We start from the raw sequence: 63,615 nt of genomic DNA, 5'->3' as shown, positions 1-63,615 counted from the left end.
GGATTTTTGCCAGCCAAATATGGTTGTGAAGTTCCAGTTTAGTATATCTGTATATCCTTAACACTCTTTTCATAATATACAGGATTTTTCTAATAGAATTGGTGGACCTATTTGAGTGAAGTTCCAGTTTAGTATATCTTTAGAGGTTTATTGAATGCACATTTTTAGATTATAAACAAATTTGTAGTCTTAATTTTTTATTATTTTTTTATTTATTTATTTTTTTTCTAATAGAATTAGGGGAGAGAGTGTATTTGAGTGAAGTTCCAGTTTAGTATATCTGTAGAGGTTTATTGAATGCACATTTTTAGATTATAAACAAATTTGTAGTTGATTATGTTGTAGTTTGCGAATTATATGAAATGTGTAGTGATACCTTTGTCCGGAAATGTAGACGATGATTTTTCCAAGTAGTTAAAGGTTTGTAGACTGAGGAGTTTGCTCTGTTTCTACACCAGTTTGTATACTCGTGTAGACAGGACTAGAGGGGAACAATTCCCACATCGGAAAGTAATGACAGTATCTCGGCTTTGGGCTTCTATAAAATGGGCAATTTAGGACTTTTGTAAAGCACGCAGCCACGTGATGAGCACATAGCGAACTATTGTTTCGCCTTTTACTAAAGAATACCGTGTGTTCGTCACAAATAGTGGCATACGCCAATTTTTGGAGGGTTTCTTCATCTTGAGGGGCCCAACAAGTCTAGTCCAAAATTTTTGTCTTTCTTGGGCCTAATGAAAGCCCAACTCGTTTTGATTATTGTTATTTGTGCTGTGAGTTTAAAATTCTTGAGTTGTTGGTCTTGCGGTTTGCTAAAGGCTCATGTTTTATGAGGTTCTTGTATCTCCATATTGTTGAAATATGCATATGAAGTTACTATTTTTTTAAATTAGAGTTAAAATTATAAATTATTAAGAGTTAAAATTTTTAATATAAAATTCAAAAATGATGAATAGTTGAGTTATGTAATTTTATATATTAAGATTTAAATTTAAAATTATGAATATAGAGTTTCAAGTAAGATTTAAAATGGTAAGTATTCAGTTAAAAATTGTAAATATAGATATTCAGTTTCAAATTGTAAGTATTCAGTTAAAAAATTGTGAATATAGAATTAATCTAAAATTGTGAATATAAAGTTCTGAGTTTTGTAAGTATTTAGTTTAAAAATTGCGAATATATAGATCTGCAATCGTGAATATTGAGTTCTGTAATTTTATATAATGAGATAAAATTGTTAATATAAAGTTCTAAAATTGTGAATATAAATGAATTAATGCTTTAATATTGAGTTCTGTAATTTTATATAATGAGATAAAATTATTAATATAAAGTTTTAAAATTGTGAATATAAATGAATGAATTCTGAAAGCAAATTGTAAGTATTCAGTTAAAAAATTGTGAATATAGAATTGATCTAAAATTATGAATATAAAGTTCTGAGTTTTGTAAGTATTTAGTTTAAAAATTGCGAATACATAGATCTGCAATCGTGAATATTGAGTTCTGTAATTTTATATAATGAGATATAAAATTGTTAATGTAAAGTTCTAAAATTGTGAATATAAATGAATGAATGCTTTAATATTGAGTTCTGTAATTTTATATAATGAGATATAAAATTGTTAATATAAAGTTCTAAAATTGTGAATATAAATGAATGAATTATGAAAGCAAATGGTAAGGAAGGAAACAATTTTTTATGTTTTTAAATATATTCAGACAATGTCATTTTGAAACAAAACGACACCATTTTAGACTCGAATCCAAAGCATAATTTTCCTACCATCACAATGCATACTATTGATTTAGTAGTTGTAAAATTTTTTTATACGTGTAAAAGTGAAACATTTGCAAGCAGATTTGGGAGTCCAATCTATTTCATGCTTTCTCTCCTTATTTAATTCACAACGACAAAAGGCTTACGAGAGAAGGGATTGGATCTCCAAAACGTAACTTTCTATTGTTTACTTGTAAAGGTCATATACATACCACCATCACCTCTTCCAAAGTGGATTCACATTCACTTTATACCTTTGTTCTTAAAGTCACACGTTCACATTCGTATATCGTCATCATGTTATCCACAATATTATATAATGCTTATTGCTTAATTACTTAAATTGAAAAGAAAAATATTCCACTCCCATTTTTCTTTTTTTTTTTTTTGGGGGGGGGGGGGGGGGGGAGTCCGTTTCTTTTGATAAATATTGCACATTGGAACTTAATTTATCTAATGGAGCGTATTTTCATTAATTATTTGTCAAATTAAATATCTTTAATGTGACACTGTGACATGTGACAATTTTGAAATATAATTTATTTTGTTGCAATTAAAGAGAATTAAACTACACATCGACTCTTTTTAATTTTAATTTTCTTCTAATTAATTAAATTTTTTTACGATAGTATACACCTAAAAAGAAAAAGACAATTACTTAGAGATGGAGTAAAAAAAAAAAAAAAAAATAGTAAGGGCAAAAAAACAGTTGTTGAATTTTGATCTCTAGAACTCTCAAAATAATAAAATACTTAAAAAGAGTCCGTAATTAACATATACACATGTCAAGAGTACGCTTGGGTAACGGCTAAAACAGAGGGCATTTTCGTCACTCTGCTTATATTCCCTCTGAGCTGGGTCCAAAACCACCCGACAATAATTGACTCCCATTATTATTATTGATGATGTTTAATTGTTTCAACGTTTCATTTCGCATTCATATTACATTTGTACCGCTTCCCACCGCAACAAATTTTGATTACTCTACTGGGGTTACATTTTTATGTTTTTTGTTTTTTTTTTTTAAAGGTGAAATACCCACCCCAAATTAATTAAGTCATCAAAATTTTAAAAGTTATAATTATACACTTCAACATATTAAATTAGTGTATTGAAGTCCAAAAATTGATAATAACCTATAATAACATGCAGTTAAAGTTTCTACAATATCTCAAAAACGATGATCGTCGACTAATAAACGATCGTCGAAAGCTTTCTTTGGAGAAGGCCGTAAAAGGCGACCGGCGATTGTTTGTTAGTCGTTGATCGTTGATTGTTGTTGGAAGCCGCTCAAATATTGTCAGAACTCAAGCGACCTACCATTATAAATTACTATCCAATTTTCGAGACAGAATCTAATTCAGTTATCATATAAAGTTCGAAGCTATATTTAATTTTTTATATTATTATTTAGGGAAAAGGGTCAAATAGACCCCTGAACATTACTCAAGGAGTCAATTAGGTCCTTGAACTTTCAAAATGTGCAATTAAACCCTTAAACATATTATTTTAGAGCAATTGGGCCCTAAAACCGGTTGGTTACCTACAATTACAGGTCAAAACGATTCCGACGAACCTCCGACAACATTCGGGCCAAAAAACCGGCGAACGTCGCGTTATTTGCTGCCATCTCCGGCGAAGGAGAAGGCGTCTGCCTTCTCTGGCAACTGGAGAAGGCAACCAACTCGTTGCCTTCTCCGGCAACTGGAGAAGGCGAGCAGATGGGTCGCTTTCTCCAGTCGCCGGAGAAGGGGTTGCCTTCTCCCGTGAAGGAGAAGGCAACCCAGTCCTTCGCCGGATCTGTTCGCCTTCTCCTTCGCGAACCAGATCCGGCGAAGGAGAAGGTCTCCTTCGCCGGATTTGGTTCGCGAAGGAGAAGGCGAACCAGATCCGGCGAAGGAGAAGGCAACCCTGCCTTCTCTTTCACAGCTCCTTCTCTAGCTGCCGGAGAAGGGTTGGGTTGCCTTCTCCGGCGAAGGAGTTCGCCGGAGATGGCAGCAAATGACGCCGGCGAACTATTCGCCGGTTTTTTTGGCCGGAATATTGTCGGAGGTTCGCCGGAATCATTTTGACCGGTAATTGTAGGTAACCAACCGATTTTAGGGCCCAATTGCTCTAAAATAATATGTTTAAGGGCTTAATTGCACATTTTAAAAGTTCAAGGGCCTAATTAACTCTTTGAGTAATGTTCAGTGGTCTATTTGACCTTTTTCCCTATTATTTAAGGAATTTATTTTGAAAAAAAGAAGGACTCCGTAAAAGCAAAGGTAATTTCTCAAATGGCCCTATATTGTGGACCCCGGCTGCGCCACCACGTGGTCGAGAACTTTCATGTCTCTATACGTTGGTGCCGTGGCCGGTGGTACAATCGTCACTTCCGATCTTTTTCCACACACTCCATTACCACTGTACTAGTCTACTTGCTTCCCCCCTACCTACCGGAAACCCCTTTCTTTACCGTTATGCCCCCCATGTCAGCCTCTCCCTCTCCTTGACTCCTTTATCTGCTTCTCACTGTCTATCTTCTTCTACTCTCACTTTCTTTCTTTCCTCATCACCACCGTCGTCATCATATTTTCTTCCCAAAAGCAAACACAGACAAGAGTATGGCAACTCCGCTTTTCACTTCATCTTTCTTCTTTCTCTTACTCCTCCATCTAACAGGTAATCACTTATTTGAGTTATTTCCATCTTTTTGTAAAGTTATTGGGATTTGGGTTCAGTTGTAACTTGTAAAGTTTTGATTTTTAGCAGTGATAAAGTTTGGGTTTTTTTTTTTTTTTTTTTTTTTAGCGGCGCAGTCGTTTATTGGAGTGAATTATGGGCAGGTGGCGGATAATCTTCCGGCGCCGGAGGCGACGGCGAAGCTGCTGGAGTCTACGTCGATTGAGAGGGTGAGGTTGTACGGAGCGGACCCGGCGATGATCAGGGCGTTGGCCGACACGGGTATCGGGATTATGATCGGGGTGGCTAACGGCGACATTCCGGCGATGGCCTCCGACCCCGGGGTTGCCAAGAACTGGGTGGCGGCCAATGTGCTTGCGTTCTACCCGGCGAGTAAGATCACGACCATAAACGTTGGGAACGAGATCCTGTACTCGGGCGACCGGAATCTGATGACGCAGCTCCTGCCGGCGATGCAGAACATGGAGAACGCCCTCGGCGCTGCTTCCCTCGCCGGGAAAATCAAGGTGTCCACGGTTCACGGGATGTCGTTGCTGAGGTCATCTGACCCGCCGTCGTCCGGGAGCTTCGATCCCGCCGTCACCGACTTGCTCAAAGGTCTGCTCGGCTTCAATAACGCCACCGGCTCGCAGTTCTGGGTAAACCCTTATCCTTTCTTCGCTTACCAGAGCGATCCCCGGCCGGAAACCCTGGCATTCTGTTTATTCCAGCCCAACTCCGGCCGAGTAGATTCCGGCACCAAAATCAAATACATGAACATGTTTGATGCTCAGGTCAGTCTCGAAATTGTTTCCTTAAACTGCTCACTGTCATGATGTTAGCTAATATTAAGGTTTACTCTATATGTGCAATCCAACTATCAGCTTAGACTTTTAGTTTAGATGGAGCACATGTTTCAATTTTGGTATCAAGCCAGACCGAGGTCATGGGTTTGGCATATAACCATTAATGTGCAATCCAACCAGATGATTCTCGTTTTGTGGCTTTAGAATGCTAGTAGCCAATCGGCTCAAACGAATAAATATGACACTCCCATTAGGAGTAGTATTTGGAACCTTGTGGTTACTAAGTTAATAGCCCGACCGGTTTGGTTGGACTTGTCCCAATAAAAGGCAAATTTAATGTTTTTACGGAAACTAATATCTGAAAGTGCTTATTCAATCTAACATAGTTCTAGTTTTGAATGCTTCTTGGAGTTTAATGTTTTTAGGGAAACTAATATCTGAAAGTTTCTTGCTGTCATATTTGATAGTGTTAAGGTTTACTCAGATATGTGCTTATTCGATCTAATATAGCTCCAGTTTTTAATGTTTTTGGAAGCTAAGAGCAGAGAAAATGTTGTTTGTGTGCAGTTGGATGCTGTAAGATCTGCGCTAAATGCATTAGGTTTCAAGGATGTGGAGATCGGAGTGGCTGAAACCGGGTGGCCATACAAGGGAGATAGCACCGAGGTCGGTCCTAGCATCGAGAATGCCAAGGCTTATGTGGGGAACTTGATCACTCACTTAAGATCATTGGTTGGGACTCCATTGATGCCTAGGAAATCGGTGGACACTTATCTGTTTGCATTGTACGACGAGGACTTGAAGCCCGGGCCAACTTCAGAGCGCTCGTTTGGGCTCTTCAGGCCTGATTTAACCATGACTTTTGACGCTGGACTTTCAAAGACGGTAACTCCGGTAAGAGTTGATTATTCACTTGTTGCAACTGAAAATTTCTTAGTCCTATAGTACACACAAACCGGATTAGAGAATTGTCTGCTAAATCCATTTCATGATTTGATTTTACTTGTTCTGAAGACTGTCTGTTTGGCAGAGCTTATTTAAGAGCTTATAGCTTATTTTAAGCTACTAATAAGCTATAAGCTCTGTTTGGTAATGTTCCCAAAATAAGCTCCTAGCTTAAAATAAGAGCTTATTTTGGAGCTTATTGATCATATTAGTCTTTTTCTATTCATACAAGTGTCTTAGCGTGGCTTCTCACCCGATTAGAATGTGTGTTTTAAGGAGGAGCATAGCCTCTCTGATTGATTTGGTGTTTATTTATGTTCTAACGAATGTTTTTTTTTTTTTTTTTTCCACTGAAGACGCCAGTAACTCCATCGCCCAAGAGTGGCGCTTGGTGCGTGCCAAAGGAAGGCGTATCGGATGCCCAGCTGCAAGCAAATCTAGATTACGTCTGTGGGCAAGGAATCGACTGCAGCGCAATCCAGCCCGGGGGACCATGTTTCGAGCCAAACACAGTCGCCTCTCACGCTGCATATGCCATGAACCTCCTCTACCAAACTGCAGGGAAGAACCCTTGGAACTGCGATTTCTCACAGACCGCCACACTCTCATCAACTAATCCCAGTAAGTTCTTACATTCTGTGACTGTTGTAAGTCAAACACGCTTAAGCACAGAGTTCTTTGGCTATCTGGTTGTCATATTCTACTTAAAACCAATTGATGATAAGTAGGTGGACATTTCTTGAGCTCTGCTAAATATCGAGACATTTCTTGAACTCTGCTAAATATCAAGACATCTTCTCTTGAGCTTTGCTAAATATCGAAAGGTTGCTTGAACTCTGATAAATATCGACTCGATTTGCAGGTTATGATGGTTGTACCTATCCCAGCGGCAGTACCTGATAAAGAAGATAGGCGTTATATTTACAAGTTTATTATACATCATCATCAAGTTTCAAGCTGTGCTGTTATCTGTGTTGTCTTTTATAGTATTCTTGTGCTTGTTGGAAAGGTAGAGTTCCCATTATTAGCACGAAATAATTTATATGCAGATTAGTTTCAACCTGTGGAAGAGGGATTTCTTTCCCTTAATCTGTATTGTTTTTCAAGTGTTCATACTTGTATTTGAAGTTTATGAGATACAATAAATAATTAATGTAAATAAATAAATAGTTCTATTTTTTTAATCTATATATACTCGTATGGTTTGATGATTTGGTGACTATAAGATTTCAAGTTTGATTCTGTAGTCATGCCATGTAATCTTATAACTAGTAGTTAGATTTGGAGTACTACTCTACCTGATTGGGTCATGGAAAGGGGGGCTTTAATCATCATTTCTAATATCAAATATTAGTGCTACAATTAAATAATTCTAAGTTGACAGTTTGACAATTATATAAGTTTTCACGTCTGATTCTTAGTGAGAGTAACATATTGATCTTTTTAGTTTGAACCATCATTTATAGATAATATAAATTGATTTATCTTTTTATAATTTTTAGTCAAATATGAATAAGATACCATTTACTTAATGCACATCTTTAAATAGTAGATACAAGATTTATTTGCACAAACTTAGCTCACTAATTTGATAAATAATATTTGAGAAAAGATTTTTATTCGTAACCTAAAAAGAACATTAGTGTCACAATTGCTATAATTTTGCCATTCAATGATCCCAACGTACCATTGGCTCAGGTAATCACCATCATATTTGGGCATTTAAATAGCATGTAAGCTTACAGAACACCAAATATTAGCCACAAAATTGTCCCTTTACGTGGCGTTAATGCTATTTATGATTGAGAAAATATTATGTGTATCATTTTTTACTCTTAATTTTTATTCACACTCAAAATTTTGATGTAGATACTTGTATTTGAATCCACATAAAACAATTATTCAAAAAAAAGAATCCACATAAAACAATAGCGTATCTGTATTCGTCACATTAGAAAATAAGATTTAGAAGTAAAACTCTTATAATAATTGCCAATAAAGTGGTAACATGTTAGATTGTTAGTCTATTACATACGTGTCATTATATCATTGGTAGGATCCACCAAGTATAAATACCCAATTCATTGTCCTTTGGATAATCAACCGTTGTGCCTTTGGATCAAAGCCTCTTAATCACAGATTACACGTATCCAATCATTCATGTAAATTTGTGAGATATGACTTAATTGTCTTGTAAATTTTCAAATACTTAGTGTCAATACTTTGTGGCGACTTGCGTCTATCGCATAACAAAAACTTATGAATTTATTTTTAGTTAATTGACTAATTAAATTATACAATAATGGTATCGATGTAGGTTATATATAAAATGTTATGTTTTTAATTCGATTTTGATTTTAAAAAATGAATTTAATTTAGTAATTTAGAATAGTTGGTAAACAAACAACTAATCTAATTATACGATTGAAGAGTTATGATGAAACTTTGCAAATACAAAAAAAAAGAGTTAATTTCCAAATTAATTATTGAATTGACCTATTATTATCACTCATTTTCAAATTAGTCATTGATTGTATATACATAATTTAATTCTTAAATATTGAATTATTTGTACTTGTAATCACCTATTAACTTTTTCATGTATGAATTTAATATTAAGACTAATTTTTTTCAAGAAAAAAAAAAAGACTAATTTTTTTTCAAGAAAAAAAAAGACTAAATTTAAAAACATTAAAAGTTAAGAATTAAAATTGAGAATGACTCATAATTACATGCCTAACTCTGAAATTAACTAAAAAAAGAGATACTAGTTCAATTATATTTTGAAAATAAGGCAAAGACATAATAAGTAAAAAAAAGGCCAAACACTAACGTGAGCCAAGTTGTGACAAATGCTAAACTGCGCCATCTTTCGACTAGCCACGCTTTGCTCTTGCCCTATATTCCCCCCATAAGCTTCTCCTCTCTCTTTCCCCTTCCTTTTACCTTCAAGCGGTTGCAGAAGTGTTTCTCTGTTCTCACCGAGCACTCGTCTCTCTCATTTTTCTCTCTGATCATCAATGGCTGACAAGGCAGAGTTTGATTCCCGCCCCAATCATATCTCCAAGGGTACTGTAGTTTTTCCGCATTCAGTTCAGTCGCCTTCGTCAGCTCTAATTCGTTAATCAACGTGTTATTTTCGATTCTGAGCTCTGATTTCCACTCATGTTCGATGTAGAGCCCTAGATTGAAGCTCCTTCGTTTTTCGTGCACTGTGGGTTTAGGGTTTCTCTTGCGCTGACAACTCGTTTTTGGTTAATTAGAGATATAAAACAGGGAGATGAATATAGAAAACAATGTATCGCTGCATTTTCCTCTTTCTTTCTTTAATTGGTCGTTTAGTTTCTGGATTTTTCAAGACCAGATTGAAAAAAAAAAATCATGTCCGGATTTCTCCTGCTCGAATGTTTCTCTTTTTTAGAAATTTGGATTTTTTTTTTCAGAAGTTAGGCCTGTTATTTTCTGTCAATAAATTAATTTCTCTGTCCAAGCAAGTTGGATGCCAATTGTTTCGTGCTATTCTTTGAATTCTGCGCATTTCAATTTTAGCGATTGAAGACGCCAGGGTAACAGAGGAGGGACTATTCTTTAGATGCTAGGAACGTTTAAACTCTCTCTGAAAGTTATTGTCTTTTCTTTTTAACAGTAAGAAAGAGTAATACTTGTCACTTGTCAGGGTTCTCTTTTCAAATTTCCCTCCCATTGTTTAGAATTTCAGCAGGGGAATATTCTGTTTAGTATTTACCTTTTGCATTTTACACTTTCAGCTTTTGCATTTTACACTTTCAGCTTTTACATTTTACACTTTCAGTAATGGAATGAAGAATGACAGAATCCTACTGACCCCATTCTTAATTTAGCAATTCTCTAGTCTTTAAGCGACTCATCAGTTGTGTGGTGAAGCTGGGAATTTAATACAGTCTCCTTAAGGGGGGAAATGATTGAACTTTCACATGTTGAATGTATCAGTTTACATAATGATCTCAACATCATATTTTCTATCCATTGTTACAAGGTCTCTTAAAGATACTAAGGTTTTCAAGGTTGCATGATTTATATTGTTTATAATTATGTTGCCATCACTGATGAAAGATGATGTGGCTGTCATATTTGATTTTCTGTATTGGAAGGGGCTTATAGATTGTCTTTATTGGTGATTTTCCAATTACCAATGCTACTATAAAAAATGTTTTTTTAGGTTAATTTGTTGATTATCTTTGAATTGTGTAGATGTGCAAGAATCCAACGATCCCATTCCGCTGTCTCCACAATGGCTTTTTCCAAAACCAGGGGAGAATAAGGCTGGGATAGCAATTGGGGTGTGTTATCACTTGCCTTTTATCTTTTCTTATTAATTTCCCCTGTACTTATTCTCTTTTAGTTCTTTTAGAAAATACTTTAGTCTTTAGGGATATAGAAAGTGGTATTCCAATTTATGTCTGTGTACTGTTTCACGAGTTAACAGTTCATGAATGAGTCAGATGTTGTGCTCATTTGGTTTGACTTAAATGCAGGAGAACCATCTCAATCCACATTCAGTTTATGCCAGTCGTTCAGACCTTTTGAGATCTCCGGGGATGGTTGAGGATGGGCATGATCACCAAAAGAAAAAAGATGTTTTCAGACCATCTGTTATGGACATGGATCCTGCTCGCCGCTGGCGTGAAGAAGAAAGGGATATCAATTCCTCTTTCCGCCGTGACCGTTGGAGGGAGGGGGATAAAGAGCTTGGTGACAACCGGAAGGTGGATCGCTGGACCGATTCATCTGGTAGACACTATGGAGATACACGCCGTCCCACAACAGAACGATGGACTGATTCGGGAAATAGGGAAAGCAATCATGATCAACGTCGAGAGAGCAAGTGGAATACGCGCTGGGGTCCTGGTGATAAGGAGGCAGATGGTGGGCGTGAGAAGTGGAGTGATTTTAGCAAAGATGCTGACATGCCCATTGAAAAAGGGTCATATAAGGATGAGAAAGACGTGGATACCTATCGGCCTTGGAGATCTAATTTGTCTCAAAGTCGAGGTCGGGCAGAGCCTTCTCACCATCAAGCCTGGACACCAAACAAGCCAGTCTCTTCATTTAACCATGGTCGGGGACGTGGAGAAAGTGCTCCTCCAACTTTTCATCTTGGTCGGGGACGCATTCCTTCTGGAGTGAGCTCTGGGAATAATATTCCTACACATTTCCAATCACATGGCATGCTCTCAGAGAAAGGTGAAAGCAGAAATGAGGAGCCCTCCCCGTTTAAATATAATCGGATCAAATTGTTCGATGTATACAGGGGAGCTGATATGAGATCCTGTGGCAAGTATTTAGATGGAATTGTGCCAATACCTTCACTAATGGAACAGGAACCACTTGAACCTCTGGCATTTTGTGCACCTAGTCCTGAAGAATTGGTAACCTAAACTTCATTTTGTTTGTTGTGAACCATGATTTTTTTTAGTTTATTATGGAAAGTGCATACATTTTTCTAATAGTTTCCCAACACAATTACATGACTGATACTCAAAAGGACTGGGTAGATCTTTGTTTGTATATTTGTTCTGTGTCTAGAGAGTAGATTTTTGTTTCTTTAATTTATTTTTTCATGTGCTTCTCTTATGTAATAAAAAACCTACTTCTAGATCTAATGTACTGAAATGGAAAAATAGTTGTAATATAATTTAATAGAGAAAAATAATCAACTTTTAGATGCTTGGGTGTGTGTATTGCATTCTAAAACTTTTGGTGTCTAATTTTGTTTTAATGATATCTTATTTACTTTTATATATTTATATATTTATTTATTTATATATTTGGGTGTAACAGGTCATCTTGAAGGGAATTGATAAGGGTGATGTTGTCTGTAGTGGAGTGCCACAGCTCACTAAAGATGGGTCTGTTGGACGAAATTCATCTGAACTTTTGCAATCAAGAAGTAAACTAGGTATTTGATATTAATGACAGTTTATTGATTTTGCCTTGTGATCATCCAAACTGATATTATATTGTTATCTTCATTATTGATTTCTTTTTCTTTTATTGACACTATATCATTAAAACCCATGATAATCAGGCAGCAGAGATGAACTACAACTCTCACTCAATGATTCTAGAGATGAGATCTCTGGAAACAGAGGAGGTGGTTATTTGAACCATTCAGAAACATTCACCAATGAGAAATCAATCGACTCCTATGGGTACAATTATAAAGTTGAGAACACACATGATTATGAGAGATTTTCTAATCCTAAATTAAATGTTGAAGGTATGTTTACAGAACTGTTAAACTTCATTACGTTTTTTTATGGTTTATTTTTGCTGAATGATCTGGGAGACTGTATGTGAATAAGTTAATGTCTATGCAGCTTCTAGAGAAGGCAGTTTTCATAGAGAGAGTGAGAGTCTGCTTGTTGATAAGGAGTCAACCATGCAACGACATTCTCCAGCTCTTCATGGTGGTATGTGGAGATCATCATCATTTGGTGAGCATTCACACATGGCATCTAAAGAATCAAGAGAAATGCCTTTGGGTGCCAGGTCCAAGATATCTGACGTTGACTGGTCACAGACACAGAAGGATTTGAATAATGAATGGGAAAGAAGTCTGGCAGATTCATCTTATTCTCAAAATAATGGGCCAAAAAGCCATTTTGGGGATAGTTCCATGCTCAAAAGTAAACACTTTGCTGTCTTAGACAAAGATTTGGATATGCGGAAGCTTTCACAACCATCTCCAGAAGACCTAGTTCTTCATTACAAAGACCCACAAGGTGAAATTCAGGGGCCTTTTTCTGGGAGTGATATCATTGGATGGTTTGAGGCTGGATATTTTGGCATAGACTTACTTGTTCGTTTAGCGGGTGCACCACCTGATACCCCATTTTCCCAACTTGGGGATGCTATGCCTCATTTACGTGCCAAGGCTCGAGCACCCCCTGGCTTTGGTACACAAAAGCCCAATGCAGATGCTTCAAGTGGGTTGAACATGAACAGCTTCACACAGCTACATTCTGGTTCCGCTCAGATTGATGTTCTGAAGAATGAACAAAGATATAAGCACAGTCCGTCAACTGAGGTTGAGAATAAGTTTATCGAGTCATTGATGTCCAACATGAGTAATGGGCCGCTTGAGAAGTTTCCTGCTCAGTCAGATGGTTGGTTTTGTTCCCATTATTTCACTTGCATTACTTTTATAATTGTTATTCTTATTTTGGTTCCATGCCTTTTGGGTCAATATGAATTTTTTTAAATCTTTAAATATAAAATTTTGTTAATTGTGTTGATTAATTAAATAGGTATGCCAGGTTTTATTGGAAATAATGCCGGTCCAGTGCCTTCTTTGGGGGATGAAAGTGGGGGCAGTATGTACCTCCTGGCGAAGAAGATGGCACTTGAGAGGCAGAGATCTTTACCTAATCCATATTCCTATTGGCAGGGCAAAGATGTGGCTTCCATTGTTCCTACACCAGATGTGGTTCAGGATTCACTGCTGCATCCAAAACAGTCTTTAATAGGTGACAGTGCTCGCCAGCAATCTCATATCCAGAATGTGGACTTGATGTCTGTTCTTCAAGGTTTACCAGATAGATCTGCAGGTATGAACAGTGGAACAAGCAGTTGGTCAAATTTCCCAGCCCAAGGAGGACTGGAAAATATCCAAAATAGGTTGGATATGCATCACGGGTTGAATGTCAACCCCCAACCTGCATTTGGGATCCAGCAGCAAAGACTACTTGCTCAGAACACTTCAATAAAGAATTTACTGGTCCCAACCTTGGATAATCCCCCCAATATTTCAACTTCAGAAAAGATGATTTCTTCTGGGATCTCTCATGATCCTCAAATGTTAAGTTTGCTGCAGAAGCAGTACTTGTTGCAGCTGCAATCACAGGCTCCACCAATGCCACAGCAGCTTTCAGTTCTTGATAAGTTGTTATTGCTTGAGCAGCAGCAGAAACATGAACAGCAGCAACAGTTAATGCTCCAGCAACAGCAGTTGCTTACTCAGGTGATGGCTGAGCATCATCCTTCTAAGCAGTTTGGTGAACAATTGTATGGACAGTCACAAACTGCCGGCATGCCTTCAGGAATTACTACTCTGGATCATGCTCGTTTCCCATCATCAGGTGAGTTATCCTGTATGGGCTCTCAAGCACAGGTCACTGTAAACGGACAGGCTTCACAATTTGGCCTGCCAATTTCTCAGGCTGTTAGCAATGCTGTTGGTTCTGAACCATCTTCTACACATCTGCCGCATCAAATATTTGGTGATATTATTGGTCAGAGGAGTTGGGGTGCAAACCCTCAGGATCAATTTAATAGTGTGCAGCAGAAGGGCTCATTCTTAGAAACTGGAGTGATCGATCCACTTCCTGTGGCAGATGTGGCTAGCAAATATCCGCTAGAGCAGACATCAGGAATTGAAGCCCCTGCAGTTACCTTTGAGAGTACTCCAAGTTTTCCGCCTGTAGAAGAACGGGATACATTTGTTGATTTATCTCTCCCTTCTAGTTGTGAGAATGACTTGAGTCTTAATCCACAAAGTGATAACATAAAGCCACCACTGGAAATACATGAGGAGCCGCAAGCTGAGGGAGCTCAACATTCTGATGAGCCATGTTCTGTAAAGGAAGTTAAAAATGTTGAATTGCATGAGGTTAAAAAGTCATCAGAGAAGAAATCAAAGAGGCAAAAGTCTGCCAAGATGCAAGCCTCTGACACTACAAGGGTAGTATCTAAGACACAGCAGTTTAAATCTGAAGGTACCAGTGTTGCTCATGTCAAAGCTGACACCAGTACTGATTCAAGTGCAATAGTGAAAGACTCTGCACCCGAAAAAATGGAGAATAAAAACGTTGAAGTTGCTTCAAATGTACAACCAGGGCAAAGTTCATTGCCTGCACATGTCACCAGAGAAGCTCAAAACATTGAGACAAAGGGCCACTCTGGCCAAGTTGGGGCTGTCCCAAATATTGACACCGAAAATGTTTCTGGTCTTCGAGCTTGGAAGCCTGCTCCTGGTTTCAAACCAAAGTCGTTGCTTGAAATTCAGGAGGAAGAACAAAGGAGAGCACAAGCAGAAACGGCTGTTGCTGATATCGCCACATCTCTTAATTCCATTAGTGTGTCAACTCCTTGGGCAGGGGTGGCTGGTAACTCTGATCCTAAGCTGCTTAGAAAAACTCAGCAGGATGCTGGTAACAGTTTGAGCAAATCGGATAGTTCTCTCAAACAAAAAGGTAAGAAAAGCCAGTTACATGATCTATTGGAAGAAAGCACTGGGGTCAAGTCAAATGAAAGACAGCAGATTACTGACATAACACCTAGTGTACCTGCTGCTCCTATTTCAAGTTCTCAAGCTGATCTTGATGATGACAACTTCATTGAAGCAAAAGAAACTAAAAAGAGTCGCAAGAAGTCTGCAAAAGCAAAGGGTTCTGGAACGAAGTCCTCAGTGTCTATTGCATCTGTTGAAACTTCTGTCTCAAGCCCCATTGACAAAGTCAAGAGTTCACGCCAGCTACAACCAGAGAAAGAAGTATTGCCAGGAGTACCGTCTGGCCCTTCTTTGGGAGATTTTGTAGTTTGGAAGGGTGAGCCGGCAAACCCTTCTCCTGCTCCAGCATGGTCGACAGAATCTGGTAAAGTTCCAAAACCCACATTGCTTAGGGACATTTTGAAGGAACAGGAAAGGAAATCTTCTTCTGGACAGCAGCATATTCCAGTGCCAACACCTCAAAAATCCATGTCAAAGCAACCAACCCGAGGAGGTAGTCCTTCATGGTCGGTTACTGACTCCTCTCCACCCAAGGCTGCATCTCCCATGCAGATAAATTCACGTGTTGCTTCTAAAACGAAGAATCAGATAGAAGATGATTTCTTCTGGGGTTCAGTAGATCAACCCAAGCAAGAGGCAAAGCAGTATGAGCACTTTTCCTCTCTTCCTCTCTCTCTCTCTCTTTGACTTGTGCAAACTGATAAAACCTTTTCATTAAAATCTTCACCATATAATATTAATGGTATTTGCTAAAGCAAGGTTGCATTTGTGCATGTGCTTCACTGTTTTTAGAGCCTTAAATTATCATGTGCATTATTGTGGGAATTTGATTGTGTGAATCTTCTTGCACTTTTACCTTAAAAATTGGTTTGTTTGGGGGTTGAAATTTGAACAATGAACAATGCAAAAGCAATAGCTAATTACTATATTGATATACGTATGGAAGTTTAAATTCTAAACTTTCTGTAAATACACATTAGGTGAAATCAGTTTTCTGCTATTGTAGTTGAGTGAATTTGAAATCAAGAATTTGTTAGTATTGTCCAATAATTTCTTTTCCCTAAGGTATTTCATAACGCCTGCAGGTCAAATTTCCCACATCTGGGAACCCAAGGTAGCTGGGGAAACAGGAATACTCCAGTGAAAGGAACGCCTGGAGGATCATTGAGCAGGCAAAAGTCCACTGGCAGGCCTATGGAGCATACACTATCTTCATCTCCTGCAACTAGCTCATCTTTGAAAGGAAAGAAGGAAGCACTAACAAAGCAGTCAGGTAATTTATTGCCCTAGTTTATAAGCAAGAAATAAATTTTAAAAAGATTTGAAAATGACTCTCAGTGCATTATTTCAGAAGCCATGGATTTCAGAGAATGGTGTGAGAGCGAGTGCTTAAGGCTCCTTGGAACTAAAGGTACATTAAGAGCAGCTTGTGCTCTTGTTTCTTCCTCGTTTTTGTTGGATTGACTCATTGTTCTGACATATAAACTAAAAATGTATTTGTATTTAGCTTTTATTCTGACTAGAAGTATTTTTGGCTGATGTCAATAAGTAGGAAAATCCTATTCAAGTATCCACTATAACTGTTGGGATATCTCAAATATTTTCTACTCTGGAACATTTAACAAGTCCATAAAGTTAAAATTTCTTTCTTACTAGATCTATCATTCTTGTTCCTTCCAGATACAAGTTTCCTGCAGTTCTGTTTGAACCAAACGAGATCTGAGGCTGAAGTGCTTCTGACTGAGAATCTGGGCTCCTTTGATCCTGACCATGAGTTCATCCACAAGTTTCTAGACTACAAAGATCTCTTGCCTGCAGATGTTCTTGAGATTGCCTTACAAAGTGGTGCAAGTAATCAAAAGGCCACCAGTGGATCTGCTGCAGACTCGACCTCTGATGGTGCTGCTTTCGATGTGGCCACAAAAGGGGGTGGAAGAAAGAAAGGCAAAAAGGGTAAAAAGGTCAGCCTCTCAGAGCTGGGATTCAATGTGGTTAGCAATAGGATCATGATGGGAGAGATTCAGGCAGTGGAAGATTAAGTAGATGGAGAATTTGTAAATGTTTTTTTTTTTTTTGGGCAAATGCCAATTTTCATTCCTTTTTTGTACTTTGAATCCATAGAACAACATCAGCAGTAATTATTTGATCTGCTCAAGCAATTTTGTGAAGTTATGGCTTACAATAGGTTTTTGTTATTCTTTGTTACAAGATTTCAAGGTTGATTCATTCTAAACAAGGCATTTTCTTTTCATTACATTGCCTTAACATCATATTATTTGGTCAGCCATGTCATTTTCCTTTTTCCTGCAGAATTGAACTTCAGTTAATGGGTTGTGGGCCACTTAATCCACATGGTGGTGGAGTGGTTGGACTGCTAGGCACATTGTGTATAATGCAAAATCATTTACTTCATTTTCTGTTTGTCTTTTTGATAACCTAGGTTTTTTACTTTGTCAGATTATATCTTAGACTTCATGACCTTGAAGAGGTAAATTGAGTGAATTTAATTTTGAGTATTATTTCTTTTAAACATTACTGAAAGGATTAAGAGAGGTAAAAAAAAGATTTAAACTTTGATGAATTAATAGTAAAAAAAAAAAAAAAAAAAAAAAAAAAAAAAAAAAAAGGATAATTGAAGATTATAGGTGAAGTGAAAATACTATTAAAATTTAAGTGAATGAAATTCTTAGTGAAACCAAGAGTTGAGTAGGACAGATACTGAACCCAACTTCGTGGGGGGGGGGGGGGGGGGGGCGGACAACTTTTCTATTATCTGTTGTTGTCTACCACTAACATTTTGATTCTTTTAGGTGGAAAAATGCCTCAAATGTATAACAATTCTGCTTTTAAATCTATTGACAATTCCCAGAAATGTTGGTTAATCATACTCTGCAAATTGGACAAATTCCTAAATATGATCAGAAAGTGGGATTTTTAGATTATGGCATTTGGTGCCAAATACATCATTATCATATAACCACCAAATTCTACTATTGATATCTTGATTTTCTTCTTAGTTGAGTTAGAACAAAAATGCTATGTTTACACACAAGACTATAACTTGTCCAACAATATTATGCTTACACACAAGACTATCTATCTTCTCGAAAGCTTCGGGAACTATTTTAAGATCTTCTACTATTATATGCACTCTAAATTTCTAACCACTCTGTCTAATTTTTTGGCAGATTTTCCAACCAAACACATGTTGTGCACTTGTTGATATGAAGTGATGTTTGACCAAAACGACTAAAAGTAGTAAAAATTCAAAGTTAATAGACTAATATGAAATATGATAGTGCTTCAAAAAAACATGAAATATGATAGTGAAACTGCAATTAACAATTAAAAATATTACAAAAATCAAATAATCAAAATCGAGAAAAAAAAATCCAAACTTGTTGCAACTTGGACTTTACTTTTTGCAAGTAAAAACACAAAGTGCAGAACTTCCAACTTTATCCTGAGATTGGCACAGAATGCTAGGTTGCAGATAGAATTGCAGCATAAATGCATTGTATACATTATTGTAATAAACTTATATATAGTATTACTATATAACATCATTTTATATTCACCCTTCGGGTAACAATGTTTTCAGGCTAGCAAAATCCCATATTGCACCTATTGCTTCTTCCCAAGATTGATGCTGTGGCCTTTCTCTGTTTCTGCTTCTGTTTCTCTGTACACAAGTTAAGAGTAATGGTTCAATACAATATCATTAAGCGAAAAAGTAGCCTAAGTTTAATACCTTTTTGTTTGATGGTTTTATAAAGTTTTCTTAGTGACCCAAGAAATAATGTAAAGAATAATCCAACCAAGTTAGTGACTTGGTAAGCTATAAATATCCCGACTTATTTAATTCCATTCCTTATGAATTCTTTGTCAATTAAAATCACAATTTACACAATAAAATCTTTATGAAAATTTACCCAATAAAAATAAAATAATAAAACCAATCTTGTCTCAAAAGATTAAAGTTTATTACCTTTGGGTGGACATGGATTCCGAAGTGGCAGTGGATAGTAATGACATCTTGGCAATCTCCGACACGGCGGCGTCTCGGACGGCGGCGGAATCACTGGTCATTTCCTCGTACGCCGCCTCGAAAGCTTCTTGCCAGAACTTAGGCAACCTGCTACTCCGACTCTGAGTATAAACATCCCACATCTGCCTCACTACCTTCTCCTTCTCCTCCACTTCCTGCAACCCAAAACCTTAAACATACATAAATCAACCCAATAAATAAATAAATTAATAAAATCCTCAAAAAAAAAGCAGGGATTAATACGAGTACCAGAACATCAAGATCATCGTGGAGGGGGAAGCCGGAAGAATCAGAAACCCGGTTGAGACTGAGAGTGAGGGAGCCGGTGAACATGGACCAAAAGGCTAGCAGGAGAATCGCAAGTATAACCCAAAGCTTGTACTTTCCTCTACCAAACAAGCCATGGCCGCCATCTGAGCCATGCTCTTTCTTCCCTGCAGAAGTAATTACTTGCGCCTCTTCGTCTTTCATTTCTTCATACCAATCAACAGATGGAGGTTTTGCAGTATAAACAGAGAAGTGTGTGTTTGACTTGTGTCGTCCTACGTATGACTATGGGTGGGTGTTTTTTGGTTGGTTGGTTGATCTGCTACGTATGAAATGGAGATCCAGCAGTCACCCACCGACGGCGATGGCGTAGGGAGGGAGGGAGGGGTGGTGTAATGGAGTGGGCGATATTAAATGGAGCAAGTGGGGTTTGACAATAAAGGGGTGGTGGGGTCTCATCTTTGAAATTTTTCATTACAACACAAATACTTAAATAAATAAAGTGAAACATTTCATTTCATAATTAATTTTCCCATTTCTTAATGTCTCAATGAGTGTGCAAGAGTCCACAAGATGGGAGTAATCAGGATTCCTGCATACAGAGCTTAATTGGTTATTAATTTGATAGAATAATCGTGATTTATTATCCTATATCTGGTCGGAGTATGGACCAAACAAGACATTAATTATAGTCTTTATTTTACGGATCCAATAGAATCAAATCAATCTTTATTCAGATCTGACAGAATCTTTAAACTTTAAATCTTTGAAATTACCGCAACTTTCTGAAAAATTGGTGGGTGAATCAACAGTAAACTTTATTATAAAATTAAAAAACAAAAGAAAATAGGCAACCACCAGCCAAGTGACGAAACTCCGTCAAAAGCTCAAAACTTCAAAACTTCGGCCAAAAGCCGGCAGCCATCAAATGAAAAAACGACCAAAAAAAGAAGCAAAGTTTCGTAACAAATATAAAAATATTGCATTTGTTCTAAAAAATATTAAGTAACAAATATTTTATTCATAATTTAATATCACATTTACTAGTATAAATATTAAATTTGCATACCCGCACACAAGTATGATCCTAGGAATAACATTTGGTGTAAATAGATTGAAGATGAAAAAAAAATAGTATAAAAATATCATGGGTAAAATTTAGTAAAGAATTTGGTGTTTTAAATTAGAGATTTACTTTTGAAATTCTTCTGAACATCAATTCTTAGTCAAGTGGGTGCATAACGATTCACATACTTAAAATCAGGTCAGCTCACATGGTGCAAGATTTACCCCAATGTAAACCCTTCAAATTTGTTTAGAAATAATGCTTAAAATCAAGCTCAGAATTTGCATTATATCTAATCATGGAATCATAAGTCCAGACATAATTTAGCAAAATCATCACTGCAATTAGGTAAAAACCTCAAAACAAAGAAAATTTTAAGTCTACATAATAAAACAATGTAATGCAGTTCACTGCAGAGGAAACAAAAAACAACGAAACAAACAAAGCAACTAAGACTGTAAAACCAAAATAATCAAAACCAGGTAAAACGAACAATAGAGAAGTATAAGGCAGCAGTCCTCTCATACAATTTCCATATAGGAAGTATGCAGACATTCAACATGGCATCAGTTTCTGACCGCCCGTCTGCTTCTTTCTCATCAGTGAGTTCTATTTTGCTATTGATGAATAATAAAACTAGGCATCTTAAAGAAGCCAAAATACAGTCGTAGAGATCATATAAATTCAAGTTTATTGAAAAATGAAATCAGCCATAACTGAAGAATAAAATACATTTGACTCAAGAAACCAGATAACAGTCACTAACCTATACAAAATTTCAATGTCTTGCTTAAAAACATCCAGGTATAGCACACAAGCTTCAATGCTTAAACAAATAAACCAGTAAACAATTATAATTGAAAGATTGGTTTTTGCACAAAACCAGCATCAGAGATAAGGAATTCAGTTCCTTTTTAAAATATGCAATCCCTAAACAAATGCAGAGGAGCTAGGGGAATAGAATGGCATCAAATAATAAGCGGAGTTTATAGTCAACACGATTAATGATCAGTGTGTAGAATAAGATTTTGAGAATCATCACTGCCATTGCGTCAAAAAATAAAAATCAAAACAAAATTTGAAACAATTGGACTTCACCAAGACAAAAGAAATCTGAAAATTTATGCACTGAAACAAATTAGTCAGTTACCATTTTTAGCAAAAGATTGCTTTTTTGCACAAAACAGAATCAGAGATATGAAATTCAGTTCCTTTTTGAAATATGCAATCTCTAAACAAATGCAGAGGAGCAAGGGGAATAGAATGGCATCAGATAATAAGCGGAGTTGATAGTCAACACGATTGATGATCAGTGAGTAGGAAAAGATTCTAAGAATCATCATTGCCATAGCGTCTAAAAAACAAAGCAAAATTTGAAACTATTGGAATTCGCCAAAGACAACAAATTTGAAATCTATCCACTAAAACAAATTAGCCAGTAGCATTTTAGCAAAAGATTGCTTTTTTGCACAAAACAGAATCAGAGATATGAAATTCAGTTCCATTTTGAAATATGCAATCTCTAAACAAATGCAGAGGAGAATGGCATCAGATTAAGCGGAGTTGATAGTCAACACGATTGATGATCAGTTTGTAGGATAAGATTTTAAGAATCATCATTGCCATAGCATCAAAAAATCAAAAACAAAATTTGACACAATTGAACTTCATCAAGACAAAACAAATCTGAAAATTTCTCCACTAAAACAGAAGAAATTAAGTGGGGAAAATGTTGTAATAATATCGGAAGGTCCATTTGACGCCAATGCAACAACGAAAAATGCAATGGGCTGGTAAGCCAACCTCGTTTCACTCTCTGCATCAGTTATATCTCCCTAAAAACACTTGGAATTAGCAAGGAGATGGTAAATCCGATGCAATTTCATTCACTCATAAGCATGAATACATGTATACAAACAAACATCTCTGACGCAAATCGATTTAATTTTTTTTAATGTAAAAACTCAAATTCAGGAGAAAGTCATGGTAGGTACAATGGAGAAGAAGCTCATCTGCGCTGGTGACGGCGAGTGAAAAATATAAATAGGGCTTTTGGGGCTAGGGTTTCTTCTCATTCGTTGGAGGCTTGGAGCACCCAAAATGGAGATCCAGCGCGACACGGCGGCTAAATTGCAAATATTGTGAAAAGGAATCCTATAATTTTAAGCATGTTTCACATTGACCCCACAACTTTTTGTCATTCATTAGCCATGATTCCATGAAAAAAATCAACCATTAACATGCCCTGTGACATAGAAAATGTCCAAAAATCAATGAGTAGAGCATGATTTTCATGTTAAAATTTTTACTAACACTTTCTCGGTCAAAATTGTTGTATAAGGTCTCTCTAGTGCCATTTATTTATTTATAAAAAACCATAAATAGGGAATAAAATAATTTGATAATGTTTCAGTTCTTTGAGGTGATAGTATGAGACTCGTTGAATAGATCGAGGGTTGTGTCTAACTAAAAATCTCGACTGTTATTATTATAGTACTCATTTCTTCATTTAAAAATTAAAACTATAGTTATGTCATACCAACACAATCAGTCATTAAAAGCGGTCTCGCTTTATTTAATGACTCTTTATAACAACATGTTGTCAACTCTCAAGGTCATACATTTAGTACTGAAATTTGCCTCTTGTGACCATATAATGATACATATACTTCAAGGAGTAAAACTCTCGTCACATGTCTTAATTTTATTGAAGAAAGATGAAAGAAAGTAATAAAAACTGTGACTCACCGTTTTCTGAATGAATCAAAGGATGACATGTAAGTAGGGAGTAAAATGTAATAGTAGTGTTAGTATTACCCTATTAGAAATGAAAGCAAGACCAGATCAACGTACAGCAAAAATTTGTACTGTCATCATTTTGAAGATCTTTTCTGCGGGGCTGTCTGTATGCACTTGTCGTGTCCGTGCAAACTGAAAATGACTATGGAATTAAGAAAATCTAAATGTGCCAATCTGCCAATCAGATAGAGGCTGTACTTATCAAGGAATTCTTCAACGCCATTGTACAGCTCAGCTTGAAATTTTCATTCCTTGCATAAATTACAATACATTATAACAAAGGGTGTCTGAAAGGTTTGTGGTAAATCTAAAATCTGTGAACTTTTAGCTATCATTTTTAGCATGACAGTTTTGCAGGCTTGAATGGGATCATAACTCATAAGCCAATCAAAATATGTTAGTTTTGTTCCCTTTCTCTATTATTTTTCTGGTTCTTGAAACCCTAAAATCACATTGATGAAATATTAGCAATTAGCTTAAACTACTAAGTATTAGCCGGCCTCAATGGAGTAGCCTAAGACCCAAAAGTTTTTCAGACTTTCACATGCTTTCTGACTCAATCTTATATTATTAGGCGGCCTAGTGGAATAGGGCAAGACTCGAAAGCTCATTAGACTGGTACATTTTTTTTAACCGGTATAAATTGTATTTATTCTGTTCATACCAAAACGATGTAACAAACAAAGTGTCACCTTGATGTATAGCTAAGACTTGTTCCCCTGATGATCTTGGAGGAATTCTTTGTACCTTTCAAGTATCGGTAATATGACATCACTTGCATTTGATCAGTTCCAAAGGAGTTGGAAAGGGACTTGAAAGATGATGAATTTGCTGACCAGCCGGCCTTGATATTCTCTCTAATTCGCTCTATTTCTGTACATATAAAAAACACCATTTCCTCTTCTAACAACCAACTTCTCCTCACCCAGTTTTACAGTACCATAAAACTTTTTGCAGTTCTTCATATTGATCACTGCTGAAAAATGGGGAGAGGTTTTAAGCTTAGATTCGTGATGCCTTATTTCCAGTTCTGTCGCTCCAAGAAACCTTCGTTTCTGGCTTCTATACACATGTTTTCCCCAATCAATCCTAAAGCATTCGACATTCCTTATCCCGGTTTCCCTGTTCCACCGCCTTCAACGCCAACTCAGTATCATGAACACCTTGAATCGCCCGTTCACAGTTTCAAGAACGAGCAGAAACCTTCTCACAAGACTTATAATTCACCGGTTTCGGATTTTTCAGATGAGTATATGAGGCCCATTGCACGTTCAAAAGGCAAAAAGAAGGCGAAAATGGGGAGAGATCAGAGGGCTAAAGCCAAACACAGGCTTAGCAGAAGCAATAATTCAACGGGGGAGAGTGGCTGGTTCAGCAGCGAGGAAACAGAGAGCTTATTTTCAACTTCTCCGAGCTTCGATTCCTCATTCGATCTTGATTACCAGACCAATGGAATAGCCACGAGAAAGCAGAAGAATGGCTTGAAGGTTCGGACACTGAAACATTACCTGTCAGGGAGCTTTAAGGATGCTGAAAACGATTGTGCGGTCAAGAAATCAGTTTTTGAGCGGTTGATGCCTTGCATGTTGGAGGGGGTTGTGAAGGAAAGCTTTGCAGTGGTGAAGAAAACAGATGATCCGTACGAGGATTTCAAGATATCAATGCTGGAAATGATAGTAGAGAAACAAATATTCGCAGTAAAGGATTTAGAGCAGCTTTTGCTGTGTTTTCTTTCTCTCAATTCACAGCACCACCATGCAGCCATTGTGGAGGCCTTCACAGAGATATGGTACGAGCTCTTTACCATATCTCCGGTTCCTGGTACAAATTGCCATGGTACCTATCAGCACCTTAAAATTCAGTGAAAGTACTTATTTTTAAATTTTATGATTTATCAATGTAACTATATTGCAAGTCCTTTACCATGATGAAAGTCCATTTGGCATTATTACAGAAGAATGAAAGAAAAATGGCCAGTTGGCTACTACTAAAGACACACTTTAAAACCAAAAACATGAATCAGAGATAAAAGTTGTAGTAAAATACAATTAAATTCAATATAGAACCAAAAAGCATATTCAAGTTGCATAACAGTGAAATTTTCAGTCAGCAGTGCAGACTTCACTTCAAAATTGATGAATAATACAACTAGGCATCTTAAAGAAGCCAAAATACAGTCGTAGAGATCATATAAATTAAAGTTTATTGAAAAATGAAATCAGCCATAACTGAAGAACAAAATACTTTTGACTCAAGAGACCAGATAACAGTCATTAACCTACCACAAAATTTCAATGTCTTGATTAAAAACATCCAAGTATAGCACACAATATTCAATGCTTAAACAAATAAACCAGTAAACATTTTTAATAGAAAGATTGCTTTTTGCACAAAACAGCATAGATAAGAAATTCATATGCAATCTTAAACAAATGCAGAGGAGCTAGGGGAATAGAATGGCATCAGATAATAAGCGGAGTTGATAGTCAACACGATTAATGATCAGTGTGTAGGATAAGATTTGAAGAATCATCACTGCCATTGCATCAAAAAATAAAAATCAAAACAAAATTTGAAACAATTGGACTTCACCAAGACAAAAGAAATCTGAAAATTTCTTCACTGAAACAAATTAGTCAGTTACCATTTTTAGCAAAAGATTGCTTTTTTTTGCACAAAACAGCATCAGAGATAAGAAATTCAGTTCCTTCTTGAAATTTTCAATCTCTAAACACATGCAGAGGAGCTAGGGGAATAGAATGGCATCAGATAATAAGCGGAGTTGATAGTCAACACGATTGATGATCAGTGTGTAGGAAAAGATTCTAAGAATCATCATTGCCATAGCATCTAAAAAACAAAGCAAAATTTGAAACTATTGGAATTCGCCAAAGACAACAAATTTGAAATCTATCCACTAAAACAAATTAGCCAGTTACCATTTTTAGCAAAAGATTGCTTTTTTGCACAAAACAGAATCAGAGATATGAAATTCAGTTCCATTTTGAAATATGCAATCTCTAAACAAATGCAGATGAGCAAGGGGAATATAATGGCATCAGATAATAAGCGGAGTTGATAGTCAACACGATTGATGATCAGTGTGTAGGATAAGATTAAGAATCATCATTGCCATATCATCAAAAAATCAAAAACAAAATTTGACACACTTGGACTTCATCAAGACAAAACAAATCTGAAAATTTCTCCACTAAAACAGAAGAAATTCAGTTGGGAAAATGGTTGTAATAATATCGGAAGGTCCATTTGACGCCAATGCAACAACCTAAAATGCAATGGGCTGGTAAGCCAACCTCGTTTCACTCTCTGCATCAGTTATATCTCCCTAAAAACACTTGGAATTAGCAAGGAGATGGTAAATCCGATGCAATTCATTCACTCATAAGCATGAATACATGTATACAAATAAACATCTCTGACGCAAATCAATTTAATTTTTTTTAATGTAAAAAAAATCAAATTCAGGAGAAAATCATGGTAGTACAATGGAGAAGAAGCTCATCTGCGTTGGTGGCGGCAAGTGAAAAATATAAATAGGGCTTTTGGGGCTAGGGTTTCTTCTCATTCGTTGGAGGCTTGGAGCACCCAAAATGGAGATCCAGCGCGACACGGCGGCTAAATTGCAAATATTGTGAAAAGGAATCCTATAATTTTAAGCATGTTTCACATTGACCCCACAACTTTTTGTCATTCATTAGCCATGATTCCATGAAAAAATCAACCATCAACATGCCCTATGACATAGAAAATGTCCAAAAATCAATGACTAGAGCATGATTTTCGTGTTAAAATTTTTACTAACACTTTCTCGGTTGAAATTGTTGTATAAGGTCTCTCTAGTGCCATTTATCTATTTATAAAAACCATAAATAGGGAATAGAACAATTTGATAATGTTTCAGTTCTTTGAGGTGATAGTATGAGACTCGTTGAATAGATCGAGGGTTGTGCCTAACTAAAAATCTCGACTGTTATTATTATAGTACCCATTTCTTCATTTAAAAATTAAAACTATAGTTATGTCATACCAACACAATCAGTCATTAAAAGCGGTCTCGCTTTATTTAGTGACTCTTTATAACAACATGTTGCCAACTCTCAAGGTCATACATTTAGTACTGAAATTTGCCTCTCGTGACCATATAATGATACATACACTTCAAGGAGTAAAACTCTCGTCACATGTCTTAATTTTATTGGAGAAAGATGAAAGAAAGTAATAAAAATAGTGATTCATATTTTTTTGAATGAATCAAAGTATGACATGCAAGTAGGGAGTAGAATGTGAGAGTAGTGTTAGTATTACCCTATTAGAAATGAAAGCAAGACCAGATCAACGTACAGCAAAAATTTGTACTGTCATCATTTTGAAGATCTTTTCTGCGGGGCTGTCTGTATGCACTTGTCGTGTCCGTGCAAACTGAAAATGACTATGGAATTAAGAAAATCTAAAAGTGCCAATCAGATAGAGGCTGTACTTATCAAGGAATTCTTCAACGCCATTGTACAGCTCAGCTTGAAATTTTCATTCCTTGCATAAATTACAATACATTATAGTAAAGGGTGTCTGAAAGGTTTGTGGTAAATCTAAAATCTGTGAACTTTTAGCTATCATTTTTAGCATGACAGTTTTGCAGGCTTGAATGGGATCATAACTCATAAGCCAATCAAAATATGTTAGTTTTGTTCCCTTTCTCTATTATTTTTCTGGTTCTTGAAACCCTAAAATCACATTGATGAAATATTAGCAATTAGCTTAAGCTACTAGTATTAGCCGGCCTCAATGGAGTAGCCTAAGACCCAAAAGTTCTTCAGACTTTCACATGCTTTCTAACTCAATCTTATATTATTAGGCGGCCTAGTGGAATAGGGCAAGACTCGAAAGCTCATTAGACTGGTACATTTTTTTTAACCGGTATAAATTGTATTTATTCTGTTCATACCAAAACGATGTAACAAACAAAGTGTCACCTTGATGTATAGCTAAGACTTGTTCCCCTGATGATCTTGGAAGAATTCTTTGTACCTTTCAAGTATCAGTAATATGACATCACTTGCATTTGATCAGTTCCAAAGGAGTTGGAAAGGGACTTGAAAGATGATGAATTTGCTGACCAGCCGGCCTTGATATTCTTTCTAATTCGCTCTATTTCTGTACATATAAAAAACACTATTTCCTCTTCTAACAACCAACTTCTCCTCACCCAGTTTTACATTACCATAAAACTTTTTGCAGTTCTTCATATTGATCACTGCTGAAAAATGGGGAGAGGTTTTAAGCTTAGATTCGTGATGCCTTCTTTCCAGTTCTGTCGCTCCAAGAAACCTTCGTTTCTGGCTTCTATACACATGTTTTCCCCAATCAATCCTAAAGCATTCGACATTCCTTATCCCGGTTTCCCTGTTCCACCGCCTTCAACGCCAACTCAGTATCATGAACACCTTGAATCGCCCGTTCACAGTTTCAAGAACGAGCAGAAACCTTCTCACAAGACTTATAATTCACCGGTTTCGGATTTTTCAGATGAGTATATGAGGCCCATTGCACGTTCAAACGGCAAAAAGAAGGCGAAAATGGGGAGAGATCAGAGGGCTAAAGCCAAACACAGGCTTAGCAGAAGCAATAATTCAACGGGGGAGAATGGCTGGTTCAGCAGTGAGGAAACAGAGAGCTTATTTTCATCTTCTCCGAGCTTCGATTCCTCATTCGATCTTGATTACCAGACAAACGGAATAGCCACAAGAAAGCAGAAGAATGGCTTGAAGGTTCGGACACTGAAACATTACCTGTCGGGGAGCTTTAAGGATGCTGAAAACGATTGTGCAGTCAAGAAATCGGTTTTTGAGCGGTTGATGCCTTGCATGGTGGAGGGGGTTGTGAAGGAAAGCTTTGCAGTGGTGAAGAAAACAGATGATCCGTACGAGGATTTCAAGATATCAATGCTGGAAATGATAGTAGAGAAACAAATATTCGCAGTAAAGGATTTAGAGCAGCTTTTGCTGTGTTTTCTTTCTCTCAATTCACAGCACCACCATGCAGCCATTGTGGAGGCCTTCACAGAGATATGGTACGAGCTCTTTACCATATCTCCAGTTCCTGGTACAAATTGCCATGGTACCTATCAGCACCTTAAAATTCAGTGAAAGTACTTAGTTTTAAATTTTATGATTTATCAATGTAACTATATTGCAAGTCCTTTACCATGATGAAAGTCCATTTGGCATTATTACAGAGGAATGAAAGAAAAATGGCCAGTTGGCTACTACTAAAGACACTTTAAAACCAAAAACATGAATCAGAGATAAAAGTTGTAGTAAAATACAATTAACTTCAATATAGAACCAAAAAGCATATTCAAGTTGCATAACAGTGAAATTTTCAGTCAGCAGTGCAGACTGCACTTCAAAATTGATGCAATGGAAAATAAACGAGAATAAGGCAAGCTGTGTTTTTTTTCCTGTACAGAGAAAAATAGATCAAAACTTACTTCAGAATCAGTACGATGTAGAGAGGCTCGGAGAATTATCTATTATGATAATAGATATAGATTAATTCCAAAATGAGCCATCCCTTCATAATTACATTTTAATCTTCTTGTTTTCCATCATCAGACTGCTTAGAGTTCGTGGCATCACCGATATAGTTCACATGACAGAGAATACCGCCTGCTTCATCAGCAAATGTAATTTTTCTCGCTCTGTGGGCAGTGTCCTTGGAAGGAGCAGCATCATTCTGACTAATTTCCTGCATTTCATGTCACAGAAAGTAAGATAATATTCAAAAAAATCACCATGAAAGAGGAATAGAAATACTTTGAGTTAGCAGAGCAAATAGTGAAGCACATCATGCACCCATTTTCTGAAATAGGAATCTATAAAAATCAATAGTTTACAAAATTGGGTTCAAATAGCAAAGTACATCATGCCTCCATTCTCTAAAATGGGAAACAATACAAACCATGAGTTTACAAAATCGGATGCAGTCCCTATTCATCGTATAAAGCCATCTTCTAGCTTTTTCTTCAACTTTATTTGCATTCTGTATTGCGACTCTCACCTGTAAAAGTACAAGATTAGATACCGGAACTCAAAAACCATTGTTGAGTACATTTCCATTTAAGCTTACATGCATGTGGTATAGTTGTAAAGGCAAAGGTTAAAAGCAAATATGGCTAAAACAAGATACACCAGATCACCACATTCTGATTTCACAGACCACCCAGAGAAGGCTTGTGCTTCAAGTAGTTAGAGAGATTGATCAGGTGCAATTAGAAAGAAGTTTGAAAGAGATTTGGGAAGAGTTACAAAGCAAAAGTCAAGATGGAGAAACCATGAGGTAGCTTGTATTCAGATAAGTTCTGCAGATTCATTTGCTAATAGCATCAGAGTTACAACATCAAAAAAGCAGATTCAATAATCACTAAGAAATCCATAGTTCTGCAGGAAAGACACCAACACACATCATCAATCTTTTTGTTTTCTTAAGGTCTCTTAGTTTAGAATGTAGTTTCTTTAGTTTATTGTTGAGTATACCTCACATTAGTAACAAATATATTTACAATACTAACATTAGATAGATAAGAGGATTTCTTAGCAGAACCACACTACCTCACACTGTCCATTGTCCTGTAAACGACGTCATGGAGCAGCAATTATAAGGCCAAAAAAACTTACTGAACAGAGATAAAGATGGAAATTTCACATGTTAACTAATCCATTTATGCAAATTAAATATGACAGTATAACATACCTTATCTACTTCATTTTTCAGTGAAGCACTACTACATGCTTGAAATTGCAACTGTCCTTCTACTATGTCCTTCATGGAATTCAACTCTTTCATGAGCTTCACTGCAAGTGACTCAATGTCATGCATCTGCCGCTCTGAAAATGCTATTGCACTTGCAGAAAAATGTTGAACAGAGGTGCAGCCTGTGCTAAATTTGGGTAGAGATTGAGAAAGATTATGACACTCTAAATTGCCGTCAGGTGGAGAACCTTTTCTTCTTTTTTTCAATCTTTTAGCAGTCTCATTAGGGTCTATGGTAACTTTTGCCTGACAAACCTGAGTAGATAGTTTCGATTTTTTATCTATACTAGAACTGGCCATGTGTGGGTGTTCAGCAGGATGTTTACTTTCAGTATGTTTCCGTTTAACCTTACATGCAGTCGGAAACTTTCCTGTGTAAGCATTTCCAGGATCTAAGCAACCGTTTGTTGGATCAGCCGAATAACAATTTGAAAGTTGATCCTCATAAGTGGTTGTGCCTTCAACTGATTCTAAGTTAATATTAGTGTTTGAGCAAGAATGGGAATCCCCAGATGCAATACATTTCTTAAAAGGGCTAGCAGTAGAATGATTGGTGCAACCAACTTTATTAGCAAGTACTGTGTCAGAAACATGAGATCCAAGATTGGTACAATCAACTTCATCTTCAGATATGCAAATATCATCACTGTCATAGTTGTTGGTGAAACCATCTTTGTTAACAATAATTGTATCAGAAATATGAGATTCAAGACAGTTTCGTTGCTCTGCAAACTCATGCTGATGGGAATGCACGTCTAAATTTTTATCCCTGGCAGGTGATATTGTTTCCAGAAAGCCTCCATGAGGATGTGACAGCAAGTCTACTTCTGTCTCAAAGCTTTTCTTGAGATTATTTGCATGCATATCCCCACAACTTTTAGGGGAAGATTCAGGATCAAGATACTTCAAGTGTTCATAGGACATGTAATTAAGCATACAGTATTGTTGTTCTTCTACCTGTATAGATGTGTTATGCTTCCTTTCAACAATTTCTGCAACTTCACTGGATATAACTTTAGCAGAACTTGATCCCTCATGACAGCAAACAGGCGAACGACCAATAAAAGTCTTGCTACTTTTTTGTCCAAAGGACTCAGACTCAAAAGTCTCCGTTTTGACTTTCACTAGTGGCAATGAATGCTCCTTCAATAACATAGAGACTTCTGATGAGGAACTGTCAACTAACAAATTTGAGATTTGGCTCCCAAAGAACTCAGGTTCAGGAATCTCAGCTTTGATATTTGAGAATACAGGTGAATCCTCTTTTAATTGGATTGGAACATCTGAAACCCGAACCTGTTCAGTTTTGACTGACATAACAGTTTTAGGAAAGCCAAAAAGATGCCTCTTGATGCACCTCATTTTAGCTTTTGTACTCTTTGTAAGTTTTGATTTTGAAAAACTGAGATGGGCATTGAGATCATCATCTTCATCTGACTGGAAATTAACATCTTCCTGTTTGCGGCTTGTATCTGGATGACTTGTAAGTTCCCTTTTCTTGGATTTGCAAGTGTCCTTGAGTTTTCCTAGAGTCATCTTATCATCTGCATCACTGCCAACTTCATCATCACCATGTTTTTTGCACCTATCCTTAAGTAGTGTCAAAGGCATCTTATCATCCTCATCACTTCCAACTTCTTCATCATTACCATGTTTTTTGCGCCTATCCTTAAGTAGTGTCAAAGGCATCTTATCATCCTCATCACTTCCAACTTCTTCATCATCACCATGTTTCTTGTGTCTGTCCTTAAATTGTATCAGTGTCATCTTATCATCTTCATCAGAGTCTACTTCATCATAAACATGGCAACAAGAATTCATCGTCTAACTTATAAAAATAGTGTTTCACTCCTCTATCACGAACAGTTATCAGAGGCAGCAATGATAACCACGTACTGAAAGTTATTTCAACTCCGACCAAAGGGCAAATATGCAGCACCTAGTGCTGAAAAATTGAAGTAAAAGGCAGCACATTAGAAGCAACCATCAACAGAAGGATGGCTAGATAACAAACAACTAAACAAATGGCAAATCCAACACACAATCTTTTTTGCCTTTCGTTTTCTGTTTTCTTTTTTCTTTTTTTCTTTTGGTAGAGAAGGGGTTGGGGTTGGTGTAACCGTGTAACCCTTCTGGCCTTCTGAGGGTTGCATACCATATATCATGCCTAAATATGACGATTAAAGAGAAGTTCAAGACTTCTGTTTGTAATTGATTCCAATATTTGTCAAAAGTCAACCACACTAAAAACCTGACAAGAAGAAAATGTACCACCTTGGCTCAAGGGGTTTAAGGAGAGGTCTTCTATACCCAATGAGTCCAACTCACATACCCTCTGATGCATCCTTTAAATAACATAAAAAGAAAATCCTAAAAGGATTGTTTTGTGCCAAGTATATATAAGAACAGAAAGTAGGCAAAGTGTGGAGTTATTTGAATCAAGTCTAATTGCCTACTTCCTGCCATCTATATCCTCCACTGCTACCAGCATTTCATTACTGTGTTTGATTTTAACTAGACTGGAAAACTTAGGTTCAATAGGCCATCATGAAACACAGCAAAGTCTAAACTACACACTTGTTTCAAATGCAGTTGAATTTAACCCAAATTCTAGAACAAGCAACATAAATTCCACATAGTAGAATGACAAAGAGAACAGAGCCCACCATGAACTATAACAAAGAGAACAAATATATCTAATTTCTTTCACAATTGAGTCAACTTCAGTTAAAGTATGCTCTACAAGATTTTCAGATTCATGTATAAATGTCTCAACTTACCACTAAAGATGTGCACCCAAGTACTCAACCACTCTCTTTTGAAATTACATAAATTTTTTAAAAGTTAAATTGCAATTTATAACAGAATATAGCAAGCCTTGAATACCAATATGAACTAATTTCTTTCTTTTCCTGGGAAAAAAACAATGAACAGTTTAATCAGTTGCCCATTTCTATCAATACTAAAGATCTTGAAGCTTTCCAACTGATCCACACTATTAACATATGTTTTTAGGATGGTATAGTTAATCAACTTTTATGAAGATTCAGTGGATTCAACTAGAGATTAACTGCACGGTGTCTATCTTCTTTTTATATTAATAATCCAGGCAATGACATTTTACCATCAGCAACAACTGCCAAACAATTGAGAGTTGGTTACTTCAATTATAAAATTGTCATTCACGAGTTTCATTGTTTAGCAGGGATCTCTTTGAACATGAGCTGGCATTTCACGCACAACGACCGCTGGCTAATCATTATCGGCACATCGCACATTCATATACACCTAATATTTCTTGAAATGAGTCATACAGTTCTGAGTAAATATTCAAGCGAAATAATTATGCATGAGATAAGCGAAAAGCAATGACCATAATCCCTAATCTGTCGAATAAACATATACAGTCAAAATATTTTTTTAAAAAAATACCTAAATGATTTGATGAAACAAAACCGATTCACCGATCCGACTATGAAGATGCGTGTTAATCCCTCCGAACTCAAACTAGCAGTTGTGATTTTGAGCGGGCGGGCGGGCGGGCGGGCGGTGGCGGCGACTGGGCTGGAGCTTCTGAGGATTTCGTCTAATATTATGCAGAAAATACTGCTCCCGACTCTCCGTGTGAATTAGCATTAGTCCGTTACAGTAAAAAGTAGCGCGCCAAAAACTTTTCGCGGGCTTTCTTCTCACACATGTGCTTGAAATTAATTAATTACAGTATAAATTAGATTAACTTTTTTTTAATTGTACTGGCTTATTACAATGTAGTATTTGTTCATATACTTTCTCAATCTACTGAAATAGAAAGAACCAATAACGCATCCACAGTATAAATTAGATGATACTCCGCATTGTGAGCTTATCAAAAAATAAATTATAGACATTAATGAAAAAATTTCGGCACAAATTGTGTGAGACCGTCTCATGGATCCTTGTATTTGATGTGGATCGGGTAAATATAAAAATGTAATACTTATACTACAAAATGTAATACTAATCAGTAATAAAATGTTTATTAGTTTAATATTTTTTAATACAAATTTAATATACTTTTACATTTAAAACTAGTATATTTTTTTCTACATTGTAACAGAGTTAATAGTACTAAAAATATATATTATATTTTTCCTCATAAATATTACATTATTTTTATAACTAATAAACACTTGTGAACATTACTTATAAGAAAAAATATAATATTTTTTATGAAAATGTACTGAGTAATACTTTTATATCAAAATAAACAAAAAATTTATTTTTGAGTAATATTTGTTGAAAAAATAACATAAAATGGCATTGAAATTACTGTTTTGTGGTACACTTTCGATTTATGTCGGGTCCAAGAAGATTCGGGTTATTCGTAGTGTGACGAATATATTGTACACTAAAAATTGATAATTGGTGAATGATAAATTAATTCTCAAACCTATTTGTGATGATTGAAAATCGAGGGGAAGGGCTTGTAACAAACACTTGCCCCACATTGGAAACAATAAGATGATTTACACCACTATATATACACGAACCTTTTAAATGAATGTTGAATTATATAACAGATCTATCTCACCAAGGAGTGCAAATCAAATCTCATAGTGAACATGAAAAATGCTTCATCGAATGATTTCCGTTATGGGTCTTAATTTTGAGGTTACATAATTAATTGAAATTTTAAATTTTATAATTACTTTATATAGTAATAGTTGTATGTTATGAATGGTACACTAATGGATTTAAATATAAATATAAATGTCAGTTTAATGCTATTGAATTCAATCTATCGTATATAACATTTGGTTGAGCAGCAGATTTCGATATACAATCTGTTGCCTACGATTTTGCTCATACAAAGCTATGCCCATCTTTCTCCCTTTCTTTCTATGTTCATCACGTGTTATAGTTCGTCGGGTTCACCTGTTTTAGTGTTTAAACATTAAGTTGTATTACGTTTTATCATGAAAGTCCTAGACTACATTGGTCCTAACACATTGAAGAGGTAGCAAATAATGTTGTAAGGAAATATTTTTTCGCTCGACTTGTACTAACCCTAGGCCTTTAGTTGATTGTGTTTGTATTTGTCCATAAATAATATTTTCGTATAATTATTTAAGCTATAATATTTTTACATTCCCATATTGATTGATCCGTTTCACATATAAGAATTCATGCAATGATCTAACACAAATATGAAATCATTATTTCTCAAATATAATTGAAACACATATAAAAACTAATACATTAATTCTTACTTTTATAAATCAATGGAATTTATAAATAATACTAGTCCTTTTTAGATGTAAAAAACATATGACCAATATTTATATTTTGTTAAAATAACTAACAAATCCTTACTAATAGGTGATCAAGTGGGTAAAGTGCAAGAAAGAATTAATTACGGAGTAATAATTATGATAATTATGATAATTATGATGGTCTTAATAGAAGACGTGGCGGATAGTGTCAAACTACCGAATAATACAAATATTACTTTCAAATACTAAATTTTCAACACACAAATGTTGTCTCAATTTGGTGGATAGACTTATTGATTTTCAAATATTATTTCGCATAAAAAGTGTTACAAATCCCAAATCCCATCAATAATATCACAAATGTTATGATAAACATTATTTCATAACATTTACAAATTATAAATAAAAACTATTATTCTCTTTTTCAGGTGTTTGAGTGTAAAATTTGTCAATCATTGATATAGTTATTTTTGTATGATTAACTTTTTGTTTCTTATATTTCAACTAACTACAAAATGCAACATAGGAAGTGAGTTTGTGAGAAAATTGAGAAGTAAATGTTGGAGAGTCAAGAGTGTAGCAAAGTCAATTTTAAAATAATACGGAGTGTGGAGATTACGTCTAAAGTGGACAGATATCTTGTGTACACTGATATATTGTCTGCTAAGTTAGAGTCACCATTAATTTATATTATTTTAAATGTTCTGGGACAGGAGTGTGGGAGTTGTTGGAGTTGAGAATTCAACTTTTGGGAGAATTTAATAATACGGAGGGGAAATTTTAATTTTGGTCATATGACTATAGGGGTCTTGTTTGTTTTAGTCTCTGACTTTCAAAAGTGTCAATTTAGTAACTTAACTATGCAATTTTTTGTCAATTTTTGTCACTACGGCCAAATTTCGTCGGAAAATTTTAATAGTTAAAATAATGAGGATATTTTGGTCGTTTCACGTTTCTTTTCTTCTTCTCCGGCAAGTCCACCTATTTCTCTCTCTGTTTCCGGTATTCTTTCTCCCTCTAAACCCTATATTTAATATCATCAAGCCTCCTTTCCCCATCATCTTAGTTCATTGCATTCACCGGAAACGGGAGAGGAAGAGATGGACTCGCCTGAGAAAAAGAAAAGAGATGTGAAATGATCAAAATACTCTCATTATTTTAACAATTAAAATTTTTCGGCGAAATTTGGTCAGCAATTTAGCCAGAGTGACAAAAATTGAAAAAAATTACATAGTTAAAAGTATTAAATTAACACTTTTAAAAATCACAGGATTAAAAATTAACAAGACTCCTATAGTCATATGATTAAAATTGAAATTTCATCTAATACGGAGTAATAAACTTCAGTAAGGTCAGATGAAACAAATCAAGGTAAAAATTGTACGGGACAGCGAGGTTGGTAGTGGATTGGCGGGGTCGCGACCTTGAAAACAATTGTAACCGCTGAAACGCTTGTTTCTTATCCCGCTCGCTGGCAATAAAAAATAAACCCAAATTTCGCTCATCGAAAATGAAGGGATCACTGAAAACCCGGCATGATTCCGACAAAATGGAGGCTGTGGCCACCGTCGCCGTCAACGCCGGCGACGTCAGGCTCCGAGCCTCCATGACAGACGCTACTCTGGTCAACGGCCCCAGCTTAAACGGCATAGCTCTAGCCGTCGAAAAGCCCGGCTTCTTCATCATCGACTACAATGTCCCCAAAAAGGTACAGACACACACCATATTATCCCAATTTGCACCACCAATCATCTAAGTACTTCGTAAATACGAGCTTTTCCGATTTTTTTCAGGATTTCAGGTTTCAATTTATGAGAACAGTGACGGTTAGGGATAAGCCACTGAACTTGAATTACATTCACTTTAATGGCGATAACCGGACAATATTGGACGGGACTTTTGTCTTCGATCCTTCTAACAAGGTTTCAGCTAATCACGTGCTCGGCTCCGGAAACTGCAAGCTGAAATATACTTATGTGCATGAAGGACTCACCACCTACGAGCCAATCTACGATTTCGCAAAGGATACGTGGGACTTCGCAATTTCGCAGAGAGTATATGGTGATGATGTGTTTAAGGCTCTCTACCAAACCTCGAGCAAGAACTTGTCCCTTGAATGGTCGAGGAATTCAAAATTGAATGGAAGTTTTAAGGTATAATTGTATAATCATTCCTCTTTTTAGTTGTCTCCAAGCTGCATATTCAATCTGGTTGATTAATTACATTGATTTGGACAAATCATTCAAGTTCAGAAATGAGTATCCATTGAGGTTAACCTTTTATAGTATGCTTAACTTGCTGTTGGGATTGGGACGTTTAACTGTTTAGATTATGCTGTACTTGATTTTCTTCACTAGGCAGTAAGCACTATTAGTCGGATTAGCCTTTTCTAGTTTTATGGGACCGAGGATTGGTTGGTGCAACATTTGTACAGGATTAGCCTTTTCTAGTTTTAGTGGGACTTGCGTTTTTGATTTGACCACTTCTGACATCAAACGCAAGTCCCAAACTCGTTTTTCATATTTTTGTCCACAAAAATGGACATTCACATTTTGGGAAATACATACCTCTATCTTCACATTTCAGTCTTTTTCCCCTACAATCTAGTGAATCTACTAAAGCTAAGAGACTACAAGCTACCCTTTGGTTGTAGTTTCATCTCTGTGTTGTATATTGGGACTCAATGAAATAATATATTCCGATTAATCAGAGTGGGAAATGTAGACATAAGTTTGTAGGTTACCTTTCTTACAAATTATACTTTTTGGAAACCTGTTACTTGGTAACAAAAATAGTTCTGTATAAACGTGTGGTGGCCATTAATAGGCCATTTCTGTGCACGCATGGAGTAACTGTCTGAGCTTTTATATCTGTTTTCTGAAGATGATTACAATATTCTAGGTCCCTTTGTTGCACAAGTAACAATTCAAAAATTTCGATCTTTATTAATGCTAAAAGAAAAGCTAGTCATTCTGGCTTGGTCTCAAGATAGATATGCTACTAAAAACTGAAAATCTGAAACCAAAAGGGATAGCTTTGGACATAGCTCATTAAACTGTCTGAATGCTACATTAATAATTAAAAAAAAAAAAAACTGCATGAATGCTCAAGTTTATGTTAAGTTCAGATTTGTGCAAGCATTTGCTGTTCTGTTGCATCTTATGTAAACCGATGGAACACTAAGTTTGGGAAATAGCAAGGAAATAAAAAGTAGTCGTAGCCAGATAAGCTGATTCATGTATTCTTTTTGACTATTTCTCTCCTGGAATGACCTTGAGAGCTGTGTTATTCTGAAGAAAATCATGCCCCTTAGTTTGGTACGAACAATGGAGTTATCACTTTGTTCCATTTCTGGAATTACCCCATATTCAGTATGGTATCTGTAGGGAACTGTGTTGTTAGGCATCCTAATGAGTAATGTCAACTGTTACTTGAATAGTGAGAAGTGAGACTTATTTATACATCAATTGTTGGCTTACTGTTAGGCTGGGTTAATAGTAGTGTACTAGTGTTTTGAGGATAATATATATAAAAAATATAAATGTGTAGTCCAACTATTAGCTTAGACTTTTAGTTGAGACGAAACACATCCTTCAACCATTAGAACTTCCATCTTGTTTCATGCTTTCAAGCTTAGACTGCCTACACTTTTATCAAAATTACAAGTCATCCTTTACTATATGGTCAATAATGTCAAACATAAAGGTTTTGAATGCATGCAAACCATAGACTAAGCAGTGCCTTTTGCTTATACAATCCTTGAGTAGTTGAGTCTGGGTGCTGGCTATTGACTTCTTAATTGCCATTCTATATAAAATACTAGTCTGACTTGAGTTATCTGTCTGCCATCAGGTTTCTGCATCTCTTAATTTGGCCGATGATGTTAAAATGCCAAAGTTGAGCGCCGAGAGTACCTGGGACTTTGAACTGTGATTCCTCATTCCTGGCTATCATTTTTCTGCCGTGAGGCCCGTGACCATTCAAAGGTGAAGACTATGGGTGATCGGGTTTCACTATATGGAAGATTACTGTGATTGTACTTGAGAGAATACAATGCTGTGGTTATTGCAATAGGCTTAAACTTTAGTGATTTATTGCCACTTCACTTTGATGCACGCTTTATTCCTTTGTCGAGTGAAATTTATTATTCTTCATACGCCTCATAGTTAAAACTTGAAACCTGCACATTCTTACTTTTATTAGAATGATTTTACTGATATGAACTTCTCTTTTGTTAGAAGGTTTCCGTATGGTGTGGCTCACGTTCTTGCGAAAGACTTTTTTTATGACAGGTCCTGGCGAGTGTGGCTTTCTAGCCCTCTTACTTTTATTCATGATTATTGATGTATTATATTCTCGTTTCAATGCTTAAATTCTCTCTCTCTCTCTCTCTTTAATAAAAAATAAATTCTTTTCAAGTTATGAACTCTAATTTTTTTAAACTCAACTGATATTAAGTTCTTTACAACAAATGTTATAATAAATTTCAATATTACATTTCAATTATAGTTATTTTCACACACAACATATACTAGGGTTGCGAATTGCTTAAGAAGAGTATTAAAATTTGTGAATTTGACTCAATTTGTTATTTGAACTTGATTTACTAGTAATCAAATCCAATTTGAAACATATAGTAGTGGAATTAATTTTATAATTAATTTGATAAGCATTAATTTTAAAATTAAAAAGCAATAAGTATTATAGTAAATATGTTAAAGGTTTGTTTTAAAAAATTATGATACCATAAGTTATAATGCCATAATTGTATTTAAGCTTATTAAATTCATATATCTGTTCTTTTATAATACGGAGTATTCCTTAAAGAAAAAGAAGAAGAAAAAAAAGCCACGAGACCATAGAACCCCGCCATATTATGGCGGTTAAAGTTACGCCACCGCGCCTATTTCCCCAAAATTTCGAAACATTTGGCGCCTAAAAGCTTTCATTCTTCACGCTTTACCAAGTCTCTCTACTCTCTACGCCACATTTGCTTCACAAGTCACAAATCAGATCCATTCTTTGTACTGTTAGGCTCTAATCTCCATCGCTCAAGGATATCCGATGGAAAGCGACGACGACTACGAGTCATTTTCACCACCAGAAGAGCCATCGCCGGTGGTCCAAAATCGAGGTTTCAAGCGCTTGAAGAAACCAGGGAGAGCTCCGGAAAATCCTCCGGTGAGTTCAATTGACGGTCTTATCTCGTTGCCCAAAGTCGATTTTGCCAAATTGGAGGCTTTGGAAGCTTCCAAGACCTTAGAAGATTCCGATGATTCGGAGGGACCTCTGTCGTCGTCTCAAGGCTTTGACGATGAGTCTGAACTGGAGTCCGGGTTTGAGGAAAAGCCGAATGAGAGCCGGAGAGCGTTGAACTTCGATGAGGAGGAGAATGGGTTGGATTTTAATTCTGAAGCTCCGAGATCTGACGGTGAAAATGAAGAGATTGAGGGAGATTTGGAGTCGGAATCCCGGGATGATGAAATTTTGGATAAAAAGGGCGAGGAGAGTGAGGGAATAGGCGAAGGGATTGAGGTTCTGAAGGTCGAGAAATCAGGACAAAAAAGGAACAATAGTGGAGATCTGGATTTGAATGAAAGCCATAAAAGTAAGAGCAAGAAGATAAAGAATAAGGCGGATAATGCTGATGATTTGATGCCCAAAGAACCAGCTCTGAATAAAAGAAGAGAACAAAGGGTACACTTCTGTGCTTCTATATGCTTCCTCATCAGTCATCCAATGTATGTAGATCAGTATATCTGAATTTGGCTTTGCTGATTTGTTATGAATTTCTGCAGGAAAGGAAACAACATCTAAAGGAGCTTCATGTTGAAACCCAGAGGCTATTAAGAGGTTTGTCCTTCCTGTGGTTTTAGCTATGCTTCCACCCGTCAAAATTATACTGTGTGACCATGAATATGTTGAATGTTCATTATTTGTGTACTAAAGATTCAATACTTAGTAGTATTGAATAATGATCAATCAGTACACAAATAATTGACTTTTAGTATATTAAAAATGTACCTTATATTACACACCTTTTAACGTGTTACTTTTGATAAATAACTGTGCCATCTCACTTGTGAACAGGTTGTGTTGATTTTGGCATTCTTTACATATGTTTATATTTTATTTTTCTCCTGTGAATAGAAACAAGAGATGCCACATTTAAGCCCATACCAGTTGTGCATAAACCCATATCATCAGTACTGCAAAAGATCAGGCAGAGGAAGCTTGAGGTTTCAAAAAAGTGAGTTGTTATGAATCTTAGATAACATGCAGTCATTATTACTGAAGTATTTGTATCTTAAGATTATGCTTTTATGTTTTGGATATAGGTGTATGACATTAAAGAACAGCAGCACTGTTCCTAGAAATAATGTGCTGAGTGAACTTATGGTGGACGAGGACTTTGACAATGAGTTTGTGGAAGATATCATAGTAGAAAAATCAGAATTGAAGGCAGTTGCACATGAGGATTTAAAAAGTGGTGTGGATGGGCCTTCAGTTTCTGGAGTTGATGATGCAAAACCTGAAAATGTCCCAAGTCAAATGGTGAGGGATATAGCATCAACTTTGATACTGTCAAAGGAATGCCTTTGGTTGATTGTGTTGATTTTTTTATAATTTTTTTTTTTTTAAATTTAATAGGCTGCTATAGGATAAGAATTTGTTAGTTTTAAACTTAAAATGCTACAAACCCTCAATTCTATGGATTATATTTATTACTAGGCCTAGTAAAAAACTTTGACAGTTTACATTTAGAACTTTAATGTCTCATTCACTTAGAATGTTTACAATTTATGATGCTTATTTGACCAAAAACGAGTTAAAAGTTTTCCTGAAATGTTCACTTTTATGCTGGTAAGTATAGGCCCTGTTTGGTAAAATGGCTGTTAGTTGTTAGCTGATTGTGTTACTTTGAGGGTATAAATAGTTGATAACATTAGCTGATTGTAGAAAAGTGTTTGGTAAATTATTTGTTAGCTAATAGTTGTTTGGTATAATTTCTTTTCTCAAAAAGCTAATTGAAAAAAGTTGCTTGGAGTAGCATTTTAAATTTTAGCCTTTTGGAGTTGCAAAAAGCTAATTAACCAAACATTTATATTGATATTTTAACTAAATCATACAATTAATAGTAGTCAAATAAATCAAAATTAGCCTATAGGCCAATTTTTTACCAAACAGGGCCATAATTTTTTTTATGGATCAAGAGACACTTAACAGTCTTTATGTTGTTATTATCCTAAACAAATCTCTAACCAACAAGTTTAAAGTATTTTGACTATTTTCCAACAATACTTACTAAATACTGTAAAAGCTTTTCCTTGTAAGCCATTTTCCCTTTCCCCAATTCTTTTAAAACAGAATAAATGGTGCATTGGTGTAATTGTAATTCTTCTTGACAGGATCCTTTGATTATACTAATCATTATCATGTCTATTCAGGTTTTGGATGAAGTTGCTGAGCCTACGTTTCGAGCTCCAGTTGATACTCAGGTTCCTTAACTGTGCTTTGTTGGAGTTTAACATGTTACTATAACTCTCTACAAATGTTTGAATGATGGACCTTATAATAATGATAATTTTTTATTTTATTTTATAAATCAGGATCTTTTTGGTGATTCTCAAGCAAGTGATGGGACAAATGAGATACCCAAATGCAATGCTAGTAGTCCTTTGGAAGAAGTAATGGCACCTTCTGTCCTTGCTATGAACTTGAAGTTTGATTCTGTACCTCCAGATGAATGGTGAGTTTTTATTAACTGTTTGCATGCAAAAAGTGTTTTTCTTGTCTTAATTATTTCAATTCCATTTCAAGTCGATGCTTTGGAAATTCCTTTAGATGCTTGGTACCACTTACTGTTATTAATTATGAATCAAATAAAATTGGAGAATTTTTCCATTTGTAGTTCTTCAGATGAAGAGGACAATCACAAGGAGAATATAGATCCTTATCTACAGAGTGCTCAAGAAGAGTGTCCTCCAAAAGGTGACCCAGTTAAGGCATTTGTTGATGAAGAAGCTGAGGAAGAAGATGACAGTGACAACGACCTACACCGCTTCAGTGAAAATGAAGATGAAGATATTGAAGATTCTGAAGAACTCAAAGATATTATTGCAACTAATTATGAAGAAAGACCCATGGATAACGAAAGGCGCAATGAACTTCATAGGAAGTGGCTTGAGCAGCAGGATGCAGATGGAACTGAAAATCTGCTCAAAAAATTGAAATTTAATTCAAAGCATAGAGAGACAACATTGCTTGATGATGAACAAGTGGATAGTGAGTGTGAGGAGTTTAATGATGATGCAGAAGAGGGAGCACGGCCAAAGAATCCTGTGCAAGTAAATAAGAGAAAAGCAAAGCAAATAATAACTCAGATGTTTATGGATAAAGATGATGTTTTCTTATCAGATGATGAAGAGGAAACAGGGAAGAGGCTTGTTAAACGGCATGTCCTTGTTAGAGCTGTAAGTCCAATTCTGTTAGGTTCGCTTATAGTACACTGTTTTTATATTCTCGGAAAAGTTTGTGGTCCTTTAGATTGGATTGCATTTCAAAGCTTCATGCTCAACAAATTTCTTATGCATTGCATAATTGAATGATGACTGGCCTTTGAAAAACAGGAAGAGCGGACAACACTAGTGCCTCCAATTGAAGATGAGAGTTCCAGACAAGTCTTTGGCCTTATAAAAAAGCTTAATGTAGTTCCAGACCAAAAGAAGAAAGCAAAACCATTGTGTAAGGCTTGGAATTCAGTACTTCATTCATCTATGTTATGGATTTAAAATTTTATACTTCCTCATATTTCATGTCCTTTTGCACAGCTTTCTTTGACAATATGGTAGGAGGCGCAAAAGACAATAGCTCTTTGAAGGTAAAGCCACTTCTTTAATTGACATCTTTTTTATTACACATTGTTGTCCTAAGAATGTACCAACCTTTGATTTTTCCATTTCGACATTACAGTCATCTTTTCTTGGTCGAGCATCAAAGCATCACCTTCCAGTGTCCCATAAGCAAAGTTCAAGCTTAGTTCGATCATTCATCTTTGAACGTGATGACAGCAATAGCCGTAATTCAATTTCAGTGTCAGAGGATTCTTCACACACGGTAACTTGAACGCTTATTAAGATGCTTTGAAAGACAATCTATTCCTCCATAAATTAGCCTTTCGCTCTTTTGTTCTGTAGTTTCAGCAAAAAATTATCATCCCTCTCTCTCTCTCTCTCTGTCTTGATTATTTTCATTTAATCTGCAGATCACAAAAGAACATCATCCAACAAGGAACAATGCAGCTAGATTTAGTAGCTCTCAAGCAAAATCGAGCACTCAAAGCAAGAGCTCTGGTGCAGAAACATCAAGCGGCGTTTCCCTGTTTGAGATACTGAAGCAATCTTCAAAGCCATCCTGCTCTGGTGATCAAAAGCATGAGATTGATTTCAGTCAAGCTCTCCATGCTGCTTTCAAAATTCCAAAGAAGCCATTTCTTGAAGATCTGAGGTTAAACTAAAAGATTGTAAATGCATTTCATGCAGTCTTTCTTACATTGCCAAGAATGCTATTTATGAATTGGCTGTAAATCACAATGATCGGCTGAGTTGATTAAGTCCGACACTCTGATGAAGTTTCAACACAATTTTATCAGATAGGGTCCTAGGGTAGAGGATAAGATAGGATAGGATTTACATATTTCATATTTGCAGAAATGACATATTCATTCATGTATACTATGTGCTATTATATATTTTATATTTGTTTTTTTTTTTATGAATTAATTAATTGAGGTGATATTTATTCATTTTCTTTTAATACTATAGAACAAAAAAAAACTACATAAAATATGTGAAAGTTGTCCCAATACAGCATATCATCAATAGAGGTTGAATAGCATTTGGTGGATTATTAATACTAATTTTTCCATTTTTACTTACCCTTAAAAATTTGAGGGAGAATAAGAAAAAACAGGGAAAAGAAAATTTGAGAACAAAAGTAAAAAAAAAAAAAAAAAAGATGTAGATTTAGGCATGATAGTGTGCCCTATGCACCGCTATAAGGCAGATGTTTTCATTTTTCCTATTCAGTGGGTCTCAAAAAAAAATGTTATTTATCAGAGAAAAAAAACTACAAAGAGACTATAATCATTTTGTTCGATTGTGAAAATTCTGCGATACATACAAAGAATATATTACGGAATAGGTGACTACATACGGTTTATATTTAGATGGATGTATAAATGCATTCATCTTAAAGACTTTTCTAATAAATTCATTGGTTGACACATACATTATAATAATTTATTTGAGCCCTTTCATGACAAAATTACTGCTTCCATTTCTGACTATTCAGTAATGGGGCCTCTAAAAGGGTGGGGACTGGGGAGATGGCCTTTGAAGATGAAAGAGGGCAAACGAGCAACTAGTTTTAAGACTTCACTTTCAAATGTCGTCCTCTTCTCAACGGCTTCCCATGCCAGGTGTCGTCACCCCTGAACCGCCCAAACCAACAACGTAACGTCAAATGTCAAAAGTCCAAAATCTTTAAAAAAAAAAAAAAAAAAAAAAAAAAAAAAAAAACAAACAAACAACCAAAATGAATAAAACATGATTCTCGTATTAAAAAGTTATGAGTTTAATTAGTATTAATATCCTTTTGAATTTATTTCCGTATATAGTTTACAAGTTATTATGTAATTATTACATTTTTTTTTAAAACATGTAATTATTATATATGAACATGATTTACTTAATAGAATCTGACAAATTATTTTATGGATTCGGATCCACCTTGCAAAGTGGACTTAAATCCACAATTTACATACTGAATGTTTATAATTTTGTAAAAAGCATATTGTGTATATTAAATATGTAAATTGTGAACATTTAATATATAAATTGTGTACTTTTGCTAGGTGGCCCTACTCCACGATATAACACATGTAGGGATGAGTAGCATATTTTAAATGCATTTACACAAACAACTTGAATGATATGATTTAAGCCTTTTTTAAAAAAATAATAATAATTGTGGTCTATAACTTCTCAACCTTATATTTAGTTTAGTTTTAAATTAGTCCGGCTGCTTTAGGTTTGATTTACTTGAGCGGTTATGATTGGGTCGACGTATATCGAACAAAAGTTTATCAATATTTTATTTTTAATTATATTAATATTTTCATTTGATGTAAAAATTACAAGAGATAATAAATTAATCAATATCTAATTACACGATCAAAAAAATAAGCATCATTAGTTGTAATACATAAGCATATAACTTTTTAAATAATAAATGCTAATGATAGTTATCATAATAATTTACTCTAAATAAGTTGAGTCGGAATTATTAATTTAATTTTTTAACACATGATAAAATTAGTTATGAGTAGTCAATAAATATAAAACGCTTTACTATTATATTAGAAATTAAACAGAATGAGACAAAATTAGAATGAAAAGTAACATTGAATGTATTTTTAATTTGAGAATTTTTCATTTTTTAAAGAAAAATGGAAGATTGGAGAAATAAAAGCAAAAAAATACATTTGCTTCTATACTTATCTAATTTAAAAATAAAGAATAATGAATGGCAAATGAGAGAAATATAAAATTGAAAAAATTAAAAATTAGAGAGTGATAGCGTAACTTAGCCTATGTAAAAATTTAAAGATATATTATGAGATAAAATATATAGGCAAGAGGATGGTTGTGTATTGATTAGATGAGTATAAGGTGGTCGCTGAGAACTTGGCATGTGTGATTAGATAGCTCTAACCAATCTATAATACAAGTGCTTACTACAAGTTGTAACACAAAGTAGAAAATGGCCTATAGTACAATGAGGGAGCTATATATATTTTTACTAAGGATTAGCTTCATATGACACGGCGACAATTAACAAGGTTGACGTGATATTCACTAGTTGAATTGACTCTAATGGTTGGTTGGTCATTCAACATGTCATATGATTAAGGAAACATATGTCACAAGTGTTGTATGTGTAGGTCAGGTAGACTAATCATTGTAGGGCAAATTGAAGTAATTTGGAGTTTTTTGACCAACTGGCCTAGCAACTAGGCTAACTTAGTACATTGAGATAGATTGGTTGAACTGACTTGCAGATCAAGTTGAACTGATAGTTTGTGCCTTCCCCAAAAGTCAATGAAGAATTAATTATTCAAAAAATTAATTCTTCCAATTTTTGAAATAGACCTACCATCTAGATGACTAGATTATTGAACCATTATATTCAAACAGTTTTATAATTTCATTATAAAGAATTAAAGTAAATTAAAAATATTCATCAATATTTTTGGGTATATTTTTAAAAAATGGATTGAGATTGCTTGTTTAGAACTATGAATTTATGTTTGGTTAGAGAGTGTATGGCTTTGATTTGATGCTTCAAATTTGATGGATGTGAATGATTTTTACCAAGCTTGAGTGCTTCTATCAATGAGTTTGACCAAACCCATTTGCATAATTATAATGGCCAATGGGTACGCCACGCTTGTTGGTTAGGAACGCATTGTTGACCGAATCTAAGCTAACATGCGCGCCCATATCTGCCTGCGGACTGTGGAACGTGAATCATTAATATCCATTTTTAATGAATTACAATTTCATTTATACTATATCACAATTTTAGAATTAGTTTCAAATGAAAACTTCTATTAACATGTAAACATGTATATTATTCTGCACCGTTGATTATGTTTGATTTTGTGGCTTATAATAATTTTGACATGGTAAATATACATTATTGCACTATTATACCACATCACTGCACAACTCCTTAAATTTTGGCTGTCTAATCTCACATTTCAACAGTGTATAAGAGTCCACAGGTTCACACCCAAATAATGATTATCACCTGACTGGATTCTACAATTTTATTTTTAAATAATACATTAAAATAAACATATTTTTTTAATACTACTGACTCTATTACATTATAGTATCTGTTCATCTATACTTTCTAAACATGTTGAAACATAAAGAGTCAACACCGCCTCCACTAATACTCAATCTCATAACCTCTTATATATAAAAATCATTACATGCTATAAAAATCAATATTCTAATTAAAATTTGAAGGGAAAATGGCACTTTTTCCCCCTGAGTTATATACATATAGCATTTTTTCTCCCTAAGTTATTGAAGTGGCTGTTTTTCCCCCTGAAATATTAAATGGACATATTTACCCTTAAACTAAATATTTAATTTATTTTTTTCTCCAACAAATTATGACCATAATTTGGTTCAAACTAAACAAACACTATAGCAACCAAACCGAAATATTCCAATTACAATTTAGAATCGAAATTCGATATTTAGAGTTTATTAAAATCGTGAACCGGAACGGACGGTTCATGTTCCGAAAAAAAAATAAAATACATTTATTGTTGAATTTAGACTATTTTAAAATAAAAAATAAAATTTTAAAATAAAGACGGTTCAAAACCGCGAATCAGATCCGGAACCGCCGGTTCACGGTTCAAGATTCAATTTTTTGATACATAATTTTAATAAATCGACATTTAAATATTGGGTTCTAGATCTGAATTATAACCGTAAACTATTAATTCGATTGCTTTAGTATCCGGTTCAATTCAAATCGAACTGTGGTCATCCCTACGTATACGCAATAATTTGTTGGAGTAGTAAAATAAATAAAATGTCTACTTTAAGAGTATAAATGTCAATTTAATATATCAGGGGGGAAAAGACACCACTTTTAGAATAATTGAGGGGACTAATGTGCTTACCTAAATAATTGAGGGGGAAAAAGTGCTATAAGTATATAACTCAGGGGTAAAAAGTGCCATTTTCCCAAATTTGAATTTATGAGCTCTCATTTAAAAGAGTCAGATGAAAATCAATGTCTCACTTTATAATCTGAATCAAGATTCGGAGTATATCAATTACTATACGTTACAAGAATTACATTGCATCATGCTGACGCTAGTTAATGACACGTGGCCTCCACGTGTGATTGGCGGTTGGCGTCTACCATCGTGGCCTCGTGGGAGAGGCGTCCCATCATCCATATTTGAATTGAAGTGGTCTGGCGCAGTCTTCCACGTGGACCAATGAATATTCAACGAATTAAAAAAAAAAACCTTTTTCCTTTAATTAAAGTAATAAAAGAGTTCTTACGGAAAAGGGAACACAAACAGAAAGCAGTTGACATATAAATATGCATTCATTCATTTCTCGCCTTGTTCTACTTTTGGGTTGATGGGGAAGGTGAACTCCGGCTATCTTTCTAGGACCTACTTTATTTTTATCAATAAATATACAAAAATAATAATGTTATTTTCATTTCTTAATTGTACATCCCGACATTATAATAAAAAACACTGTTCATTAATTATTATGAATTGATTTATTGGCTTCATCTATATTTAAAAAATTTATTTATTGTCAAATGTTGTCATGTGAAAACGTAAAATTAAGAAAAAGATATAACATTACTCTGATACAACAATACAAGTTTTATTGGTAGATTTTTTTTATTTAATTATTATTATTATTTTTTATCTTCCCTTAATATTCATTACGATTAATATATATTTTTCTCCCTCTGAAAATTAATAAAATGTTACAATGTGATTAGTTGAAATACTAAGTGACGTAATATCCCAAAGATATATGATCTTACCTCGGTCTTCATAATATTTTGTTGGGTTTTGGTCTCATGGGTACTCGGAATTAGTGCTAGTGATTATGCTAAGTGATTTAATAGAGTTTGAGTATCACTCTAGAATCTCTTATAAAGTTGATATGAGATCGCATCATTACCCACTCCATAATCTCTTGTCATCCGCACTGAGTAACCTTTTCTCTTTTAGATGACTTCACTCTGACACTAAGTAGCCCTTTCTTAAGACACCCAATTCACTAGGGAAGCGATAGATGAGTGGACCGCTCTACTATGAATAACTTTCATTTCAAATTATTTTTAGTTCATCCACGATGGCTCAAACTTTGGATTCTTCTTGACACTGGGTAGTTTTTTTTTTTTTTTTTTTTTTTTTTTTTTTTTTGGACGACTTCACTCCAAACCTTATCAAGCACTTGGTAACTTCTCAAGTCACATTGGACAAGTAAATTTAACTCTGAATAACTTTTATCGATTCTCCTTGAACCTTATCAAACACCAAGTAATCAATCCTTTAAGTAGGTTTTTCTTGCCACACACCCGCCTCTCAACGTGAGTACCAAATGATAAGACACTCAAACTAAGTCCTTAACTCTACTACAAAATATAATTTATGATCGTATTGAGGTTTGATCCTAACTTAAGTGTCACTTCACATACTATATTGTAAAATCGATACAGGATCATATCATAGTCTAGTACAACATTGTAAGTTTTACGTAAATTTAATTATTTTACGCACTTTTACTCATTAAATGCATTAAACCAAGCTGGTATTTTGAGAAGTTTTGACTTTTAAATATTTTTGAAAGTTCGTATACCAACGGATATAATATTGCATGGCATGGATGGGTATCTGTTGAACAAATATTAATTGACTTTTATTTTTTTTTTTTTTAAATATGAATTGACTTTTGGAAGTAATGGTCTCAACTCTCAAGAGAATTAAATGAAGACAATTTTGATTGGTTGAAAAGACAACTTCTTCTTACAAAAGTAGGTATATATAGTACGTTTAAATATTTAGTTTAGGTGTGAAGAAATTATAACAACTATCCAAGCAAAATGTCAAAGTATAGAGTGTAATGCTAAACATATTAAAGTATAAAATGTTTTTTTTTTTTATGTTAAAGAAATTGTTTTTAAAATGTTAAAGAATTTATAGTTTGGCATATAATTTTTTTCTATACAACATTCAATATTTTTATCACTGTGAGCCTAATCTAAATGCAGCATGAGTTGTGTTTGCAAAGTTTGACTTTTAGTATAAAAAAAATTAAACTTTTGACATTATAATTACTTATATAATATGAATAAGGTTAAATACTCTGTCATATGTTACGAGTATATATGTAATTCATTTTATGTATTTAAGTGGGATGATTATTGCCAATTTTATGATATTTGGTATATGGGTGTTGGGGCAAGACATCTTGGATTTGTGTTATGAGGCATGCCAAGGTGTTAGATGATAATTATTATATTGTGGATTATGATCCATATTACAAAGTGAATTAATGACATAAGAATGGTTTTTTGAAGGATCATTTTAATATACTATACGTTTATTTTTTTTTTATATATATTACTTAAAAAATAAATTTTCAAAGAAGTATAAATGATTTATCAATGATTCATCTTTTAAGATGCAAGGTGAAGACTCAATAGTAATGAGGTGGGCAAGAAAGGAGTAACCCGGTCTAATAAGGGCACAAATTTTGTTTGACATTACGCATTTTAATTAATAAAATATACTAAGAAATTACTAAGGCCATGGTCTTTTTGTTTGGATGATGAGAGAAAATTATAATCACTAATTTTTTTTTTAAAGGCACAACCACTATTCATTGGCATATATATTAGATATATAAATATAAATTTCACTTTTATGTAATAACCATTAATAATAAGGGCATAAATTCAATAGATAATCAATGGATATGGACTATCACACCACGTTTGATAAGATTTGTTTTATTAAACTTAAATTATATGTATATGGTTTAAATTTAAAAACTTACTAAATCTTCGATTTACGGGAAGTTAGATCGTCGAAAGCTTGCTATCACTACCTTAAGATGCACTATGTGTAAAGATTTTTATTTTTATTTTATGAATTAGTTTGATTCTGTCATAAATTAATTGATAAACGAATATACTTGATACTTATGCTTTGTTTGGTATAGCTTATAACTTATTTTCAATTACAAATAAGAGTTTTTCGCACTTTTGGTCTCACGTGTATTGTGGCACTAACAGGATTGCTCTACGACTTTCGAACCTTGCAAACTTGATCCACGACTATCATTTTTTTTTTATAGCACAAATGGTCCTTCCGGCTCAATTTCCGTCCACTTGTGATCGAAATTTTTGTCTCCCGTTATAGTAGGGGTTATAGTAGGGTTGAGCCATGTACGTAGATTAAGCTGGAATGACCATTTGTGTTAAAAAATAATAGTCGTGCATCAATTTTGTAAGATTTGAAAGTCATTGAGCAATAATGTTAGTGCCAAAATACTCGTGAGACCAAAAGTGCGAAAAACTCTTACAAATAAATTATAAGTTTTGCTTGGTAAAACATTGTGAGTTTAAAATAATAGCTTTTTTTTTTTTTTTTTAGAGAAAATAATAGCTTATTTCGAAATCCAATCCCAAGTAGTATTTAAAAAAAACTATGGATTTTTTTAATTATTTATCTTTATTAATTTAAAAAAATGATACCAGGACTATGTGGTCTAATGGTACTCAAGTTGGACTTCTATTTTGAAAGATTATGAGTTTGAGCTTCAGTGGAGGCGTTATTGGTTCTTTGTGTTTCAGTAGGTTGAGAAAGTTGTTCTTTGTGTTTCAGTAGCTTTCAAAAAAAAAATGATACTCCATACCATTACCCTTCATTAATCAATATTTTAATATATTCTTTTACATCTTTTTATGCTTATTAGCCAATTCAAAAATTAATTTTAATTAATTGACTTATTAGCCACTCCGTACTTGTTTTTCTATTTTCAGTTAGACGTGTCAAGCATAGCCTTAATAATTATAAAAAATTAAATAAATGAGAAAATTAAAATAAAATATTAAATAACCCAAAGCTGTTTCTTTCTTTTCACATTTTCGACTGCGGCACGCTCCAAACAGTACCAACGAACCGTTACCAAAATAGCAACCGCTTCGGCCAAAACCACTTTCTTTGCTATCTTCATCTCATTCATTGCTCTTCACACTGCCTGCGTTCTAATCTCTCTCCGTCTGTATATAAATTTCAGCTGATTTTTTTTTCATTCGAGAAGCTGAGTTTAGTTAATCGGAGATGGCGGAACCTAGGCGAGGCGGCGGCGGCGGACAGCTCTCGTCGGAGACCGGGATCCCGAGAGGTTTGAACCGAATTAAGACCAGGCGTTTGGAGCCACAGGACCGCCCTAGTTCGAGAGCTGTCCTGGACTCCAGCGAGTCTCCCAGCTATGGAGCTTCGAGGCCTCATCTGAAGCGGAATCAGAGGGCGGCTGCTGGCAAAACGCGTGTTAGAGTTAGTAGTCCTAGAGAAGGTTGCTACTTCCTCAGCTCATCCATCCATCTATCCGTACATGCGTACATACATATATAATTTTATCTAAAAATGCTTTTAGGCTATAAACTTGTGTTGGAAACATCTGCGTATGTGCAGGCACATATGGAGCCCTAAAATGGTTTAGAATTAGTGCAAATTAGAGAGAATCAGAGAACGATGAAAAAGCAAAAAACAAAAGGGAAAGTGAGTAACTAACTTTGTGTTGCATCAAATTGATTGATGATTGGTAAAATTTGATGATTACTATGCAAATAGATTTGGTAGGACTTAAAAGCTGTCAGTGTATAATTGTGCACGGTTCATTAGGATAGCTGGTGCCTGTATTTAATTTCATCTGCGGATGATGAATCTAGAAAAAGAGGTTTGGAGTCGCTATGAGCTGGCTTAATATACCGGATGCACTTGTGGTGTTCATTAGGATTTCCCGTGCATTTAATTTTATTTTCTATTTGCAGTTCATGAATCTAAACAATTATATGTGTGGAATCAGGTTTCTGCTTAATGTTTTGCATTTTTCTTTAGTTAATCTAATTGATGCTAAATGCAATAGGATTCAGTAAAGGAAGAAAGATAGCTGGTTGGTTGTCATCATACCTCTTTAAGGAGTCTGATCGGCCTGTAAGAGTTTTTGAAGGATATCGGAAATTGAAGGAAAATGACAAGGAGGGCCTTAGTAGGAATGTGGATAAAATGAAGCAGAATACAACTGGGATGGAATCTTCAGTAGCAGGAAGATGGAGTAAACCATCCAAAGGGTTCAAAAGCTTTTCACACGAACTAGGTCCAAAAGGTGGCATTCAATCTATGCATCCTCGGGCTCACAGCTATAGTGATCTGAAGGTGTGCTTATTCTTATTATGTTTCTGTTTCTCATAGTTAAAGTAACTTTTTGACAGATGGTTACTAGGATTCCAAGAATTGTATAAAATACTTATTCCCAAAAGTTTAGAAATGGATCAACCTAAAAATCGAGTTTATTACAGTTTTGTCTTGGGGTAGCAGGTCACATGTTATACATGGATTTTGAATTTAGAGTTATCTCAGTATATTAATTGATATGCAGGAGCTGTTAGGATCATTGCATTCAAGGTTTGATGCTGCAAAAGAAGTAGTGAATACAGAACTGGGTCATTTTTCACAGGAGGTGGTAGAAATCTTACAAAAGAATGATCCCTTACCCCAGTATGAAACAAAAATTGCTGAGGGACTTCTCGTTCTTTCTCAAGAATGCATTCAGATGACATGCTTAGTATTTCGCAGCAAGTGTGAAGCAATCGTCCAAGATTTGACTGGCAAAAGACAACAATGTCAGACAGGATTACTGAAATGGCTTCTAACACGCATGCTTTTTATTTTAACGCGATGCACAAGATTGTTGCGTTTTGTGAAGGATAGTGAACCAGTTGACGAGACATCTCTGACAAAGTTCAGAGAATGTTTAAATAGGATTCCTTCTGTTAAAATGAATTGGGTTGTGGATGGAGGGATTGCTGATTTAGATAATGGTAATATTTTGAATGTCAATTCAGATGGTAAATCCAAATTTCATGGAGAAAACCACTCATGTATTCTCCCTCTGAAAAATCAGCTTGGGTCTAAAGTACTTGTTCATGAGAATGGGACAGCTCTTGAAAGAGAGTATATGGCTAATCATCAAACTTCACCTTCTCAAGATTGCAATTTTGAACAATTACACCAGACTGATGGCAGAAGTCATTGTGAACCCGTGAACAAATATACTCATGATTCATTTCAGGAGCATCAACAGGGTTCAGATGATTCTAATTTTGTTATGTGTAGAATATGTGAGGAACTAGTTCCCACTATTCATTTGGAGCCACATTCTTATATATGCGCTTATGCAGACAAATGTGAATCAAAGTCTCTAGATGTGGATGAACGTCTTCTGAAATTTGCAGAGTTGCTGGAACAGCTCTTGGAATCACGTAGTTCAAGCATTCATGCATTGCCTGAATGGACAGAAAATCCCAAGTTGCAGACTACAAATTTTGCTACTGCATCCGAAGGCTATTCACCAAAGATAAGTGAATGGCGAATGAAAGGTGTGGATGGAATGTTTGAGGATCTTCATGAAATGGACACTGCTGGTATAGAAGATTCTCCACTCACAAACTTCCTCAATTTGAAGGGACACTTGAGTTCAAAGCTCAACCATTGTGGTCCACCATCCTCAACTGGGAGCATGACTTCAGCATCTTCCACTAATACCCCTAGGACAGTAAATTTTGACTTTTTTTGGCTAGACCATAACAATCTATCAGAGTTAGAGGATATTCAGCAGGTTTGTCATTATCTTCTATTTTTAAATTTCTGATTATTATGAACAACGTTGTTAATTGAAAAGAAAAGTCATGTTTCACGTAATTCATACTTCAGTTATCATACTGCAAATTTATTTATTTTTTTGGAACAGATAGAGACATAAAACATCTGCATTCATTACTTATCTTTATTATGAGAGAAGGAAAAGAGAGAGTGGGGGTCTAAGAGGTGATGAGAGTGAAATTAAAAATGCCGTGATCTTCAATCTTGAGATCTACTGAATGCAGATGTCAGTTAAAGAAGCGATTGGCACACTTTTCTCTAAGACCCTTTTTCCCAATTTTATACTATTTCCTGCTGCAACAGCATGTTTTATAAAATTATACCTGAAATCTTGTTTGAAAACAATTTGGAATAAGAAAAGTCTGCATCATCTCCTTTTGAGCATTGTAGAAGAGTGTAACTTATTATTATTATTATTAAATTGTTTTTAAGCTCAGCTGAATTTTCAACTCTTTGTTGTAGATATTTGACCTTTCAGATATTGCCCGGAGTGTGGCAAGCACAGATATCTCAGAAGAAGGATGCCATGAATTTTTAATTGCTTGCATGGAAGACCTACAGGAAATTCTGCAATGTAGTAAGTTAAAAGCTTTAGTAGTGGATACATTTGGAGGAAGAATAGAGAACCTGCTGAGGTAATTCATCTGATAGGAAATAGTAGTATAATAAATGAGAGCAAGTAGATACAAGTAATTACTAACATTTATTCCATTATTTGTAGGGAAAAATACATACTTGCTTGTGATCTAGTAGGAAGGAAGAACGACATTAGAAATCCAGAGCACCTCAATTTACCACTGGATGATACATTTGTGAATAGTTTGAAATCAACTCCTATACATTCCTTGCACAGAGAACGAACAAGCATTGATGACTTTGAGATTATTAAACCAATTAGCAGAGGTGCTTTTGGCAGAGTCTTTCTCGCCCGAAAGCGGACAACAGGGGATTTATTTGCAATTAAGGTACATTGTCTATATCTTTGTGATCTGTTGTATATTTGAGATATTATTTAGAGATGTATCTCCTCTTTCCCTAAACTTTAGGGTATATACAGATATAGATCTGTTATATATGTGGAAAACTGTTTGCTGAAAGTATCTTCTTTTTCTTTACATGTTTTGGTGCACAAAGATACATATCTTTCAGGTTTTTTTTTGGTTCTTATGTGGAGAGCGGTGGCCGGATTCCCTAAATAAATAAATAGAATAATATGTTTATGAATTCATTTTACTGATTGCATGTAAGCAGAAGTGGCTAAGTGTGCAAGTGGTAATATGCCAAGCCAGTTTGCACCGATGAAACAAAAAGGTCATACCAGAGTGAATTGCACATCTGAACCAATAAAATAAAAAGTAATTAAAAATTTTCTTAGAAACCACAACTTTCTCACCAGAATTCATGGTATGAGCCCCAGGAAGTGCAACTGAAAGTCTTTGCCTACGATTGAATGCTAACCAGCGTTTCTTTTCAATTTATGTTTTGATGGTAAATTTTGAGATCTGAAACTAATAGGATGAGCAATGGTTCTTATGCAGGTTCTTAAGAAATTGGACTTGTTACGGAAGAATGATATTGAACGTATATTGGCCGAGCGTAACATATTAATTACTGTGCGAAACCCTTTTGTGGTAATGATTTGCTTGTTTCCTCTAACTGTTTGACTGCTTCTTCTTGTTCCATGATACTTGTTACTTCAAGAGTTCAGCTAGAGTATTTCATATTTAGGTACTTCTCTATCATTATGCCATTGCAGGTTCGATTTTTCTATTCATTCACCAGTAGAGACTACCTTTATTTGGTTATGGAATATCTTAATGGAGGAGACTTGTACTCACTGCTCAGAAAAGTTGGTTGCCTTGAGGAAGATGTAGCTCGCATTTATATTGCAGAGCTGGTACTTTATGAAAGCAATTCATATAAAAAATTATTAGTGATTAGTCCCTTTCAAGCTTTTGTAATTTAAATTTCCTTCTCTTTCAGGTCCTTGCTCTGGATTACCTTCATTCTTTAGGAATAGTTCATCGTGATCTCAAGCCAGACAACATACTAATTGCACAAGATGGGCATATAAAGGTAGGTTTAACAAAATGGAAAGTAGACCTTCTATACACAAAATTACCTGGCTAAAAATTGTTGTAAGGCATGCAATGCACCAGAGTGTTATTCATTTCATGTAATAGTGCTCATGTTCTAAACTTTAATCAATTTGACCAGCTTACAGATTTTGGTTTGTCGAAAATCGGCCTTATGAACAGCACAGATGATTTATCAGGACCTAATATGAAGGAAGTACCACCTTCAGTTTCCAATAGCCAGCTCAATCCAGATACATTAGACAAAACCCAACGGTCAGCTGTTGGCACACCGGACTATTTAGCACCTGAAATCCTTCTTGGAACTGAACATGGTGAGAAAACAGTACCAAATGCATTTGTTTATGTGCAGAAGAATGTTGGAGAGTTGTCATTTTTTTTTAAAAACCTTCTTAAACCCCTACCGCAGGCAGTGCAGCAGATTGGTGGTCAGTAGGAATTATTTTATTTGAACTCATCACCGGTGTTCCACCTTTCACTGCTGAGCACCCTGAGGTAACATATGACGAGTATTGTTTGAAAAAAAAGTTCTACTTGAAATTGTTAAATGCTTTTAATGCTCCACAGTGATGCATTCACCAACAAAGCACACCATAGTTGAAGAATAATGTGTGATGTGGGTATGCATCTTCATTGGATAATGTCTGGCTTTTAACCTGATGTATTGCCACTCTACTAGTCTATTGAATTTTTAAGTTTATCTGACACAACTTTACATTTATCACAAAATCTATTCCCTAATATATTTTTGCTTAAAGTCATCGTCATAAAATTTTACAACTTCATTCCGAATTTCTTCAATTATTCATATTCAGTTATAAATGCATTCTTTTATCACTTCGAATTTGAATTCAGTTTAACATTCTATCAGATCCTCACCTTCCAAAGTAATGTTACGTTATTCTGGTATAAATATAAATTTGATAAGCCTGCTGGATTTCAACTTTTATCTGGATCTCTGTCCTGACATTAAATTCTTTTTGGCTTGACAGATAATATTTGACAATATCCTTAACAAGGAAATCCCCTGGCCATCTATTCCTGGCGAGATGTCCTTCGAGGCCCAAGACTTGATTGATAGGTTTGTTAATGATATGATACTTTTATAGTGAACCTTCAAATATGAACAATTTATTATGATGTTAGCAAGCAACTTTGAGTTTAAGAATATTTGACCCCACTTTTCTGCTTGTTAGCAACTTAACCTCAACATGGTTATTAAAAAAAAAAACAGTATCAACATTTATTTTATTACCATGCTTGCAAGTATATGTATCATACAGAGTAAGTAGAATATTGCATAGCTAAGTGTAAGGAATGTATCTCCATGTCTTGTATTTTCTTGTAGAAAATAATGTCAACTGTCAAGACAAGTTAATGCTTAGTGGTTCCTTACATCCATTTGCCAGCATTTCCTTTTTTGACTTTACTGCAAATCATCTGAAGTATCTGATTTGTTTTCTTGCAGGCTTCTTGTTCATGATCCAAGTCAGAGACTTGGAGCAAATGGGGCATCAGAGGTTGTATGTCATGCAAAATGATTTAAAATACACACTATTATACCAGCAGAAAGTTACATGAAAATGCTTGAAATTAAATCTATCATTTTCTCAATATTTGTACAGGTGAAAGAACATCGGTTCTTCAAGGGAGTTGATTGGGACAATTTAGCCTTGCAAAAGGTGGGATAATGAACTTCAAGACTTTTGTTTCTTGTGTCTTCTTGGTATTGCTCATCGGTTTGCAGCAAATAACATGTTATTGATTGTTTTTCAATAATGTTATCTTTGCCTGGCCAAAACAATGAACCTTTGTTGGTAACATTATAAGGACTAAAAACTTTTATTTTCTGTCTCTCCCCCCAATAACTCTATCTGGAAGTTTCCTTCAAAATCTTGTGTTAATAAAACCTCTATGGTCCAATAGAAAATGGGATTGCTTGGTATCGTGGAATGTAAAGCATACAAAAGGGATGCATATTTGTGTTGTATAACAATATTGACATTGGAGAAATTTGTATTGGAAATGATGGTTGTTTGTTCGTTGACATTTACTACTTAATTGTGTCCACAGGCTGCTTTTGTACCGCAACCTGACAGCATAGATGACACTAGCTATTTTGTGTCGCGGTATAATTCAGATGGAGCACGAGATGATGACGATTATGATGATTCCACCTCAGTCATCTCTGAGCCATTCTCTAACTCAAGCCTTGAGGCAAGTTCATGTATAATGTGCTCATACTTTTTTCTAACTATTGATCTAAAAACAAATGAAACTTGTGAAAGAATATATGGAGTTGAACAGTTTGCTGTGACTAGATTTTTAGGGTTCATCAATTAAAATATTCTTTTATGATGGAATTGGCAAAGCGTAATGTTCGAACATGAATGAACTTCTGTGAAGAACCTTAAAGATTTATCTGTTCCATAATGAAAAGTTAAACAGTCTCACCAATAATGTCTTCCTTGATTTAATATGGTCATTATATTTTTGGTAAGAGTGACAGTTCCATATAGAAAGCACAAATTATGTAGTGTGCCATAAAAAATTCAAAATGTTATTAGTATGTTTCTGTTTTTTGGGGATATTCAGCCTCTGTACACTTGGAATGTGTAGTTTTGCCACACAGAAAGCAAAACACATATATCAAAATATCTATTAGAGTTAAGACTTATGTTTTATACTTTTATGCCTACCCTTTTGTTTTGGAATTTCTGATTTAACTCTAAAACAAATTTATCTTCAAATTATTTTGTTTAGAAGATGGATGAATGTGGTGATCTTACTGAGTTTGATGCTTCTCCTCTTGATCTGTCCTTGATGAATTTTTCTTTCAAGGTAAGGCTCTATTATTTTCTCTGCCATGCCAACTTCTATAGACTCTTGTACTGAGACTGGAACTAGTGAGACTTTACATTAGCTCACACACAGAAAAATATAGGAAACTTCCATCTTGGTCTGTTAGAATTTTGGCAGTGAAAGCCATATGCTTATTGTGCCTTTAATTTCCCCTTTGATCAGAATCTGTCCCAGTTGGCATCTATCAACCACGAAATGCTCGTGCAAAGTGGAAAGGATTCATCAAGGTCTGCCTCTCCTTGTAAAGGTTCTCGTGTATAATCTTCTCAGAATATTTCTTTCTCTATTTTCCTTTCCCCCCCCCCCCCCCCCCCCCCCCCCTCTTTTAGGAGGGTCATTGTTCTAGTAGCACAAGCTATGCATCTTATTGATTCATAGCTAACACGTTAAAGGGACTAATGGGGAGAAACTGTACAGGGGATAATACCCAGTATATAGGCACAAGTGCTCGGCATTTGTTTCATAGATGGATGAGAAAGGGAAAAGAACAATTTTTTTGTATAGTTCTGAGTTCATAGTGTTGGTTCTATTGATCTTCATAATCCATTGTATTACTACATTGATCACTTTACCATTATGCTGCTCTCTTCCAGCTCAAGATTGTAAATATTCCGTGGCAGAAGCAAAACAAGATACTGCAAAGCACTTCACATTTATTTAAAGGCAGCTGAAATATTTACAAGTTAGTCTGCTCATACGTTCTAAATTCTAAAACATAATGTGGACAATATACTCAAACATGCAAGTATTGGCTAAGCGTGGATCATGAGTGATTAAAATGGTTTTCGTTTTTCGTTTGATGATTTGGTTATTACTCCAGCATTCTTAGGCTAGACTAACCTTCTCACTTCTTAAGGAATTACATTTATAGTTCACTAAAATTTTATCAAATCTGAGTCTAACATGCCAAAACCGGTAATGAGTTTCAGGTACTCTCGAATGAGGTTGAGTTGTTTATTCAAGACGTGTTATGATAGAAGTTTACTTTTATGAGGCTAATCAAAGTTATCAAATAACCTTTTATGGTCTGAAGTGACTAGGTATATTTAGATTGATCGTGGCAGGACTAGACAAAGTTATCAAATAGCCTCTCAAAATCTAAAGCGATTAGACATATTTAGATGGCAATTTATATCGTGGACTCTTGATCAAAATGACGTTGATATTTAAGCTTTAACAGATTTTGTAATTTCTCATTTCTCATGTTTCAACACAAATTTTAATTTATTATAAGTACATAATCCATACACTTAAGGTACAGAATTGCATAACATGAGACATAGAAACGTATAACACAAAACACATATACATGTTTTATATTTTACTTATTCTCAAATTTGATTTATGTAGA

The 63,615-nt window shown here is 35.1% G+C and overlaps 9 protein-coding genes across 20 annotated transcripts; 7 read left to right on the top strand and 2 right to left on the bottom strand.

The window, feature by feature from the left end:
- Positions 1–4,143: 4,143 nt before the first annotated feature.
- Positions 4,144–7,383, top strand: LOC109149771 (glucan endo-1,3-beta-D-glucosidase). 4 transcript variants are annotated; one of them, XM_019297747.1, is made up of 5 exons: positions 4,144–4,444; positions 4,574–5,238; positions 5,818–6,144; positions 6,552–6,846; positions 6,957–6,982. In XM_019297747.1, exons 1-5 carry the CDS (start codon positions 4,387–4,389, stop codon positions 6,965–6,967), a joined length of 1,356 nt encoding a protein of 451 aa, XP_019153292.1. In that variant the 5' UTR covers positions 4,144–4,386; the 3' UTR covers positions 6,968–6,982. The 4 variants fall into 4 exon arrangements, with proteins under 4 accessions (XP_019153292.1, XP_019153289.1, XP_019153291.1 ...); XM_019297744.1 differs by having other exon boundaries at positions 5,818–6,147; XM_019297746.1 differs by lacking the exon at positions 6,957–6,982 and adding an exon at positions 7,058–7,383 and having other exon boundaries at positions 4,146–4,444; positions 5,818–6,147; positions 6,552–6,816.
- A 1,673-nt stretch (positions 7,384–9,056) lies between these two features.
- Positions 9,057–17,720, top strand: LOC109149562. 3 transcript variants are annotated; one of them, XM_019297384.1, is made up of 10 exons: positions 9,057–9,264; positions 10,426–10,514; positions 10,710–11,603; positions 12,016–12,133; positions 12,263–12,454; positions 12,555–13,343; positions 13,494–16,110; positions 16,552–16,739; positions 16,818–16,877; positions 17,147–17,720. In XM_019297384.1, exons 1-10 carry the CDS (start codon positions 9,216–9,218, stop codon positions 17,503–17,505), a joined length of 5,355 nt encoding a protein of 1,784 aa, XP_019152929.1. In that variant the 5' UTR covers positions 9,057–9,215; the 3' UTR covers positions 17,506–17,720. The 3 variants fall into 3 exon arrangements, with proteins under 3 accessions (XP_019152929.1, XP_019152928.1, XP_019152930.1); XM_019297383.1 differs by having other exon boundaries at positions 9,058–9,264; positions 13,485–16,110; XM_019297385.1 differs by having other exon boundaries at positions 9,059–9,287; positions 13,485–16,110.
- Positions 17,721–18,845: 1,125 nt separating this feature from the next.
- Positions 18,846–20,322, bottom strand: LOC109149565. The gene is made up of 3 exons (XM_019297388.1): positions 19,764–20,322; positions 19,455–19,669; positions 18,846–19,148 (listed from the first exon to the last, which is right to left on the bottom strand). The coding sequence occupies exons 1-3, from the start codon at positions 19,983–19,985 to the stop codon at positions 19,091–19,093; spliced, it is 495 nt and encodes a 164-aa protein (XP_019152933.1). The 5' UTR covers positions 19,986–20,322; the 3' UTR covers positions 18,846–19,090.
- A 3,234-nt stretch (positions 20,323–23,556) lies between these two features.
- LOC109149564 (transcription repressor OFP7-like) lies at positions 23,557–25,559 on the top strand. Its single transcript, XM_019297387.1, has one exon. It carries the CDS (start codon positions 24,630–24,632, stop codon positions 25,509–25,511), a length of 882 nt encoding a protein of 293 aa, XP_019152932.1. The 5' UTR covers positions 23,557–24,629; the 3' UTR covers positions 25,512–25,559.
- Positions 25,560–28,542: 2,983 nt separating this feature from the next.
- Positions 28,543–29,810, top strand: LOC109149212 (transcription repressor OFP7-like). The gene has a single exon (XM_019296874.1). The coding sequence runs from the start codon at positions 28,929–28,931 to the stop codon at positions 29,808–29,810; it is 882 nt and encodes a 293-aa protein (XP_019152419.1). The 5' UTR covers positions 28,543–28,928.
- Positions 29,811–30,001: 191 nt separating this feature from the next.
- Positions 30,002–35,030, bottom strand: LOC109149563. Its single transcript, XM_019297386.1, has 4 exons — positions 34,909–35,030; positions 31,417–33,421; positions 30,625–30,723; positions 30,002–30,411 (listed from the first exon to the last, which is right to left on the bottom strand). The coding sequence occupies exons 2-4, from the start codon at positions 33,295–33,297 to the stop codon at positions 30,253–30,255; spliced, it is 2,139 nt and encodes a 712-aa protein (XP_019152931.1). The 5' UTR covers positions 33,298–33,421; positions 34,909–35,030; the 3' UTR covers positions 30,002–30,252.
- Positions 35,031–38,107: 3,077 nt separating this feature from the next.
- LOC109149128 (outer envelope pore protein 24A, chloroplastic) lies at positions 38,108–41,090 on the top strand. 3 transcript variants are annotated; one of them, XR_002048921.1, is made up of 4 exons: positions 38,108–38,436; positions 38,522–38,881; positions 40,581–40,714; positions 40,967–41,090. XR_002048921.1 is itself a non-coding variant. In XM_019296777.1 (3 exons), the coding sequence occupies exons 1-3, from the start codon at positions 38,239–38,241 to the stop codon at positions 40,659–40,661; spliced, it is 639 nt and encodes a 212-aa protein (XP_019152322.1). In that variant the 5' UTR covers positions 38,109–38,238; the 3' UTR covers positions 40,662–40,884. The 3 variants fall into 3 exon arrangements, 1 of the variants encoding a protein (XP_019152322.1); XR_002048922.1 differs by having other exon boundaries at positions 40,970–41,089; XM_019296777.1 differs by lacking the exon at positions 40,967–41,090 and having other exon boundaries at positions 38,109–38,436; positions 40,581–40,884.
- Positions 41,091–41,593: 503 nt separating this feature from the next.
- Positions 41,594–46,510, top strand: LOC109149146 (protein IWS1 homolog). Its single transcript, XM_019296803.1, has 11 exons — positions 41,594–42,425; positions 42,527–42,581; positions 42,879–42,978; positions 43,067–43,283; positions 44,177–44,227; positions 44,339–44,478; positions 44,641–45,202; positions 45,359–45,473; positions 45,560–45,609; positions 45,702–45,845; positions 45,994–46,510. Exons 1-11 carry the CDS (start codon positions 41,793–41,795, stop codon positions 46,243–46,245), a joined length of 2,319 nt encoding a protein of 772 aa, XP_019152348.1. The 5' UTR covers positions 41,594–41,792; the 3' UTR covers positions 46,246–46,510.
- A 7,987-nt stretch (positions 46,511–54,497) lies between these two features.
- LOC109149658 (probable serine/threonine protein kinase IRE4) lies at positions 54,498–62,950 on the top strand. Of its 5 annotated transcripts, XM_019297566.1 has the most exons (17): positions 54,499–54,937; positions 55,511–55,800; positions 56,024–56,465; positions 56,826–57,262; positions 57,769–57,941; positions 58,028–58,271; positions 58,845–58,937; positions 59,063–59,203; positions 59,290–59,382; positions 59,524–59,716; positions 59,812–59,897; positions 60,395–60,483; positions 60,871–60,922; positions 61,028–61,084; positions 61,476–61,619; positions 62,166–62,243; positions 62,427–62,950. In XM_019297566.1, the coding sequence occupies exons 1-17, from the start codon at positions 54,703–54,705 to the stop codon at positions 62,523–62,525; spliced, it is 2,946 nt and encodes a 981-aa protein (XP_019153111.1). In that variant the 5' UTR covers positions 54,499–54,702; the 3' UTR covers positions 62,526–62,950. The 5 variants fall into 5 exon arrangements, with proteins under 5 accessions (XP_019153110.1, XP_019153112.1, XP_019153111.1 ...); XM_019297564.1 differs by having other exon boundaries at positions 56,024–57,262; positions 62,169–62,243; XM_019297563.1 differs by having other exon boundaries at positions 56,024–57,262.
- Positions 62,951–63,615: the final 665 nt, after the last annotated feature.

This window comes from Ipomoea nil, unplaced genomic scaffold, assembly GCF_001879475.1.
Source record: "Ipomoea nil cultivar Tokyo-kokei standard unplaced genomic scaffold, Asagao_1.1 scaffold2159, whole genome shotgun sequence".
In the NCBI taxonomy this organism is placed as follows: Eukaryota; Viridiplantae; Streptophyta; class Magnoliopsida; order Solanales; family Convolvulaceae; genus Ipomoea; species Ipomoea nil.
This window is presented reverse-complemented; position numbering and strand designations above follow the sequence as displayed.

Coding starts and splice junctions, on each gene's coding strand:
- LOC109149128 (XM_019296777.1), top strand. CDS start 38,239: ATGAAGGGATCACTGAAAACCCGGCATGATTCCGACAAAATGGAGGCT. Junction 38,437..38,521: donor ACTACAATGTCCCCAAAAAG/GTACAGACACAC, acceptor GATTTTTTTCAG/GATTTCAGGTTTCAATTTAT. Junction 38,882..40,580: donor AATTGAATGGAAGTTTTAAG/GTATAATTGTAT, acceptor GTCTGCCATCAG/GTTTCTGCATCTCTTAATTT.
- LOC109149658 (XM_019297563.1), top strand. CDS start 54,703: ATGGCGGAACCTAGGCGAGGCGGCGGCGGCGGACAGCTCTCGTCGGAG. Junction 59,383..59,523: donor CACAAGATGGGCATATAAAG/GTAGGTTTAACA, acceptor CAATTTGACCAG/CTTACAGATTTTGGTTTGTC. Junction 60,923..61,027: donor GAGCAAATGGGGCATCAGAG/GTTGTATGTCAT, acceptor ATATTTGTACAG/GTGAAAGAACATCGGTTCTT.
- LOC109149146 (XM_019296803.1), top strand. CDS start 41,793: ATGGAAAGCGACGACGACTACGAGTCATTTTCACCACCAGAAGAGCCA. Junction 42,979..43,066: donor AAGCTTGAGGTTTCAAAAAA/GTGAGTTGTTAT, acceptor TTTTGGATATAG/GTGTATGACATTAAAGAACA. Junction 45,610..45,701: donor AAGACAATAGCTCTTTGAAG/GTAAAGCCACTT, acceptor TCGACATTACAG/TCATCTTTTCTTGGTCGAGC.
- LOC109149563 (XM_019297386.1), bottom strand. CDS start 33,297: ATGAATTCTTGTTGCCATGTTTATGATGAAGTAGACTCTGATGAAGAT. Junction 30,724..31,416: donor TGAAAAATGAAGTAGATAAG/GTATGTTATACT, acceptor GTACTTTTACAG/GTGAGAGTCGCAATACAGAA. Junction 30,412..30,624: donor TCCGATTTTGTAAACTCATG/GTTTGTATTGTT, acceptor CATGAAATGCAG/GAAATTAGTCAGAATGATGC.
- LOC109149564 (XM_019297387.1), top strand. CDS start 24,630: ATGGGGAGAGGTTTTAAGCTTAGATTCGTGATGCCTTATTTCCAGTTC.
- LOC109149565 (XM_019297388.1), bottom strand. CDS start 19,985: ATGAAAGACGAAGAGGCGCAAGTAATTACTTCTGCAGGGAAGAAAGAG. Junction 19,670..19,763: donor ACGATGATCTTGATGTTCTG/GTACTCGTATTA, acceptor TTTGGGTTGCAG/GAAGTGGAGGAGAAGGAGAA. Junction 19,149..19,454: donor GAATCCATGTCCACCCAAAG/GTAATAAACTTT, acceptor ACTTGTGTACAG/AGAAACAGAAGCAGAAACAG.
- LOC109149562 (XM_019297383.1), top strand. CDS start 9,216: ATGGCTGACAAGGCAGAGTTTGATTCCCGCCCCAATCATATCTCCAAG. Junction 9,265..10,425: donor CCCCAATCATATCTCCAAGG/GTACTGTAGTTT, acceptor TGAATTGTGTAG/ATGTGCAAGAATCCAACGAT. Junction 12,134..12,262: donor GCAATCAAGAAGTAAACTAG/GTATTTGATATT, acceptor CATGATAATCAG/GCAGCAGAGATGAACTACAA.
- LOC109149771 (XM_019297744.1), top strand. CDS start 4,387: ATGGCAACTCCGCTTTTCACTTCATCTTTCTTCTTTCTCTTACTCCTC. Junction 4,445..4,573: donor CTTACTCCTCCATCTAACAG/GTAATCACTTAT, acceptor TTTTTTTTTTAG/CGGCGCAGTCGTTTATTGGA. Junction 5,239..5,817: donor TGAACATGTTTGATGCTCAG/GTCAGTCTCGAA, acceptor GTTTGTGTGCAG/TTGGATGCTGTAAGATCTGC.
- LOC109149212 (XM_019296874.1), top strand. CDS start 28,929: ATGGGGAGAGGTTTTAAGCTTAGATTCGTGATGCCTTCTTTCCAGTTC.